The 58,736-nt window shown below is 32.6% G+C and overlaps 2 protein-coding genes and 1 long non-coding RNA gene across 3 annotated transcripts; all 3 read right to left on the reverse strand.

The window, feature by feature from the left end:
• Positions 1-12,333: 12,333 nt before the first annotated feature.
• LOC131617570 (uncharacterized) lies at positions 12,334-14,494 on the reverse strand. Its single transcript, XR_009288618.1, has 3 exons — positions 14,292-14,494; positions 13,036-13,099; positions 12,334-12,602 (listed from the first exon to the last, which is right to left on the reverse strand). It is a non-coding gene; the product is annotated as an uncharacterized LOC131617570 (long non-coding RNA).
• Positions 14,495-24,726: 10,232 nt separating this feature from the next.
• LOC131617571 (aspartic proteinase PCS1-like) lies at positions 24,727-26,159 on the reverse strand. Its single transcript, XM_058888836.1, has one exon. The coding sequence runs from the start codon at positions 26,152-26,154 to the stop codon at positions 24,856-24,858; it is 1,299 nt and encodes a 432-aa protein (XP_058744819.1). The 5' UTR covers positions 26,155-26,159; the 3' UTR covers positions 24,727-24,855.
• Positions 26,160-40,574: 14,415 nt separating this feature from the next.
• On the reverse strand, positions 40,575-41,893 carry LOC131617572 (E3 ubiquitin-protein ligase RDUF1-like). The gene has a single exon (XM_058888837.1). It carries the CDS (start codon positions 41,886-41,888, stop codon positions 40,686-40,688), a length of 1,203 nt encoding a protein of 400 aa, XP_058744820.1. The 5' UTR covers positions 41,889-41,893; the 3' UTR covers positions 40,575-40,685.
• Positions 41,894-58,736: the final 16,843 nt, after the last annotated feature.

A 58,736-nucleotide genomic window follows, 5' to 3' on the forward strand; every position in this document is an offset into this window, starting at 1 on the left:
CAGCTCGGATTAGCTTTCCTTTGACTTCGCAGAGTGGAGTTGATAATTCGTTCACATCATAGATGTAAACAGTGTCCAGGATAGCGTTGACAGTTTTGTCATGCTTTGGCATAGGTGCTGTGATGACATTTGGAGTTTCTGGAGGATCGAACTCAATTTCACCAGCATCTATCATATCTTGTATTTTATTTTTCAGAGCCCAGCAGTGATCTGCGTCATGTCCTGGAAAGTTTGAGTGATAGGCACATGTCGCATCAGGGCGATAATTCGGAGAGGAAGTGTTGACATTCTTTGGAGGACCTCTTAAGGTGATCAGATCTGCTTTTAGCAAGTGCTGCAATGCCTGAGAAATTGGCATGTTGATTTTGGTGAAATTTCTTCTTGGTGCATCTGGTCGATGCGTATATTTTGGCTGTTGATCTTTTTGAGGTGCAGATGCGGAGATCAGAACTGCCCCTACAGATTGATGCTGTTCATTTTTGTGACTTTTCTGAATTTGCATTGCATTGACCTCATTTCTCCCACTGATGGGCCTTTTTGTAGTACCAGAGGTGGAACCTATTTGAATTTTTCCATTTTGAATGCCACTTTCGACACGTTCTCCGGTCAGTATTAGGTCAGTGAAACCTGATGATGAGCTTCCCAGCAAATGGCTATAGAAAGGGCCAGTTAAAGTGCCCATGAACATGTCAACTAGTTCGCGATCAGATAAGGGTGGTTGAACCCTTCCAGCCATATCTCTCCACTTTTGTGCATATCCTTTGAAACTTTCTTTTGGTCCCATAGACATGCCCCTTAGTTGAGTACGGGTTGGCGCAAGATCAGCATTGTATTGGTACTGTTTGTAAAAAGCAGCAGCTAATTCTTCCCAAGTATGAACCTTGGTATTTTCCAGCTGATAGTACCACTCGAGTTGTGTACCCGACAGACTTTCTTGGAAGAAGTGAATCCACAATTTGTTATCTGTTGTATGAGGTTGTATCTTCCTCACATAGGATCTCAGATGTAGTTTCGGGCAAGAAACTCCATCATATTTTGCAAAGACTGGAACTTTGAATTTTGGAGGGATAACAACATCCGAGATGAGCCCTAGATCATTGAAATCTAAGCCAGGTATTTTTTGTATCTCCATAGCTTTCATACGATCTTCCAGCTGTTGGTATTTTTCATTATCCGGTTCGTCCCCAGAATGATCATTTTCTTCATTTGAAGAGAGAGAGGGTTTAGCAGAACCCTGGTTGCTTTGATTGTCTTCTTGTTCATCATCACCGACTGTTTCAGGGATCGGTGGCTTTGTGAACTTTTTGACTGGAATTTTGATCTTTCTTCTCAGGTGACTCACACCTACAGATCCTTTAGGCTTCTTTTTCTTCTTGATTATCAGGGCTTTCAGTTCTTGTTGCCCCTTTGCCAGTTCCAGAATTGCCACTTGAACTTGGGCATTCTGTGCTTCGAGATTCTTGATGCTCATTTCAGATTCCATCTCTTCTGACTGAAATAAACAGCGAGAAGATGAGAAATCCGTCATGTGAACCTGTTATGAAATGTGTATGACTGGATGCCATGTGTATGCAATGTATGAAATGCAAATGCAATGTATGAAGTGAAATGCAATGCATGAAGTGAAATGTGTGTGCAATGTTTCAAGGATCTTAGAGTTTAGATTTGTTAAAGAAGAAACAAACGTTAGTTAATCAATTTATTTCTTTTTTTTTTCTTCTCTTTTTTTTTTGCTTTTTTTTTTCTTTGCCTCATTTGGGCTTACAAGACAGAAATAAAATGGAATGATCCTTCAGGTCTCCCGTGGACGCTTTCTCTTTGCCCCCAGGAATGTGTTGATCTGCTTTTCTTCTTGAAGCTGTCCGGTGAGCTCCAATATCCTTCTCTCATAGTCTTGACAGTATGATTTGAAGGTGTCTCTTTCTTCTTTGAGTTGAACCCAAGATTTTTGCAACTCTTCTAGGTCAGTTGGCATATCCGGGTGTAGAATAACTTGAGGTTCGTATCCTTCGACCTCTGGCTCAACAGTCACAGGTTGAACAGCAGGATATGGCATAAGGAGTTTCTGAGCATGAGTGCGGACCCATCTGAGGTAGGGTTCCATAGGAATAGAATTCCATTGCCCCAGAGTGTTGCTTTCTATTCTATAGACACTGCCCCATGCATGTATGAACCTTCGTCGGTGTCTATGAGAATCATTCTCGTAATCAAACACAATGCCACGGATAATCATGTCATGAGGACCGTTGCTCCTTGCATATCCGAATTGGCGTAGAGCTAAAGAGGGATTGTAAGTGATGCCTCCTTTGATGCCAAGGAGTGGCACATTAGGGTACTCTCCACAATGATCAATGATAGTAATGTCTCTTTGAAAGAAGTTGTTCCACCGGATATCTGAATGAGACAAAGACATAATCCTGTGAGACCATTGCATTCTTTGTTCATTTCTCAACACTGATCGGGGAAGATGAAATGTAAACCACCTAGCCAGTAGTGGTATACAGCACATGAGAGTTCCTCGTTTCTTCATGGTACGAGTGTGTAGAGAATGTAGAATGTCTCCCAGCAATGTTGGTACCGGGTTACAGATTAGGAAAAGGTTGATGATGTGTACACTTATGAACTGGTCGGGATTAGGGAATAAAACCAACCCATAGATCAAAAGTGCCATAACTTCCTCAAAAGCTGGATAACTTTTGTTTTCTAGCAGTAGTCGAGCCTTTTCAAACAAGAATTTGGCAAGCAAACCCTCAACTCCACTCTTTGTTTCCCAATTGGACTTGATTTCTGATTTCCGCAGATGTAAAGCAGCAGCAATGACTTCAGGTTTTGGAATCCTTTCTAAACCATTGAAAGGTAATTGATTTCGAACAGGCAATCCCATTAGTTCAGAGAATTCTTCCAAAGTGGGTACCAACTGGTAATCAGGGAAGGTAAAGCAATGATGTTCAGGGTCAAAGAACTGAAACAGGACCCGTATCATGTCTTCTTCAAATTTTGAGGTAACCAAATGGAGTAGGTGACCATGCTTTTCAGTGAATTGAACATTCCTGGGGAATTCTGACACCAAGTCTTTTAGCTCAGATGGTACCGTTGAAATGTTGATTCGGATGTAATCTTTGGTGGCGGGAGCCATTACCTGCAAAAACAAAGGTAAACTCTTTGATCCTTGAAGTGTCTGGTGCAAAAATGATATGCTTATGATGCAAACATGTGGCACACAAAAACAAGTCAAACAAAAGCCTTAGGTTTAAAGGCTTGCATGGAGCTGATAGGTGATACCCTCCCCACTGAAGTTGAGTTGGTTAAAACCTGTCCTAGAATTGGATTCGGGTTCTATGATCCTTGGAAGTAACATCTCAATACGGCGCTCGAGCGGCCGATCAAAATATTCCTCGAGGATAACTAACTTCGATCAATTTCAAAGCTAGCCACTTAATAGGCCACAAGTCAAGTTCAACTAAAAAGGTTCTAAGACAAATTAGTGTTTAATGACATTTCGGAAGCCTAATATACTCCTTGATCGTTTTCAAGGGACATCAGTATAAACCAAAGTGTCGCACTAACGATGACTACCAGATCAACCGTATCGGTACATGCCGTACAGTTTCCTTGGTCTAATGTCATATACTTAAGGTATCTCGAGATTCGGGTTAGAATCTTTCACACAAGCAAAATACCCAAGCAAGCCTTTGAAAAATAAAGCAATCAAGTCAAACAATTGAAAACATCGACCCATTCTCTTAAGGTAACCCCTTTTGAAAACATTTTGTTTTTGAAAGTATGTCCCCAGCAGAGTCGCCAGTTCTGTGGACCTCCGATTTTTTTCAATACCGGGCCATACCTCTGATCTGTAGAGATACGTGAACTGACTCTTTTTATGTCGCTTAATGCTTTCGCATTTTTGAAAATATCACAGAGTCGCCACCGACCTTTTATTTTATCCAATGAAGGAAAGGTTTATAAAAGAAACAGAAAAAAGACCTTTAAGAAATTCTGGGTAAGGGGGTAGGTTATACAAAGGGAAGGTGTTAGCACCCTTTGTATCCATGGTTATCCATGGGCTCTTAAGTTTGCTTAGCTCAATTGTTGATTGATCATTTTTGATTGCTATGAAATTGCTCATATGTGGCTCCCAAATACTTTGTGAATTGAATTTTGTAATGATCCGTGTGTGGATGTATACAAAATGCTTGTTTATCTTTCGAAAGATGCTTTGAAAAGAACGTTAACTTTGTAATAACCCGTGTTTGGATGTATACAAAGTATTGTCTTTTTGGAAAGTTTTGAAAGAAACAGCAGTGTATGAGAATTTTGTTTGTTTTGATTTGAGCAAGCAAACTAGGAGGTCTACCCTGAGTTATAAGGTCTTTATCCTTGTTTCCTTTAAAAATCTATCCTGTCATCGGATATAAAAGCAAGGTTCGATTTTGTACTTGAAACAGTGTAATTTTGACTTTGATTTTGAAAAGAATGAGAAAGGATTACCTGAAGAGGTGCAAGTGTGATTGTGATTGGATTCAGATATTTATCTTTGAAGTTAGTGATCTAACGGTTCAGTTTTATCTTTGACATACACGCAGTTTATATTTGCGGGAAATTAAAGTGCGGAAATGTAAAGTGCGGAAAGTAAATCTACGCTATTACATCGATTGTGCGGGAAATGTAAACTAGCCTATTTACATGAATTTGACATCCTATACATTTATCTAGGAATTTTAAATTGCAAGAAAAATAAAAGGCATGTTTTTGGGTTTTTTAGGATTTATTTTAATTATAATTAATACTTGATTAATTAAATTAAAATGAAGAAAAAGATGAAAATAGGTTTAAACCTAGAAAATAAGTTTAAAATATGTACAAAAGGTTTGTCAATTAATTTTAAAACAAAACTAATTTTTTTTGGAATTTTGGAAATTGATTTGAAATTGATTTAAGTTAATTAAAACATAATTATGCAAATAATTACACAAATAATTAAAACTTAATGAGAAAAATAATCCTAAATATGTACAAAATTAGTTTATAATATATAAACAATATTTAACACAAAGAACAATTTTTTTTATGATTTTTTGACTAATTAAAATAATTAATAAGCAAATATATAAGTACATACTAATTAATTATGTAAAATATTGAAATTTTGAAGAAAAATAAAATATTTTTTATTTCAGAAAATAATATATTATTTTAGAAGTTTAAAATATTTTTTTGTGGAATTTTTTGGATTTTAAAACTATTTTTAATTATTTTTGCAATAAAAATAAAATAAAATAGAAAATTAAAAAGGATACTAATCTGGTGTGGAAATTAGTGAAGCCCATGGTATAGGCTGCGTGTTGTGATGCGTTGGATTCATTTTTTTAATGAAGATCTATGGCCCAGATTGGAGAGAACATGACATAATGATAAGACTGCATGCACTGAATTCAAAATGAATTCAAACTCTTGATGGGGTCCACACGCGCCGAAACTGGCCAATGGAGAAGCAAGATTTGTCCACGCGTGCAGTCAAACGTTCAACTACACTATTCATCATCTTCTCCAAGTTACCTGCGGATTTAGCTGTGGACTTACCTGCGATTTTACCTGCGGATTCCACCTTCGAATTTCTGGATTTTTTGAAACCTACAAAAACGCATGAAAATAAAAACCACAATGGCCCAGATCTACTAAAGATGACCTCCTGAGTCCAATGGTGAGGTTAGTTTTCTCATTTGATCACGCTAAGTATGAAAACGAAAAGGTTGAAGCTTTAAGCTTCAACCATGGCACCCCACGATTCTGGGCTTTAAACTCACATGTTAGACGTTAGATCTACCCCATATGATCTCAAAGGGATGGCAAAGGCATTAGATTTTGTTTAAATAAGCTTAAGTATAGATATCAAAAGTTGATAATATGCATGAATATGTTATTTTTTTAAACACGAGTTCTATGAGTATATAGCCATGATTATTGCTTCTAACTTACTATATTAAGTGCCAGGAGATGATTAGAGCAATTGGTTTGTATTGATAGTGATTGAAATATATAATTCGAAAATTACAAAGTTTGGAGAATTTTGAGAATTTTTAGAGGTTTCTTGGCTATGCTCTTGCTATATTTCGTGTCTCTCTTTTGGCTCCTTTGTTGCTGAAGTATGATAGCTCATTTATAGCCCAAAGTTGCTTGGAACTCAAGCTAAGAAGCTTTGTTGCCTTTGTTGAAAGTTTGGTTCTTTAATATTAAAAAAACCTTGAATTTTTGACCAACTTTGACTCCATTCAATGCTCTTGCCTTGGACACCAATCTTCTGCAGAAAATTGAAGACTTTGGAGGTGAGTCATGCTTAGAGATCAAGCTACTAATTATCCTTGCAATTTTCCTTTAATTTTAATCTTAAAATAAGATAAAATTATGTCAAAAAATGGATAATATAGAAGTGGGATTTGTCTTGGTCGTGGGAGGCCCATAGTAACATGGCAAAGATGTTTGGACCATAAAAACTTGGCACCTTTTGGAAAAAAAACATTTTTGAGCAATGTTGATTTCATGCATTTTCCCAAAATTTAGCCAACTTCAACAAGGTGTAAATCCTTCAATTTTTGTCATATGAAGGAGATCTTGCACTTTTTGGAAACCTCAAAGAGTCCTCTAACCAATGTCTTTGGTCTCATATCAAAATGATTTTTGGTTCTCCTTGTGTGTCCTTTTGAAAAAAGTGTCTTTTTGTTGATTTTGAAAATGACCTGTAATGTCTTTGGCCATAGTTTTCAAATGGTGAATCCAATGACCATGGGATCAATGGCATTTGAAAGATAATTGAATTTCCTTCCCAATGAGCTTTGGTTGGCATTTTTTGGATGAAGGATGAGAGAGTTATGATCAGTCAAAGTTGAGTTGACTTTTCAGGCAAAAACCCTAATTTTGAATCTTAGGGTTTTGTTGATTTTTGATCTTTCCTTGATGAATTATGATCATCCAATGATCAAATGATGAATCCTTTGACAAAATATGGACTTTGACAAAAAATTTCATTTTTGACTGTCTGTTGACTTTTTTGGTCAAACGGGTCGTCTGTTGACTGTTTGAGCTGCTGACGGTGCGTCTGAGTGAATTGAAGTTTGAAAATTTGTATGATGGTACTTTGAGGTATATGGATGTGTATGAAATCCATTTGAACTCTCAAAAACTTGTTGCTCCTGTAAAAACAAGAAAAACCCTGATTAGGGACTGTTTGTGTAGGAGACAGTTAAGCGTACCTGATTTTTGTGCAGTGTTGAGTCTCTGCTAATCATGTGATATTCAGAAGACTTCTTGAACAAAAATCTTGGAATTTTGAATTGTGAAAGATTGATTTGATTGATGGTACAAAACACTGAGAATTGTTCTGCCAGCAGTTTGGCTGTCGACTGACTGTCCAGGTATTGATGTAGCAGTTAGAAGTGAAAAATCAACAGTCAAAGTTAATTTTCATTTTTGTTGTTTTTGTTTTTTGTTTTTGTTTTATGCGAAAAATGAAAGTTTATTTACATGACTTGTTAGAAAGACACAGACATAATAAATAACTAATATTTACTGTTACCAGTACAGTCTGAGTTTCCTGATTCTGCGCCTGCAAATAGATTTAACTCTGTACCAATTGTGTCAGTACTATTTATCTGTAAATAAATAAATAGCATGTGTGAAGTAATAAACAGTATTTGGTGTTTGCGTAAGAATAAATTCAACTGCAAGCCAAATTACTGTAAGAAGAAATCTAAAAACTAAGTATTTCATATGTCAGGATATTTGTTGAAATAAAAATCCATGATTATATGAGACTCTTAATTTTCAGATTGGAGTTTTCTTGAAAAATATGTGGGCAAATTTTGGGGTATAACAGTGTTCAATATAATTGTAGCGGTACACTACTTCTTCTATGTTTTTCCCTTACTATGAATAGTTGTATGATTTTATTACTTATATTATAAATGTTAAGTGGGAATAATAGGATTCACCCTAGTTAGGTGGACTCTCCGTTTATACGATGAGACATGTAAGTCATAGTAATTAGGGCACTGATTAAGGAGCTAATCCATCTCTAGTCTTATTAAAATAGAATATGTATCTGATTCTCATAGTGCTGATTATCAAATATCATGAACCACAAAATAGTTATAGGTCCAAGCCACATAATTATTCTCACGTTACAAAGTCAGGAGCTTAAAAAGAAATTAGTAGACCGAGAGTTCAAACTCTCCTAAATTAAATAGTTAGGTGGTTGCGTAGTAAAGAAATTATACTAAAATGATTTCCTGTAGCAAACTATCCTAAATCAAGTAGTTAGGTGGTTGAGCAGGAACACACTGAGAAAATTAGTTTCTCACCCCATGTTTATTTGTTAACATGTAGTGTTACTAACACAAGCTGAGGACATGAGCCTTTTATAATTTGTTAGGTTGGATTGAGTTTCATGAAACCCTACAAATGTATTTACCATCTTTTGTTAGATTTATGTATATACTTTTGACTCTGAGGCGGTTAATCTGATTAACATTCCAGAGTATCATATATGTATCTAAGTTGTGACATTATATATTATGTTATAGATAAGTAATATTTAACGTCACAAATAATATGCACACATATTAAAAGTCATGTACTATAGTGGAAACTTCAAAAATTTGAAAATATGACAATATTAATAATTACATAGCTAATGTATCAAAACTAATTTTATTTACATGTATGCACGCAGTCGCATACAATATTATCAACTACCTAACTAATATTGAGACATACCTAAGAACACCCTAATCTACCCTTCCTTCATAGTTAAATTTGCACTACAAAATGACCTTATTTGTAATTTGCTAATTCAAATAAAAATTGACCAATTAACTTATCCCAATCATCCAAGTGGAACACATTTTGCATTTTTCCTTTTGGATATTAGCTTAATTCATGCATTACCTGGTAGGTATTTCTAACCTCCAGCATAAAGAACTATACCTTTCCCTCTCATTCACTATCACTACACAACTACACAATCAAAACTCCTTCATTCTCTCTCCTTACGATTTGTTTTTCTTCCTCCAGTGACGTCTTCTTCCTCTTCTCCTTTCAACCTCTTTCCACTCAAGTATCAGTGGATTTTCCAGTATTCTCTTCTTTTTGTTCATCTTATGTGCTTCTGTTTCACTCTTTCTTTTGATTTGCTTTTCTATTCAAACGATTTTCATTCTTTTAAAATCAAACTGTTGGGTTAGTTTGTCTAAAAAAATTTCCATTCTTTTACTCAGTTTCTGTCTCCATTCAACATTTCACAACTATGATTTTGTCACAACTATCATAATCGCATGTGAGTTTCATCTTCGACAGTGAGACTGTTAAGTTTGGTCATGTCACATTTTTCTGGAACGGGAACCTGTCTGGTTATTTTTATGAGAAACTGGAGGAATATGTCGAGATTCCAAGTTACTTTGGGATAATATTCAATTAAAAACCAATAATGAAGGTTGTGGGGATTATTGAGAAGGCAAGGGAAGCAGTTGTTAGTGGGAAATTTGAAAAGGTAACTAAACGATTAATCAGGTGATTTTAAGATTCACGATCTAATGTTAAACTTTAAGTTTCTATCTTTTTTTCTTATGTTGCGTAGATTCGTGTCAACCGGACAAACGATGACATGTTGGGACATACAAAAGACATTGAAGCAACCATTGTGCCTTGTAATGCAACCGACAAAGTTGTCAAGGTATGAACTGAACTTTAATATTTGAGATCAGATGGAACATTTATGCAAATATTAAATATACGTTTTGGTATTTTTTTTGCACTCTAGCTCAATATTTGAAATTTCTTGATGCCATCGTGTAATTGCAGTTGATTCTAGACGCTATGAGCAAGTGGGTGGGATATACGTTGTCACTGTTGAACATGGGAATGCATAAGACATGGTCAAGAGGGAGAAGTCGGGAAAACTTCAGCTAAAGGATGGACAAGTCCAGATTATTACTTCTCATACTCTTGAGCCAGTAAGTTTTACAACCTAATATATTCAGTCTTTGACGAGAACTTCACATGAATTCAATAGTGTTTGTCTACTAGAAAATCTTATACTTTTCTTTGTATGTTAAGGTACCAATTGCCATTGGAGGTCCTGGATTGGCTTTTGGTGTCATGTTTCGAAACGATGTTCCTACAGGTGGGTTGGTCAATGTAGCTGCAACTGTCATGAATCTTCATGGATTTGATGCTCCAAGTGACTATGAGACAACCCTCAGTAGTTCATAAATGAGAAACCAATAGATGATTAGTTACAAATTTTTAGTAATTTTCAAATGAGAAACTAAATAGATGATTACTTACAAATTTTTAGTAATTTTCAAATGAGAAACCAATTGCAAGTCTCACTTTTTGCTGCATTATATTGTTTTATTGACACCATATATGTAAGGATTAATTCCAACTTCCTAAGACGTACTACACTACTATGGTATCATTTTGCATAATGCTTTCCTTTGCATTATAACTTTAGCTAAGCAACTAATGAATTAAGATTTTTGTAATGATGCTTGAAAGTTTAATGATTCTGTTATTGTTAAAATTGACCACTACGTGTTTATTGTAATTTATCTAACTCCTTCATATTGCATTGTGTTTAACTTTTCATCATTTCCATCATGTAGAGTTTGAAAAGTACTTCTATGACTGAATCATATATCTAAATTTTGAATCATGTTAGGACATCAACTTTTCAAACTTTAGCATCATCTAATATTTTAAACCACTGTTAGCACACTGGTTTTGCCAAAACTGATACTTCAACAATGCATTGAAATGAAACATACTGCTAGAGTGTTGAAAAGTTTTAAAACTCTAGGTTGAACAAACCATGGACCCCCTAATTATATCCTTAATCCTAATGAGGCATTGAATCTCAATTGAAAATGTCTCTATCACATATTACTTATATTGTTTATAGAAAATTATAAAGTAAATGCTTCAAAATTGGCTTTTGACTTATTACTTTTATCAACATTTGTGTGGTTAAAAAGCTACATTGTGATAGCTTGGATTTGACACCTTCCTGCTTTTTTGGAAATCCTGCAACAACTGGTCAATTCATCATTAATACTTTGTTTGGATTGAAAAAGAAAGTAAAAGGAAAGAAATTAAAAAGAAAGAAAGTGAAAGGAATGAAAGTAAAAGAAAAATAAGTGGAATGTAAGATGATTTTATTGGTGTTTGGTATGAGTGAAAGTTAAAGTAAAATGAAAGGAAGGAAAGATACATATAGAGTAAATGACATAAATATCCTACATTAAAATAAATGATTTTATTTTTTATATACAAATTATATATAGTTAGACTATTATATATAAAATGTGACATTTTACATAAAACAAAAAAAATAACAGTTTAAAAATAAATTCAATGAGTAACATATGTATGACTTATGTCATGCGAGAGAAAGAAGCAATTATTGTACATTATATGAAAAAAAGGTAAAATTAACAGTTCTTAAACGTGAAGCATAAAAATCTCCAAAGAAGGATTATTTTGTCATTATAATTAAATTGGTATTTAGTTTAGTGTTTCTGTCGTGTTTTGAGCGGGAAGTTCTTTTATGGTGGGGCCCACTAAACAAGCCTTTCTTTCCTCTCTGGTATTGATGCCAAACGGTGGAAGCCCACTTTTCCATAAACTTTCCATCTTCTCTCCTATCCATCCATTCACTTACCCTTAAAACAAATAATGTGTAAATGCCCTGCGTTGCCTTTTACAGCAAGCCATCCTACGGTCACTATATACACAGTTTCATGTCTATAATACTTTTTTGTTAGTTACATCATTATATGTTGCACTTTGAAATTAAATTATAGTAAACACCTATCAAAGCTTTATGGTGTGTTTGGTAAGGATGAAATAAGAGAGAGGGAAGTTGAAACGAGAGAAGTTGAAGAGAAGTATAGAATTCTTTATGTTTGGTTTGAAAGACAAAAGTTGAAGAGAGAAACAAATGTGTGGGGTCCACATGCTTTTTCAATCTTCTCAAGAAATGCGAAGAAAGTGCAAAGAGGAACAAAATGGCATTTATATCCTCAATCAATATGCATGTTTATCTCTATGTTTTTTTGCTATGCTAATTTTTTTATTATGGTAATTAGCGTTTTAATTGAACAAACATTATGTATATAGTTCTAAAATTCTTACGTTTACCAAATTGTTTCATAAATATTTGTATAATTGATTAATCCAACTTTATTCATTGAAAAGAAACTAATAAAAATATTTAACTTGAAAATAGTAAATTAATTTTAAAAATTTCAAATTAAATCAAAAAAATTAATCAACACTTCTTATTTATAAAAATAAATATATTAATAAATTAATTCGACTAAGGACATTTAAGACTTTTTACAAAAATAAGACACTTCTCTCTTTTCAATTTCTCTCTTCATTCTTTTATACCAAACAATACATCAAATCCCCTTTATTTCTCATCTATTTCTCTCTTATCACACTCTTTCTCTCTTTTCAACTTCTTCTCTCTTCCAAACACACCCTTAATGTTCAGGAGTTACAAGATACTATTTTGCTTGAAGATTTTACATAAAACCGATCATAGCCTGCAGGACAATGACAACACATGGTGTAGCATTAATTGAACTGTGACATTACAATAGAAACTACATACACCAAGTTCTCATGAAACCATTACTTATTTACCATTTGATTACAACTTTAACTACATTGCACTAACACAGAGAAATATACAATTTCTAACTAACCATCCATAACCTCAACTAAGTTACTTTATGTTTGTGTCTAACATAGTTAGAAATGAATTATGGCCTTACGTATTTCTAATTTATGATAATACGCAAATGAAGGACTACTTTCTAAATAATATTAAATTTTTATATTCATGAACACTCCCTTAATTTTGATACTACAAATATAACTGTTAGTGTGTTAGCTAACTTGCTTTATGCTTTCAATTAGGAGTGCTAAGAATTACTAAGACCTTTCAATATGTGTGTAATTATTGTGGATATTCACCTTAGACTGCACATATCGAAATGACCAGGGGATATCATATTCATGAACTCCTTTCATTGCTAAACTGCAAATATAAGTTTTAGTGTGTTAGCTAGCTATCCATTTGTGTAATTGTTGTGGATACTCGTAGAAACCTAAGCTAACAAAACTGTTAAAGAATCATGAACTCCTTTCCATTTGGAATCTGCCAATATAAGTCTTACTATGTTAGCTTACCTTATGCTTTCAATATTTGACTTCAAACATACCAAGAAAACATGGCTTGTATTTATTAACAATTGCCTGTAACTTCCAAAATGTGTATCTAGCTTTCAATAGTTATGTTTATACAAACTCAAACTTGCTTCAATCATTAATGTATCTTCATTTATTAATGCAGTCATATTGGCTGGTACTAACATTAAATAGGTCTTAATTAATATGATGTTATTGATTTTATTTACATTTTTTCACGTCCAATTCTTTAATGCCTTTTCTTTTTGCCCCTACAGTATACATAGAAATGCATTTCTATTTGTTATGTCTATTTAGTTTCATTAAATACAAATGTAAACCAGTGTAACCATACTGCTGCAGGCAACATGTAATGGAAATGCATAATCCAGTTTTTTCTCCTATATAAGACAAGTTTCTTATTGTTCATGTATGTTATGCCTTATGAAGAAAGTGTCTATATATATATATATATATATATATATATATATATATATATATATATATATATTATATATATATATATATATATATTTATTATCACAAGTCTTATGTCTTTATACATGTACACAGGGTCAGATCTATTTACAGGGGGAAGATGCCCCCACAAAGATTCTAAGACTTTTACTTGTATGGATATATAATAGTATCTACACCTAATATATTAAATTAAAAAATTAGTTCAATAACTTACACTCCCTCACAACTGACAACGCACTCTTTGATCTAAGTCTTTAATAAACTTTTTATAAAGTTTGTGAAGCCTAAAAAATACATTATTGAGTTAGTTTTAGAACTAACAAATGTTGGCAAGTGCAGTAGTCTGATGTTTATTTCTATAAAAAAGCATTCCAAATTTCCTTATTTTATCTTTTTAAATCAATAACATTTTAAAATAAAAATAACATAAATGTAACATTTTTTGCTTTGATTTTCAAAATTCAAATGAATAATTACAAGATAAATAAATTATTTATAATTTGCTAATATATGCAAATAACATTTTTGAAGAATACTTACAATAATAAAAATAGAAAAATTACCGTATTTCGAGATTATAAAGCTACTTAAAAATTCTGGATCCGTCACACACGGTGACATTGAAGTCTTTCAATTATAGGTAACATTGCCCCTTTATCACATATAATATTAAATATGGATCAAAGGTCCAATTTGGAGTCGGCAAAAAAAGCAAGAGCATAAAGAGCTCTATTCATAAAAGACTTGTTGTCAAAGCGTCAATGACTCAGCCTTCTACATCAAAGCACATTGTGTATGCAATGTTTGCCATTTATATTTCTCATCTTTCGGCTCTTGGAATTTCTTAAACTTATCTTTAATTAAAATAATTATTGACACACACACACACACACACACACACACAAACTCTAATTAATAATTAATTGTATTGACTGTTAGATTTAGACATTTTTAAGATAAAAATAATGTGCCTAAATTAGCATTACGTATAATTAAATATTTCATCTCTTCATTTCCTTCAAAAGTTTTGTTATCAATTCAATTTAATGCAATTTAATGGAAAAAGCTGTTGATATTTACTCCCTCTGTTCTTTTTAAGTGTCATTTTTAGCAAAAAGCTCTTCAACCAAGATAGTGGATTGTTAGACTTATTTTTCCTATCATACCCTTATTTATCTATCTCTTTCCAAATAAATTCATTCATCCAATCTCTTTTTCCAATAACTAATTGAAAAATATGAGGTGGAGTTATTGAGGAAATAAGGATATAATTGACAAATTATAACATTAAATTATAAAACGACACTTAAATAGGAACAAAAAAATTCTTCTATAACAACACTTAAAAAGGAACGGATGGAGTATATAATTGTATGTTTGAAAATTTTAATTTTATAATATATTTAATCAATTCTATTTATTTTTTTTACTAACGCCTATAAATGTTATCACTGAAATTCACTATATTTACGGGTCACTATGACAAAAATACTTTTTATTTTAACCAACAAAATATTTATAGTTATTAGTGATATTTGTAAATGTTATAGTTATTAGAAATATTGAATTTATCATGTTAGTGATTTTTTACATATTTATTTTAAATATTGACAATTATTAATGATTTTACAATATATATTATATATCAGCAACAGCCAACTTTATTGATTGATCTAAAATATGAATGAATTTACCCGTCCGGACGTCCCGGTCTTCTACTAGTTCTTCATTAAAGATCTTATATGTTTTCTTTCCTAAATCACTACATGAATGTAACGAGAAAATAATTTTATAAATCATGCCAAACAAGTTTGGCATCTTTCTTTCAAAAGATACTCTCACTGCTTTAACACGACGAATGACTTGAAACTGAACATAAAAGACCATTTGCTTTCACACAATAGTTTTTTTAAGTGAATATAAAATATCAAATCAATTGTTAACAACATTACTTAATGATAAAATTGAAATAATATAAAAACTATTCCATAATATCATATCTTATTTATCTATTGTCATAAAATATTCTAGTATAGTCTAATCCTTTTCTAACAACCACTTGAATCTCCTTGATCCATTGTATTTGCTTTTTTATTGCAAACATGTGTGTATAGATTATTCTCATTTTGATGATAATATTTTATATATGAAGTCATAATTTTTGAAATAAAATATACATATAATATCGGACACAGATATCAAAAGTCATGTATAAAAGTGAAAACTTTAAAATTTTGAAACCCTCACATTATTAATAATTACGTTGACAGTGTATTAAAATTAAATTTACATGTACGCATATGAATATAGTCAATAACAAAATTATTCTAGATTAAAGTTTTTTTTTTCTTTTTCTTCACATCCACTGCATAATGTTAAAGAGAGAATAATTTAATATATTTTGTCTAGGATGTTTGGGTTATTTCTCTCAAAAGTTTACAACCGCTGCTTTCACATGATTAAAAAGTAAAACTGAACATAAGAGGTTAAATCAATTACTAACAACATAACATAAGGATTAAATAGAAAAAATGTAAAAACCCTTCCAAAATGTCCTATCATTAGGGATGGCAACGGGTGCCCGCGGGTGCGGGTTTTATACTACCCAAACCCGCACCCGAAATCACCACCCGAACCCGAACCCAAAAGCTATTCGGGTGACAAAATAACACCCACGCGCACACCCGTTGGGTTCGGGTTTTTTCACCCAAACCCAACCCGCAACAAAATACATAAAATATATTATTCCTACCATTTTCTTACAACTTTCCATAATATATATATATATATATATTATAATATATATTAATATATATATATATATATATATATTATAATATATATTAATATATAGATATATTAATATATCTATATATTAATATATATATATATATATATATATATATATATATATATATATATATATATATATAGATATTCGGGTGTGATTTCGGGTTTCGGGCGCGGGTTTCACACTACCCAAACCCGCACCCGAAATATCGGGTGGCACCCGAACCCGAACCCAAACCCAGTCAACTCGGGTTTTCACCCGTTGACTCGGGTTCGGGTGCGGGTGGGCCCCGCGGGTTTGGGTCTCCTCTATAACATCTCGAATACACCAAATCTCCTGTGTTTTCTTTTTTATCACACTATCCTATGAACTGAGTTTTCTCAATTGTAATATAATATGTACCATCCCAACTTAGATTCTTATATAAGATTCAACTAACTTATAAATTTATGAATTATGGGGCCAAGGATAAAGTAGACATTTTACCACATATATGTTCCATTATGCACTATATCATCATCAGTTGAAGGTAACAAGGAATAATTCAAGAAATGAATCACTAGATCCACTCATCATCAGTCACTACAAGAAAAAGCCTTTTGCAATGATTAATTTTAGGTGTTGCTGCAATTTGAATTATCGTCAGGGTTGTGACAATTTGTAAATTGTTATAAAACCATGTGTGGGCAACCTATTTTTTGACATTTTGGAAAACGTTCGCCTCAAGCCTTTTATTTTAGCAACAATATTGGAGTTGCCTTAATAACATAATTGTGTGGTTTCTAATTGTCTCAATGTTAAACAGTGACAATCGTTATTCCTTTTTAAAAAAAACTTGTAATATAGTTCATAACACTTTAAACTGATGCTAAATTTTATTTTATATATTTTTAGCAATAGTTTTAACTTTCAGTTAAATAATTATGTTTTTTATCATTATTTGTTATTCAATTTTTTTAAAATTTTATTTACAAACAAATATAAATAACATTCAAATAATTAAATAAAAATATTATTTATTAAAATAAATATTCATACATAAAGATAAAATAAAATAGTTTTAGCATTCAATAGCTAAAACATTAGTTGTGTAGTGAAACATATAAAACAAATAAATGAAAACTCATAAAAATATCTAAATTGTCCTTTGTAAGGTTTAAATAACCTTTATTAATGTTGTTCCATTAGCCTCAGACAATTAACCTCAGACCAGTAGCAAGAAACATCATGAAATTGTGCCTTAAGTCATAAACCTTAAAGTTAGTCCATTTTGTGATTACATCTAGTGCACACCGCCTCACATTGCTTTGAAGATTGATACTGGTTTTTTTTATAAAAACATTCTTATACATCTATCTGCATGATTTTCCCAACAAAATTATAAAATTTAATTAATTCGATTATAATTCTAAGATAAAGTAGTGTAGACTACTGTTTGCAGGATATTTTCGATGTGTTCTATGATTAGGAAAATAGTTGAATTGAATAAAAGTTGGAGTAAGTTGAAGCTAGTTTTGACGTTGAGGGACTTAGTGAAATATTAAGAGAGTTAAAGATGAGTTCGACCAGGAGAAGGATAATTCAAAATTAGGATAAATAACTATTTTTTGGCCTTATCCACTGGCGAAAGACACGTGGAAACGAGTTAGAGACAAGATGCATGTAGATAGAAATGCTTTGATTTCTGAAGAAAAGACCGTTTTGAAAACAATTGTTTTGATTAGTATAAATATGAATTCTAGCGTTAGGTTTCGGGGTGTTCAATTGTATACAAACTCACAATTACTCAAAGTATCTAGCGTATTGAGAAAAGAGTTACTAAGTGAAATGTATGTATGAAACACCATTTATGTTTATTCAATGCAAAGTTTATTTCATTAAGTTACTTTTCCTACACTTTATTATTTTGTCGAACTCTTTTTACAATCCTTTTCCATTTTTACAAACCATTTTTACATTACTTTCTTATTTCGAACTCTTTACTTTTTAAACACATACTACAACAAAACCTTAGAAACTTAGACACATATGTCCTAGGATCAATCTAGTCGAATCTGCAAGTAACTAAATCGCTATTTAGAAGACTATCAATTGTTTACTAAAATTCAAGGTAAACAACTGCATAATAATTGTCTTAATTCATTTCATTCCTTCTTTTATCGAAATTGCATAACTTCTACAAGAACCAAGTACATTGAATTAGAATTAGACTATCCTATAGAGTCTACTATGTCTAACTGTGAGTTATATTATTATAACTAACATAAAAAACTTTTTGACTATGTTAACCTTTTATTGACATCTCTATAGTCTATATAGAAGTTGGGATTCTCTGCCATGATTGAGTTGGACCACTCATAATAAAACTTCATAATTCATTTTCACCATAACTATCCCTTTATGTTAAAAATTTTCCCTCTACCGTGTCATCTTAATATGAACACGAGATTAGATGATCAATAACATCATTTAAATCAATCATTGTTTCACAAACTAAGTTTCCTTATAAAATAAGAAGTATCAAGGACATTTAGTGTCCATTTTTGACAAGTATAATAATAAAATTGACCTTACTTTATCATAATGATACTAGACGTGATTCTTCAAAAGATAGCCTATTACAGTTACATAATTCATGAGATGAGTTTTATGAAATTAAAAACGAGGAAATATACAAAAAGTATATATACATTAAAGTGCAGAAATACAGAATGAGTAAAGTCAATGACCTTTGCATTCTATTGAGAGAAAAAAAAGGGATAAGAGAGAAAATTAGGGTTTGTTTCGTTTCAGTTTCCTTTCGGTTTCTACATGCATTTAGTGTTTTCACACTTAATTACAAAAATGTCACTTTTGCATTGAATTTGTTGGTTATAAAGATTTGTGCATAAAACAATGAAAACAACTAAACCTTGTTTCCATTGTTTTCTATAATAACTGTGAAAATATATAATGGAAATAAATATCAAATTTTATCTTAAGCTCAGAAAACAAATAAATATTAAACCTTGTTTCCATTGTTCTCTAGAGCACATATTACAAAACAAATGCACAAAACATCACCAGAAAAGAGTATAGAACGATAATACATATTTGTTGATACTACTTAATCTTAAACCGTTAATAAAATATGATATTAACCTGCGGAAGGATCACATTCTCAATGGCTTGTAAATTTTGGTAATTTAGAGAAGAAATACAAAAAATTTAAAGCAAAACATTTATTTATTAACAACAAAGAGAATATATAGCATCTCATGAGGTCTTGGACTGCAATTTGCTATAAACTAACACATTTTGACACACAATTATATATGTATGGCCAAACAATAAACTCTAGATACATACATATCTTATTTTCACAATTAAATGGGTCCATTTAGTTCTCATGTTTTATACATCCTAAGATTTGACATCTAGTATAAACTACAATATATATGCCATGTGATGGAGGCTTCTAAGCACATTGAGCCATATATAAACAACAATATGTAGATGCCACTGGATCTACTAATACTTTTGTCACCATCATTAAGTGCTGGAGATTGTTTGTAGGCTGGTAGAAAAGAAAACATCTGCAAGACAATATTTCCAGCTCCAAGTAACTATGATACAATTTCATATAAACAATCACACATGCCATCCAGTAAGAAGCAATCTTGAATGCAATAATTTTCCAAATGTTTTTAAGAAACTCTTTAAATAGTTTTCTGAAAGTAGATATATATTATAGCCATAATTTAAACATGACAAAAAATATTGCTCATCGCATTGCTTACAATCTTCTATTTTAACATTCTGTCGATGTTCCATATATTTTTTAAGTTAATTATAAGAAGAAAAAAAATCCACAGTACATATTTAAAAATAACATCCCTATAATCCACAGCAAATTCAAAAAACTAGATATATTATATGAAACAAATTAAATTGGTGCACTATATCATATTTAAGTTGCAAACAAACACAATTTAGATTGACCCAAATTCGGGAGGAAATTAAGTGATTAAATTTTTACCCATGTATTAAAATTACACAGCTGAATACAATTGAGTCCCGCTTAACACTATGATGTTGGTCTAATGAAGCTTAACTAACACGTTGGCAACTAGTGATTGCAATATAATAAATGGTATGTGCGTAGCATGATAACACTTGGGAGGGTGAATTCAACATTTATCATATTAACAAATTTGCCATTGCAACGATACTGCTCATCAAAGTAGTTTTTTTTTATTGATTCAAGTAAGTATATGATGGAAAATCATGAAAACTAACAATCTAAAAAAACTAAAGATAAGTTGCAACTTTATGTTTTATGCCAAACAAAGCAAATGATAATAAAAGCTAGTTTACCATGGATTGTAGAGAAATACCTAGATTGAAAGATTATAAGAGCGAACAAGTTAGATAGAAAATAGGCAATTAATAAGAAAACATTTATGGAGTGATAAATATCTTACGTAATACACAATCAATTTACTCACACTCTATAATTTATTTAATCAAGCTTCTTACAAATCAATCCTACAATCCCTTAAAACATACACACGCAACTTAACAGATAACATTGACAAGGTTGTTAACAAATTTTTAGAGAGTCCTTAAAGCTTCCTCCTCCAAGGAGAGGGAGGACCATTATATAATGTTGTTGGAAAGGAAAATTCAAGTTAATGTTAGAGTATAACACTGCATGCATCACTAGAAAAATGAATTGGAGAAATAAGTCAAGAGAATGTTGGATACATTTATATATTTCTAGATGACACAATGAAAACAGTTCAATATTCACCTTATACAAGTGCAAGTTGTACATGCAATTTGTTGGTTATCAAATACATGATTTTTTTTTGTAGATCTAGAAGCTTAGCCGACATATATGAAATTTTCTTTGTGCACTATGAAAGTTGTCCAAGCTACAACAAATAAAAACACAACACCGATTACAAGAAAACTCTCACATGGACTTTTTGGTCTTTTACCATTACAAGAATCTTCGGGAAAAGATAAACGACTTTCACTCAGAAATTCAGTGTAAAATGAAATGAGGAGAATTCTCAATTATATAGGAAAAAATGGCTATACAAGATATGATCCATGACCCATTTTAAGACTTAATCGATTAACCTTAGACGATAATTAACTAACGGCTTTCAAAATATGGCAAACCTAATCTAAAAAATGAAACCTTAAAATAATTATATGGTTTAATCTATTAAAATAATTTCTAATATACTAAGCAATCATTTACCTAGATCTAATTGATTGGACCAAGTTCTTAATCGACTAGGCAGTGTAACAATATTCTCAATTAATTATAAATACTTCTTGATGAATTCCATACAAGCCTTGATAGGTTTTCAAGAAATTTTATGAAATAAGAGAGGGTTTTGAAAAAACATTTTTGTGTGTGCCTGATTGCCTCAGTACTTCAAGACCTACTTTTGATCTTTTACATTTCAACATATTACTCTAAGATGCCAAAAGTAAGATAAAGTGAGCTTTCACAATTTTAAAACTTTAGACATTCAAGTTCCTTGTCTCTCTACAACAATGACTTAACAATTCAATTATAACTTGGAACTTGTGACTGGTGATAAATGATTTATCTTCATGATTATGTGTCATCATCCAAACTTTACTTGACAGTTTAAATCAACTCCCTCTATTATAGAGAACTCTTAACACCCACAAGCCCTTTGACTTGTTGAACCTTTGTCGACCGCCACTCCTCACATCTTCGCTTTGCAACTCTAGCACCTCTATCGACTTCACAACTACTTTTACTATTATGATTTCTATTAGTCTCGAAATATAAACTATTCTCTATATCACATTAACTAGATTTAGAGGCATTATTCCCCAAGAATATATATATATATATATATATATATATATATATATATATATATATATATATATATATATATATATATATATATATATATATATATATATATGAGTATATAGAGTTTTTGATACATTTCCATCAATCATTACTTTATCGTAGAGTGAAATTCATTTGGATTCTCTTACTTTAAAGTGAGGTTTTAGTGGTAGGAATTCACCGGGAGAGATTGTGAAAGAAATTATTTTAAATTTGTTTGTCAAGTTGTCCAGTGGTTGGAATTCACCATTAAAAGGTGAATAAATAGGATGTCGCGGGTTTAAATTTGCGCCCTACTATGGATGTTCGTGGGCCGGTTTGGTTCGATTTTAAGAAAATGCGATACTCAAACCAATCAAAAATATATGGATTGGTTTGGATTGTATTTTCATTTTTTTTTTCTCGATAAAATCCAAATCAAGAAATAACAGGTTGGTTTGGGTTAGATTGATCAGATACATTAAAAACAAATGTGCAAAAATAATTTTAAAATAATATTTGATTTACATCAACTAATTTTTCATAATAATATAAAATTCTTAATTTTTTCACTCCATATAGGTCGCGAATGACACAAACGACATTTTTTTCTTCTTGAAGTTGAATATCTTATACTATTTTTTATGATAATGATGACATAAATTATATGAACTAATATGGTTGACTCGGATAGACGAGCTCGCGGATAGAATTTTAGAATTATGTTGTCCGAACCAATTATCACCGAATTTCACTGGTTTAATTCGATTTTTGTCCGAACTAAAAAATATCCGACTCAAACACCATAATTTACTTTGAATTTTGATTTGGTTCAGATCTTCTCAAAGCAGTGAACATCCCTCAACACTCTACATTTGATATCTTTATACATCTACTTATTTTTAACTATTTATGGTCATATATTATAGACAAAAATGTGCACTATAAAGAACTAGGTTGTTTATAAACACCAATAATAACTCTTTTAATATGAGAAATAAAATAGTCTGTTTAATTATTAATCATCTATTGTCGATTAGCTAACTTCATTAAATAATGGTTTGAAATTTTAGCTACATGCTAATCTTATGCCACAATTATGTTAGACTTAGAGCATCCAAGTTGAATGAATGCTATGCAGATCCATCAATCAATTCAATAGAATACAAAATTTCCAACTTGATTTCTACTCTGCATTTGATTGACAAAGGATACATGTCTACGTTGCATTTAGTAGCTCATGATGCCAATTTTTGTGACAATATAAGAAAAGGAATATGAGTTTTTCTTTCCTCTCTTTCAAAATAATACATACAAACTGCTTCAAGCCTACAAGAAAATAATACTTGCGAGAGAATTGAAACTTAATTTTATTTGATAAAATTGTAGCTTTAATTTTTTATTTAAAAATTATAGAAACTTTTTTAAAAAAATCAAATTTATTATCATATACATAGTATTTTTATTCAAATTTTTTAAATATTTATGTTTTAAAAAATAAAATAATATTAATCAATAAAAAATCTAAATAGAAATATTAATTTGTCATTATTTATATTTATAAATCTAAGTTTTTATCAAAAAATTATAAATATTGTATACAACATATAACTAGGATAATTTTGAAATTTTAACTTTTTAAAATGATTTTTAAAAATTCATATTGTGAACTATATATGGTGGTGAGATAGTTCAATTGATATACGTTAGTTAAATTATACAGTGGTGATTGATATTTATAAATCAACGACTTAAAAAAACATAAAACATTTAAAAGCCATAAAACCTTTAAAAAGAAAATAAGAAAAATATTAATATATGTGGAAAAACACTTATAAGATCATTATAAAACATAAATCTAAAACAATATTAATTATTAGAATAATTGTAAATTAAAAAAAAAAAAACTTGTATATTTAAGCTGTGATGAAAGAAATCTAGTTTACACATTCATAATTTTGAATGCATGTATATTATAATTTTTTATTTTTTTTATAAAATGTTTTTAGATTTTTATTGTATGAGTAAATTGTTCCATCTTTAAAATATATTTTATATTTAAAAAATTGAATCTCAAATTTTTTTATTAACCTTGTAGCTTTAATTTTTTTATTAGATTATTATAAAAAAACATAAATTTAATAATATATCAATTATTAAAAGAATTGTAAATTAAAGGAAAAATTGCATATTTAAGCTGTGATTAAAGGAATAAATTTACGCATTCATAATTTTTTTTAATAGACAATTTGTATCTAAAAACCTTGAGAGGAGTAGACTCTCAAGACCTAAATATTTTACCATTAAACCACATACACGCACACGCAATCTTAAATGCATGTATATTACAATGTTTGAATATTTTTATAAAAGTATTCTTAAATTTTTATCATGTATATACTTTTCAAATCTTCTCTCCGCTACAAACAAAGCAACCTTATTCATAATAATAGCGTAAAAAAAAAGAAAACTAAGAAACCAAACCTAGTCTTTGACTCGCAAGGTTACAATTTGTGTCAGCAAATCCAATCCTAGAATTAACCAAATCATACTCCATCCACAAATTCTGTTGATGATGATGGCCAATCAAAAAAGCCTGAATCCCCAACAAATCAGAGTTCCCAAAAGTGAAACAATAAACCCAATCATTACCCTTTGCCGCCTCACTTACCTTATATAACAACTTCTCTCCGGCCACCCTCATCTCCGCCCCATCAAACACCATAGTCACAGCCGGTAATGCCGGAAGACCCGACCCGACTGGAACCCGGAAACACATATCCATTGTACCTTGGAAAACAAACTTCGGGTCACCTAAAGGTTTTAGTATGTTTTTGGTTTGTAGTGCAAATTCATTCTTTAAAGCAGTGTAAACTGACCCGAGAAGGAAAGTGAATTGGGTACCCGAATCTATCATGGTTTGACCCGCTCCAGAGTGATCCGGTAAAAACACCGATTTTGGAATGGTTAACCATTTCTCACCAACTTTAATCCCCTCGAGCTGAACAGTGTAAGCGACGCGGTTAAAATATGGTAACCGCGTCGTCTTTTTAATAAGAGGAGTGTAATGAAGAGAAGAACCTAATCCCGGGCCGTCCCCGAGGACTAATACACCGGTAGAGTCTTTACCAGATATACAATAAGAGAATTTTGGGAGTTTTAATTGGTTGGAGAAAGATAGTGTTCCAAGATTCATACCAATTAATCCTGTTGTCTTGGAGTCTTCGTCGCCCGAGCTGGTATCTGTATCCATACATCCGAATATTAACTTGGATTGGAGGGAGGCTCCAATAGAGAATGTCTCTATCGCGAGATTTCCTTCCATAGAGGAGGAATCGGCGTAGGAGACAATAACATGACAAAGTTTGTTTGCGTCGCATGAAGGTGGATTGGTTAGGTCTCGAGTTTGAGTCGTGCATATTGGAGAAGTGCATGGGGTGGGGGTGTATGAAGAAGAGAGGTGTGGGTTGAAAATAAAATTTAGGTTAGGGAGTTTTTTGCAATGAAGCCATGAGAGTTCACTCCCTGTGTCAAGGACCATGGTAACTTTCTGTGGGGGCGTGCCAACTGTTAATGAAACAGTTAGTGTTACATTGTGTTGGAAAGTGAGTTTGTTTGGTGAAAGTGAGTTTTGAGAGAGTGTTTGTATTTTGAGAGGCAAAGTGATGAAATTTGAAGCATCACATGTTTGAATTTGAAGAGAAATTATGAAGAGAGATAATTTAAGTGAAAGGAGAAGGAGAGGAATATTGATAGAAGAATAAGACATGATTGAGAAAAAGAAAAGATGGTTTTTTTTCCTCGAGAAACTATTCCTATTTATACTTAGAGAATGCTAACATTTAACTTAAGAGCATACAAATAAAAAAATTTGTGTTAAAAAAGAAAAGAGTACAAGTTAAAAATTAAATGTAAAATTAATTTTTTTAAAATTGTGTACTATTTTTAATAAATTTATAATAATTTTTTTAATTATAGTTTTTTAAAAGCAATTTTTTATTTATAAATTTCTTAACATGAGTCTTAAGAACACACGAAACACATGTTAGTATTACTCTTATATTTATATAAAAATAAAAAAATAATAGAATCATAATGAAATTATTAATTTTTTTCTATAAAAAATGAATTATTATTACATTTAAAGATTAAAAATAAAACAGTTGCAAAATTATTACAATATATTATCATAATAAATATTTTCTATAAGTGCAATTGATTGCAATTGTAAGTGCGAGAGTGATTGTTTGGAAGCATACAGATTAGTCATGAACCTACTAATCAATTTGTGTGATTATAATCAGATTAGGATTGAGATATTATTAGAATATTGACCATGACTTTATTACAATATATTTTTATTTTATATATTTGATTATGATTGAAATATGAAGTATATAAGTAGGAGAAACACTATACTAGGGGAAAAAATAGAATAATACTTGTATACTTGTATTTTGGTAGATATGATGCTTATTATTGTCCTTCATAAACTTGTTTTTATCTTAAGCTAATAGAGGATTAAGAGTATTCGACCTATCTCTTGTTTTTATTTGTAGGTTTTGGAGTTTTCTATTTATTTTGATGTTAATTCTTATTGTTGAGTTCTAGCTAGCTTTCTATCGATGGAGTGGTGATTTTTGTTAGGTTCTCTCATTTTGGGGTGTTTTGCCCTAGTGGATTTCTACTTAGGATTTTGGAGTTTTTTTTAGCTTCTCTTATTAATTGGTGTAGTTTGTTATTGCTTTTTTTGTGTTCTTGTTGTTTTTGAGGGGTAGTTTAGTATCTCTCGTGTCCATGGGGAACTCATATGCCTGATCTTTTTTGGAACTCTTTTTTTGTACTTTTCTTTTGAATATATTATAAGTTTAATAACAATTTTGTTTTCTCTATTTCATCTAATTCATAAAATTAGTCGTCATATTTTAAATATAATATAATATAAATAAAATTACAGTTTTGATTCTCAATTTTATCTTAATTATAAAATTATTTTTTTATTTTAAATCAAATAGTAATGAATCTCTCTCACGTTTTCACATAAAAAATTGATATAATATTCATTTTTAACTTATATTTTTATTTATAAAATTTCACAAAAGATTTATGTCCAATGATTTGTAATATTTTACAAAAAAAAAAACTTATTATTTAAAAAATAAGAAATATTATTAATTTTAAATTCCTATAAAATCTACATATTAAAATAGTTGTTAAAATTAAGTGTTGATCTTTGTATCTAAATTAAAAAGATGTATTTTTTTACTAATTTATATTTGTATGAATTTAATTTAATTGTATTTTTGATCCTCTATTTAAGTATATTTGCAAAATCAAACAATTTAAAATTTTTTTTTTAAACATTTTGTCACTAAAATTGATGATATATTGATTTTTTTTTAAGTGTGTGTGTTTTTTTTTTTTTCGATTCTATGAATATGCTAGCTCCGAAGCCTAAACATCTTTTCTTATTTTGACAACACAAAATAATTTTTTCTAATAATAATAATAAATTTTCTTTTGTTTTTCATTCATCACTCTTCTTTCTATCTTTTTACCACTAGCATTATTATCAGGATAAACATAACCATCAAATACCATATCCCATAGATCTACATCATAGCTAAGAAAGAAATTTTAAATTCTGTCTTTTCAATATATAATCAAAATTTTCTCCATAAAAAAAGTGGAGGTTTGACACTATAGTGATCTCTTTCATTGATAGTGGGCGCAACTGGTGAGTTTACTCATGCCATTGTGTTTCAATAAAAATTTATGAATTTTTATCTAACACTGTGAAGTATTTGATAAACAATCAATACCAGAACCAGAGCTCTGATGCCAATTCAAGGTTAACGAAACACAAGAAATGAGAGTTTGAATTTGGTTTCAAGAATACAAACTTTTTAGCAACCAAGACAATCAAACAAAGAACTTAGAATAAAAATAATGAACACACTATTTTTATCCTAGTCCGCTGTTAACGAAGCTACCTCCAATCCACCCACCAAGGTGATTTTTCTTTTTCACAAGGACATAATTCACTATAACCAAACTAATTACAACCACAAAGACCTACTGTCAATGTCTTCTTGAGAATTTTGACTATACCCTCTCAAGGAACAAAATCAACTCAAAAGTTGAGATACAACAGATTACATAAATTGAAATACAATGAATAACACAAAAGTGTTTGAGAGCAAGTGTATGAACAAAAGTTCCTTGCTTGATATTTTTCTATCACAGAGTTTCAACATTTTCCTTCAAAAGATTGTTGTGCAAAAGTTCTTATTTTCCATTCTACCCAGTCTTGTTTATATAAGCATAGAAAGATTTGTTGAAGGGTGAAGATGGAATTCCATAATTTCTTAGTTGTACCCTTGCAAAAGGGTCAGCAGAAAATGGGAGGCAAAATAGTACTATAATATTGTCCTTTCTCCACAAAATCCGTATACAGGAAGGAATATTTGATCTTGCACCATGTATTATTTTCTCATGTAAAACCTTTTTGATCTTATCTTTTAATCTTTAGAGGCTTCAGAATGCGTGTTGATGAAACATGTTTAGAAGGATCAAAAGTTGAAAGAGAGTCTTCAGAAATTAATCTTTAGAATCTTCAAAACTTATGCTGTGTAGAATATCAGAGCTTGAAAAACTTCAGAAGCTCCTTTATTAGAGTCAGAATCCATTTGATGAGCATTCTTTCAAAAATATTATAAAAGAACATTACAGAACTTGACTTTTCTTTGTAAAGTGCATCTTATTATCTCTTCGGAGTTAGAGTGTGTTGAGTTCAGAATTTGATGATGTCACACGTCACTTCTTCAGAGTCAGATCCTATTAGCATTCAGTTATACACCAGAAATAATCATTAGGATACAAAATTGTTCCCTAAGAAACAATATATCGTTATCTTGTTCTTACAACTCTTATGAAGTATATAAGCGTATTCCGGTTCATGTTTTAATGAAAACTGGTAGATATCTGACATCTCCTTTATCATCCTTGATAGTCTTTGTACATTATCTAGTTGAGGTAGTGTGGTGTCAATATTGTACTGGGCAGAACAACTACGTTGTGGGGCGATACAACTACCTTTTGTGCTTGCACCATCCATAGCAACTTTCTCAGCTACTTTCTTAGATATGTCTAACTGATATGAATTTGGGTAGATGAGTACACCCATTGATTCAAAAGTAAAAACCAAAAAATCTATCTTCCATAAGTATAAAATAATGAAAATGATGGAGTTTTACGTAAAAAAAACACAATGCAAAACTCGACACAACAAAACTCTCCAATGGCATGTGTGTTCTCTCAAATCTATATTTTCCAAAAGGTCAGTTATCTCTTTATATAGAGATATCGTTCTAGCCAAAAAGCATAATAATAAAAATAGACCAAATTCAATCTTCAACGAAACTCAATCTTTTAATTAAAGAAAATCCAACCTTAAGTTAAACTCAATATTTTAATCAAAGCAATTACATTTTAAATCTTTTTAAGTGGATTACCTTTAATAATTCTTTTTCAATATAAATCTAAACAAAATCAAATATTTTTGTAATCAAACAAAACAAAAAACAAATATTTCCAAAATACACGTCAGAGGAAAACTGAGCCAGAATGTCTCAATAACATTTTTAGAGTTAGACATACCTTTAGACTAATTAACATGAGCTACATATTTTTTAATGCATGAACAATATGTTGAGATGAAAAAGTTATAGGATATTGGGGATCCAACATTTATAATGCCATCATACACATTCTTTCCTGTAAAGGATGTAGCTATAATATCTTGAAGAGCCTTTGCATCATCAATCAACACCTTGAGTATATAATTTCTTACATGTCCGAAAATGGGAGAATCATCTAGCATTTTTTCATCAAAATCCAGACGAGATTCATCAACATGAGCAATAATGGATATTATAGTATCAACGAAATGTTTCCTAACCAACAAATTGTAACTAAAGTTCAACACAATCCGGGTAGCACCAATATCATCATCACCAGTGACAAAATCATTATTTTGACTACTCAAAATACCATGAGTTCCACCCTTAAACTAAGTGATGATCGAAGGGGTTGAACTCGGGGTATGATGCAATGGTTCAAGGTTGCGATGCAGTGGAGAAGAGACAGAGCTGCAAGGATAGTACTCCAACCCCAAGTCAGTAAAGAAGTAAAAAGTGAATTTTTAATTGAGAATAAATTCAAAATCTGAGAAATGGTGTGATCGTTCCTTTAAATAGAAGAGTTAGTTACAATTGGAGACATGTGTGGGCCTGAAATACGGTCCATCGTCAGGTGGATCTGGACGGTGAGGATAAATTTTATGTGTAAGTTTAATTGAGTGGATTAGGAAACAAAATCCATCTATTCTTTGGGTTGTATTTTGAGCTTTAAAAGTATTGGACTTCCTAACTTTTTTAGGCCTTAAGAGCGAACCAGAAAACCACATATTTAACCACATATTTAAGAGGGAAACCCAATAGGTAACTTGACAATATAGGACTTATTCTTAACAAATTAATCAAAAATATATTTTTCAAAATCAAAGGCAACACGAATTCCTCCTTTATATAGAGACTAGTGAGTCCATGGGTGATAATTGATCCATGAGAGGAGGGATCTCAGTTAGCCACTCCAATCTTTTATAAGATGAAATACTTCACACTCATATTGGTAGCTAAAAAAAAGCCTTTTGAAGGCCTATCATCAAGAACATTTCTTGTAATTTCTCGGGCTATGTTCTTAAAAGAGGGAAGACAAAAATATGTTTTAAGTCTTTCACAACCAAGGTATTAGTTTATGATTGCACGAGAAATGCAAAACAAATTACTTTAGCATGGACCATATATTATTCTCTATTCTTATAATAAGTAATCTCTCTTGGAATATTAACCACAAATTCTTTTACGAACGTATGTTTCGGGTTCAATCACATTCCCACTCACTTCACACTCACTATTAATTTTTTATAAAATAAAGAAAATGAAAAGACATCAAAAAGGAGAAAAAGATATACTTGTAGTAGGCCTTCATGAATGTACATAAACTAGGATGGAAAGAGCAGTCGAAATGGAAAAGCTTAGCAACATAAAGCAATGACTGAACATGGTAAGTAACAAAAAAAAGGAAAGAATATACTCTTTTTTGAAACACCTCTACCTTTATAAGCCTCGTACTTTAGAGGCTATGAACATGCATACTTTTTTTAACACTTCTCTTTTACAAGCCTCTTGCTTAAGGGACAGTGAACCAATATACTTATTTCTTAAACATTTTGCTCTTACATGTCTCGTGCTTAAGGGACTGTGAACGGGTATATCTATAATAATCCGGATCCATCTACCATCAAAGGGCCTCAGTCCATTCGCTTTAGGACGTGCAAAATCCTCTAAGAGTACATAAATCATAATAGGCGAGATGGAATAGTCTCCATATGATATGAGCCAACTCGTTCCGAGATGCTCAGTGGGAAAATTCCTCATACCACAGGTTGAATAAGCCTTAAGTCAAGAAGCTGACTCAACTTCAAGCCATGTAACAGACTTAAATAAGAATGCATCGCTATCCATTGCACCGAAAAAGCAATGAATAGTAGTGATGAAGTAACATACGTAATTGACAAAAGGTAACATATAAAAATCAATAGTACATAAAGGGTGAGAAGAGGAAGAATGACTATATATATATATATATATATATATATATATATATATATATATATATATATATATATAGATAAACACGCATATGAAAAATAATAATCACTTATTCACATATCCAAAATATTGAATTTTTTCTTGTCCTCCGCTAGTAGGGTCACATTTAATAAGAATTAATATTAGTGTTCATTTCCCTGCCGCTGCTGCAAATTTTTTATCTTGCGGGATCGAGGAGGGTTTGTGTACCTTTCTTGAGATTCCAATTGGTTGCAATCCTAGGAGGATATCGACGTGGAAACTGTTGATTTCGAAGTTGAAGGCTCGGTTGGATAGCTTGAAAGGGATATTTCTAAGCTTCGGAGGTAGAATTACTTTGCTAAAATATGTCTTATCTAGTATATCTATATTTTAGCTTTATTTCTACATAGCTCCTGTGTCAATTTGCAAAGAGATTACGAAGATTCAGTCAAAATTTCTTTGGGGAGATAAGGAAGATTAAAGGAGGATTCACTAGGTTCGGTGAGATTAGGTTTGCTTTTCTTTGAAGAATGATGAGTTAGGTTTGAAGCAGATTGAGGAGTTTAATGTGTCATTACTCTTTAAATGGATATGTAGGACTCTTTAGGGGGAGAGTTCTTTATGGATGAATATTTTGTCGGCTAGATACGGAATATTGAGGAATCAAATGATTTTTGGAACCGTTTCTAGAACCAGTTTTTCCTCTTCGGCTAGGTGGAAGGATCTGGTTAAGGTGGAGAATTCTCTCCCCGAGCCGGTTTTGCTGGAAACTTATAGTTTGTGCTGGGAAGTGGCGGCTCAATTTTTTTTTGGGAGGTAAATTGGATGAGGGAGATATGTTTGAAGGACTTGTTTTATGGCTTGTATTTTCTTAGTTCTTTGAAGGAAACAGTGGTGGCTAGAATGGTAGCTGGGAAGACGGTGTTTAGTGTAAAACCCCAAAATTAGATTTAATATATTTAATCTATTATTTAATTGATTTGGTGTGAATATATGAGTCAAGGTGATTATTGTGATTTATCGATGAGATTATGTGATGTCTCGATGAATATGATGTGTTGGGATATATTGTTGGGTTAGAATAATATAAATAAATTAAGTTTCTAATTATGAATTAATATTTAATTAAATAAATAATATAAGGATGAACTAAATAATTAAGAGAAGTGAGTAGGAAGATCATACTAGGGGTCCTAAGACTAACTAAGTAAAAAGGGAAGAGAGAAGGAAATATTCGCTCGATCGTAAAAACTTGAGAGAAGCGTGACACAGATATATATATATATATATATATATATATATATATATATATATATATATATATAGAGAGAGAGAGAGAGAGAGAGAGAGAGAGAGAGAGAGAGAGAGTAACCAACCATATAACTTGGAAAGAGAATCAAGCTAGCGATAATCTAAGGTAAAAGGAGTTATCATAATTCTTATAATTGATCTAAGGTGTAGAAAATTATAAGTTGGGGTTGTGTTTGGGGATTTTGTGATGAATTGGATGTTTATTATGAAACTATGATGATTGATGCTTGGACAATTTTGTTAATATGATATATGATGTTGATGATAGATGAATAATAACATGATCTAGAGTCAAATCCACCATCCCATGGGTTTGAAGGTCTAGGGTTTTGATGATGATTCTTGTGGTTATGATGCACAATTGTATTTTGATGTTTGTAATGGATAATACATGTTAAAGTTACGTTAATAAGCCATAAATCGCAGGAAAATATTGATTTAAATAGGTTTTAGGGTTAGAGACTCGGACTGGTATGATGCAGGTCGCGCAGGGTTTTCTGCAGAAATTGCAGATCCTGCTTAGCACTGTTGTGTTTATGAAACATGGTTCAAGATAGAAAGTAGCTTGCTTAGCGCGGGAAGGGGGTCTCTTAGTGCGATGGTCTGGGATGAAAATGCTATTTTTGAAAAAAGGTTTTGGATTCTGAAAGCTTATATTTTATGCCAATTTCTGAGCAATTCTCTAGAATTTTATTGACATGTTTAGATGGGTTTACAGGGCTATTCGTGGATAACATGAACCTCGTTTGTATGATTTTATGTATGTCTCTGCCTATGTGCATGTTTGATTAGGAGTTGTTGTGGTGATGATTTATAACATGACAAATGTGATGTATGTGTGGTAGTGATGTTCGTGTAATTGGGATGATTGTATGATATGATGAATAAATGAATGATGATGCATTTTGACTAGCCGTGGTCGTTGATTATTAAGACGTTGTGCATCATACAATCATAGAATATGTTGGGACATTAGTCCAGTGATGTTTGTAGGAAAATTAGTCCAGTGATGGCCTCAATCCCATAGTGCGGATTGGGTGCGATATTATGAAGTGCTCTGATTCCAAACGGGAATCAATCGTATTGGTGGTGATCTTTGGAGAACGATGACTGAGTCATCAGTGGAGTTTTGGTACCACATGCATGAGTCAATAATGTTGCATTGCATTCTTTGTGACATTGCATAGTGTTTGATTGTGTGATGCTTGATTATCCTTGAGTAAAAGAGATTTGGATGATGAATGTGATTGTATTATATGTTGATGTTGTGAGTAGATGATGTGTAGGTGTAAGTGAATATGTGAAGTATGAGGATACACGTGTATCGGTATATATGTGATTTATGATACTTGTTGTACAACTACTATATTTATCCCTTATGTCTTTTATAATAATTATGAAATACTCACCCTTTATGTTTGAATGTTACCTCCACGTGGGTAACACGCAGGTAATCAGGGATAGTCCGTTGAAGCTTAGAGGATAACTTCGTCGAGTCTTTTAGTGCTTTCTTTTGAATAAGAGGGGTCTTGCTCTGATACAAAATATCGGGGTTTGGATCATTTGTTTTGGAAACTATTATGTTCTTTTAATTGTTTGATATGACGGGTTACCTTTTATGATATTTGATTGTTTTGGTTTATGATTCATGAATAATGAAGTATGAAAGAGTTTTATGAAGAGTTTTAAGTAATGATATTTGAACTATGAACTCCACAGCGAGAAATTGATGTTATTATTGTTGTGTTAAAGAAGTATTTGGTTTAAATAGTTTTGAGTCAGAATGTCGCAAGTTATGAGCAGAATCTGTGTATTTTGTTATCTGTTGAGCCGATTAAGGAAGAGACTGATTAGGTGGGATGGAGGGTTGATTTTGAATTAGGTTACACAACTAAAACATGTTATATTTTGGTGTCTCAGTTGCACAAAGTTGTGATAATTGAATAATATTTTTCGGAAGCCCTTGGGTTTCTTTGGATATTTGAAGTTTCTTACAACATAAAAGTTCTTGCATGGAAATGCTTTTTGAATAGGATGCCGACGAAGGATCTCCATCTCTATAGAGCTATTGCTCTATCCCTCTCTAACCTTCCATGTGTGTTTTGTTCGGCTGAGGAGGAAACATTATATCACCTTCTTTTTCATTGGCCTATTTTGCCAGTAATATGGAAAGAGATAGAAAGTTGGACAGGGCTGAGTTTGGATCCTGAAGTGGCCATTTGAGGAAAAAATCTCCAATGGCACATAAGTACCAGGGAGAAGAAAGTGAAGATTAACAAGGAGGGCATAATTTGGCTGGCGGTCACGTAGGGGTTATGAAATTTGAGAAATGATATTACCTTCAACGGCGGAACATGTATTGTCTCTGACCTCCTTTGAAATATCAAATTGAAGGCGTGAAAATGGTCTTTTATCGGAGAAATTTCTAACACCGAGTATAACTTCTACGAATTTTTCAAAGACCCGTTGTTTTATTTGAAGTACATTTCAGTTAGTTAGAAGTTTTTCTTGCTCCGTACATTATTCTCGACTTTTGTAAACGGGTTAGAGTATCCCTCGTACTCTCTTTTATTGAATCCTTGCTTATAAAAAATCATAAATTATACTCTTTCCAAGTGTTGTACTATTTTTCATTAACAATTACAAAAGATAAATAAATAAAGTATCAATTTTTTTTTTTACAATAATAATACACAATGACAAATGAATAATTTTTTATAGTAAATAATAAGACACAAAATTAAAATTTCGTGGAAATGGAATGGTTAGTACAACTTGTTGTAAATTATTAACAATAACTAATAATATGAGTGTGTTTCAAAATGACAAGGAAAATATGCCAGTGGATTTAAATTTTGAATTTGAAAAAAGATTGTTTCACCAAGGGTCACTACCTTGTGAAACAATACCAATGTGGCCTATAAATAATTCATTCTGAATTCAGAAAATCACATCAACAAAAACACAAATCCTCTAAAATAAATTCCAGACACTCTTCGCTACATTCGAGTTTTCGTCGGTCTTGCGCAAACTCGAGAAGGCTGAATTATCCTAGGTATTCCTGCATAGAAACTCTAAGACAATTTGAGAGTGCTTGAAATACTATAAGGAAAGTGTTCCGTACACAATTCTAGCCTCGATTCCATTCGGTTTAAATTAATTTTCTAACAATCTTATAGTATTTTTAATAATGGCAACCGAGACTCGTATCAAAAATCAAGAACAAAATCATCATTATAAATCCGGGTACGTTTTCATTATTTCTCATAAAAAAAATAATTTAGAGTAATGGAAAATTATAATATCATGATTCTAATTACAAACATTTCTATGAATTGATATCAAAGTATGGTTATGGAATTTATAATTTTCCTGTAATAATTAATTGCTAGGATATGTATAAAATTGAAACGGTAAAAATGCTTTGTTACGTTAATGGATTACAATGGATTATAGTGTCGTAAAAAGTGTTGTATATATATACATATATAGAACTCAATCTTCATTATAGAATTCAATCTTCATTATTGAATGGCATATATATTAGTACCGTCATAGTGATAAAAAAATTAGTGTTAATTGTATTGATAAATTTCTTACGGTGAATGCTAGAAAGAAACGAAACTAATATGTAAGTTGCGAATCTCATCATTATTCTCAGATAATTAATTCTTTTGTTGTTAAAATTAATTCATCCATCAACAGTATATATGCATGTGCTATGGATGTTAATGGTAATTACATTAAGTTAAGCAAACACATGATTTCTGTTTACATCCTATACATAATTTGTGTTTGAATAAAAAACTGCGATAAAGAAAAAAAAACTACATTTTCTTGCTTTCATATGAATCATGAAAATATGTAATTGAAAATGACTTTCTTAAATAGTGGTTTAGAATAACCTGAGAATTTGGAATTAAATTGTTTGATTCAACTGTTAAATATTATTAATATAAATTGATATTTTATTTTGAGATGTGGAATTTTGAGAATTTTATCACGAAAGATAAGGAATTCGAGATTCTCACAAATGAAAAACCTCATGAGGAATGCTCTATATGGATTAAGTTAGAGAGTCCGAAAGACTAAGGATCTAGAACTGAACAAAATAGATTCTCAACTTATTTCTCTTGTGTAGAAGGAAATAGTGATTGTTCGTAAGATTCTTATTAATCTTCGAGTGAAAGATGATCCTAAAGATTTACAATGAAGATGTAATTTCAAGGGACTTCTCTTGGAATAATGTTATCCAAGATGAAATAAACTCAATTATGTCAAGACGACATTCCTAAATGGAGATCTCGACGAGGAGATTAATTTCCTTAATGACTTTATATAGTTCATCAAATGGATGTCAAGACGACATTCCTAAATGGAGATCTCGACGAGGAGGTTTACATGGGGAAACCAGAAGGTTATATGCTTCCTAGTAATTAACAAAAGGTGTGCAAGTTTGTCAAATCTTTGTGTGGAACAAAATATGCACCGAAATAATGGCCACCAAAAGTTTGATTCTATCATTACAATATTCCCAAATTAAAAGGGAGACACACGACTTAGGGGGAAACTTTTAATTGTTATCAAAACAAGAATTCAAAGAGTTTGTCATCATCAAAAATGGGGAGATTGTGAAGAATATCTTATATCTAGTTTTGATGAAGACAAAGGTTATCAAAGAAGAAAAGGATCAAAAGTGTCATGCACATCAATGATGAAGTTGATCAAGAAGTTTTAGCATAGAAATTCAAGTGAAGAACTTGGGAGAAGTGAACATAACTAAGGTACTCATTGCAATTTATATTATACTATTTTAAATTGCTCATAATTTTATCTCTCATTTCATCTAAAAACCTTCTTGCATCATCATGCATGATTATCTAAAAACATTCTTCATCTACATCTTGTGAAAAGTGTTTGTACACAAAGTTGTGTTATAATATTGTGATATTCATTTGTCTCTACGTTGATCATTAGCAACGAGATGAATGGAATCTTAGAAACAAAGAGGTTTCTAGCTTCCACATTCAAGATGAAAAATCTTCAAATAGTGGACACTCTTTTTGATTAAAGTAAAGCGAAAGAGTGGGGGTTAAAAATATAGTCAAGAACACTATATTGAGAAAACTTCCACATTTAAGATGAAAGATCTTGGACTAGTTGACACACTTTTGGGGATCAAAGTAATGCGGAAATAGTGGGGGTTATGAACTTAGTGTTGTGGCTATATTAGAATACACAAGTGAAATTGGTTTTCTAATGCAATGTACTATATGCGATATAGTAGTTGCAATTAGTAAATGAGTGTATTTACTAGCAATCCAAATGGTGAGCATTGGAAGACCGTCACAAGGATTTTATTATCTTTTAAAACCAAAATCATGATATTCATTATGGTAGGTTTCCTACCATATTAAAAGGATATACCAATAAGGTTTAGATATCGAGTGTTGGAGATCATAAATTCACAACTATGTGGATATTTATACTAGTTGGAGGTAAGATTTCTTGTAAGAGCAAGAAACAAATATGCATCACTCTCTTGACCATGGAGCCATAGTGTGTGGATCTTGCTTCCACTGGTCAAGAAGTTGAATGGTTGAAGGACCTTCTATTGAAAGTTCCATTGGCTAAAGACGGTGTTTCAAAGGTGTTAATACAATGTGATAGTCAAGCCAATTAAACAAGAGAATTCAAATAAGTGTAAAATGAAAAGTCTGGGCACTGAGGCCTTAGACATTCTTTCATGATAAAATTGATTAAAGATGTAATCATTTCATTCACATATATACGACCGATCTATAATTTGAATGATTCATTTACTAAACTACTGGCCAGAGATTTAGTAAAGACAACCTCTAGAGACGTGAGGTTGAAACTCCTTGAATAAGTGTTCCGACAATGATAGCAACCCAATCTGAAGTTAATACATCTTAACCTAAGATTCAATGAGTAACAACAAGTCATTGATTTGGAAGTTGATGCAACATTTTGTGACAATGTTGACTATTACATAATTGAGGGTTGAGTTTTTTTTAAAAAAAACTCTTAATGAAGTTCTATATCGAGGAGGATATGTATCTCAACAAATAGATACAAACTGAACTTCACTTATATGAATTTCAAGATGGTGTCGTCTTAAAGTGAGAGTTAGAGTTTCTCTCATGAAAAATTCATGAAAACAGGAAAAGCACATGGCCATAAATAGTGCTAGGCGAGATATGTAGGCGAAGAACCTTTAAAGAGTGTGTGTATAGTAACGCCAGTCTGATCACATGAGATAACGGTTCAAAGCATAGCTACCTAACGTTCCGATTAGGCTTTGCGTTGTCTTTACTAAGGTTAAGTTCAAATCGAAAGATACCTAACTGTATTAACACTCTTTTGCTTTCTATATTCTGGAATTGGACTTGTCATTATTAGAACAAGTGGGGGATTGTTGTAAATTATTAATAATAATTAATAATATGATAGTTGTTCCAAAATGACAAGAGAGGTGGATTTGAAAAATGGCAACACTTCATGAAGTGTTGTAGAATGAAACCATGCAAGTTTTGAAGTGTGTTGTTATAGGTCAATCATTGTGAGTTTTGGTAAAAGTCATTGTTTCACCAAAGGTCGCTACCTTGTGAAACAATACCAATGTGGCCTATAAATAATTCATTCTGAATTCAGAAAATCACATCAGCAAAAACACAAATCCTCTAAAATAAATTCCAGACACTCTTCGCTACATTAGAGTTTCCGTCGATCTTGCGCAAACTCGAGAAGGCTGAATTATCCTGGGTATTCCTGCATAGAAACTCTAAGACAATTTGAGAGTGCTTGAAATACTATAAAGAAAATATTCCGTATATGATTCTAGCCTCGATTCCATTCGGTTTAAATTAATTTTCTAACACAACTTGTTGGAACTAGTTGAGTCAAGGGTTAAAAGACCTAGAGGTTAAGAATTTATTCCAATACTAATAATATTATCATTATAAAATATAAAAATTTCATGTTATTATTAAACTTTGACAAAGTATTGTTGATCTTTCCCTAAACATACACAAATACACAAAGGCTTTAATGAGATAATAAGATTTGTTTCCTTTCACAACAACTAGTTAATTACACCATAATTAAAGTTCACAATCACACATTATACAATTCCTCCCATTTTTTCCACATCACATTGTATCTTTCTTTCACTCATAATCTCATTATCTTCCATTTTCTATACCAACATGATAAAAGCAATAAATAAAGTTGAAATGATTTACACTTTTGTATTATAGTTTCCCTTACCAAATTACCATGGTCTAATTCCACCATTTACATCCATAGACCAAGTTCTTCGAGCTCTTGTAGAAGGATTCACATTAGCACGAGATGCATTATTATTATTATTGTTCCTTGTGGTTATAGTTTCAGATATTTCTCTTGTAGTAGAAATTGAACCTTGTTGATAACTACTTCCATCACCACCTCCCAAACATCCAAGGAAATTGTTCAACATTCTCCTAATTCCACCCCCTATATTACTCCTTCCCCTCCCTCCTCCATTTGAACTAGTAGTACTCATTGACCATGAAATCCTCCTTGGTTCACCAACACTATTAAATCCACCATCCAATTCTGTGTAAACAATAGGAAGCTCTCCCTCGGTATTCTCTCGGCTTCCACCGTTGAATCTTCCGACCGCGAATCCTCCGCCCGGTAGCCTCCATATTGTCAATCCAACATTCTCTTCTTCATTGTTGTTATTCTGTGGCGATTCACATGGGAGTTCATGGCGACAAATAGGGCAAGAATTGCGAATCTCGAGCCATGGAAGTATGCATTCGTTATGGTATATATGTTTGCATGGCATTTCTCGGGCTATAACTCCGAGATCGAAATGATCTTTGCAAACAGCGCATTGTGATTCGATCTCTACGTGATTATCATTTATTTCGATAGATGGTAACGATTCTACCGTTGATTTTGACGCGGGTAATGGTTTTCGGCTATTCGTCTCGCTCCCATTAGGATTAGCTTCAACATGAGAGAGTTGTTCCATCACCCTTTCAAATCCTGGCCCAAGAAGAGTCTCTGACATCCTTGGAGGCAATGGCCGGAGACCAGAACCGGGACTGTCTTCGTAGAAAAGCTCGTACCCGCGATTTTCTTCGCCCTCGCGGCTTGTTCCCTCGGAGGTTCCACCACCTCGTATCATAATGATTGGGTTAAACGTAGAAATGTCACCGCCGTGATTATTGTTTCTGCAGTAACGTCGACGAGCATTTTGATTTTGATTTTGATTTTGATTTGAATTGTTACTATGATGACGACCCATCATGTACATGGCGGCTGTCATAGGTAGCCTCCTCGGACGAGCACCGTCTGCATGAAGAGAATGTGCTGGATGTTCTAGCTCTTCGACAAATCCACTGTCGCAATCGGAACATATCGGCATCCCTAGCCTCCATACCCTAACAAATTTGTTGCACCTGTGGCACCAATGTGAAGACATTTATGCTAGCTAGATTAAAATTAATAGTAACACTTTTTTTATCAATCCCTAAAGAAAGAATATGAATTTCATGCAAACCCTACAATGGGAAACTTTGAATCATAAGACAATGTGAAGAGAGAAAGAGAGGGTTTGATAGGAATTTCTATGGAAGAGAATATGAATTAGGCTATGACAGGTTTATGTGCATGGTGTTGCGTAGAAGTTGATAACGACATAACAAAGGTTGTGTGTGTAAGATGTTATAAATGTTTGTTTTTGCATGACACGTGGAGAGTTTGAATTCCAGTGAACAAAACCAAACATTCTTGCTAGCAAAAGAATGCTATTAAACCAAACACAGACGAAAAGAGTTGTTTCTATTTTGAAGCCTAATTAAGGGTTTGTTGTAATTGTCACAAAGTGAAGTTGGCATGCAACTCTGTTCTTTCTTTTTTTGGGTTTTCTTATAATAGTATAACAATGTTTTTACATAACCACTAACCTACCAACCGAAAAAGAGGAAAAATCAACTAAAATATTGTTTTAAACAAATGTGATAATCACAATAGTTTTAAATTGCCATTGCGGTAGTGAGTGGTAACGAGTGTTGCGGTTGCAATTATTGCAGTTGTGATGAGCATCGTGGTTGCAACACCGCGAATTTTAATTAAAATGTGTGAAATTTATCGTTAAAAATACTTTAAACTAAGATTTTTAATTAAAAAGGAAACAAATTAATATGTGCAATTGCAGTCTGATACGGTTGTAGATATTGCGGATTAAAATTTAAAATCAATATTACCTCCATCTTTTTATATTTTAAAGTATAATAATATATTTATAAAAACCTATTAATAATAATTAGTTTTCACACCTTCAAAAGGGAAAAGGGAAAAGAGCCCAATTCATTTACATGATTAGATTCCCTATTAAATTGTTCAAATATTAAACTTCACTCTTTTATCCTTGTTTTTTTATCTAAGATCATGCAAATATATATTGTCTTATTAGCAAGAGAGAAAAATAAACACGGGGATTTAATTCTTAAAACACTCATAATAAAAGAAAAATAAATATCAACAATGATCCACTATTCAAATATTAGACCACAACCCTAAGATTACAGTGTTACCCAATCATACTTTTAGTAGATCGGACTAAAAAAAATTTATAAGCAAAATATGAATTAATAAGCGGCACAAAGGGGTGTACAATCCATCAATAGAACACAAAATCGAAATTAAAACAACAACAACAACAAAAATTAATTTAAACATTTTCAAACTGTCGAATTTGTTCAAAATTCTCCCATTAAAAAGAATCAAATCAACCAATAAAAAGCTAACCCAAACAACCATCCTAAATCACAACTAAAGAGAGATAAAGAAGACACCTCCAAAGCTTGCAATCGAGCAACAATTGATCCGGAAAAATAAAAAAAGATCCACACGAAGCCAACGAAAAAAATTATTCCAAGATTTGAAATTCGACAACTTCCGAAAAGATGCTCCAAATCTTCTTCGTGACAAAACAAAGAGGACAAATCAAATTGTGAGCGTCCACCAAAATACCCCACTTAGCCAAATTCATTCTATTCAGGAGCCTATTTAAAATCAAATAAAAGTATAACTGAAACATTAAAAAAATCTAAGAAGTAAAAAGCTAGATAGATATAAAGAAAATTAGTATAAAGAAAATATATATTTTTTAAATTAATTATTTCAATAAATTGAATGTTCACATTTCTAAATTTTTTTTATTATTTTAAACTCTTAAAGTATTTCTGAAATACTTGTTAGCATTTTCCTTATAAATATTGTTCATGTGTGGATTAATGCCTAATTAATTTCAACTTGTCCTAATGCCTAATTAAGGATGTTGACGTCTCCCTCGGCTAATGATTTCATTTCCTTTTTTTAAATTAGTTATTTATAAAAAACTAGCATCAAATAATCTGATGGATCTGCCTAACAAAGACATTTGATCAAAGCAATTGAAAAAAGCAACAACCTTAAATTGTATTGCGATTAATTTTTTAATATTTGTCTTTCCTTACAAATGTACGAAGTTGAAGGTATTAGGTCGTTGAAACTCTGGAACCCTACTATAAAGTTGAAGGAATATGTCACATCAAGGTAGACATTATTCTAACCCTAAATACATATTGATTTCACCCGTTACTATCTTGGATGTCAGAGTATTTGTAGGTACCCCTACAGCGGTACAGAGCCCCAAGACAAAAAACCACATTTCAGTTTGTCATTGGATCTTAGTTCACAACCTAATTTGTAAACCTCTTTGACTTTATCCAGATCATTTGATACTAATTCACTGCCTCATTTGTCCATATAATTTTGGTTTCGTTTATGGGAAATGATCTTCAACGCTTCCACCTCACTAATCAACATCCAAAATGAAAAACCGAAAAAGAATTGCACCAACGTAGGTGACTATACCAAGCTCGTCCCTGGCCAATGAAATTGTCAGAATCACTTCTGGGCTAGAGAGTGGGCCACTACAAGAAAATTTGCTGATTGCGACGGTTATATTTGCAGATTACGACGGTTAAAACCGCCGCAATTTACAATCTATGACGGTTATAGTACCGTCACGGAATCGTGTGTCCCCAACCTATTTCGCGACGGTTGTCAAAACCGTCTCACCAACCGTTGCGATAGATCACGACGGGTAATAACTGACTTAAAATAGAGATTGCGACAGTTAAAAACCGTCGTGAATATGCGTTTGATTTTTGTTTTTGTTATGTTCGCGGCGGTTTTAAACTGTCGTGAATGTGAAATCGTGACAGTTGGTACCGTCGTAATTTGATTTATAAATTTTTAATCTAATTTATTTGGTAACGGTTTAAAGCGCTACTAATTATTTAATTTTTACATTTAACAACAGTTTAAACCATTATTAATTTTTATCTATTGTATTATATTTCTATAATATTTTTTTTATTTAAATTATTTCTACTAAAATATTTTTAAGTTATTTCTACTAAACCATTCTTGTTATTTTTTAAAATATTTATATTATAATATTTTTATTTATCGTATTAGTTTTTATTTTATTTTCTATCACTTTTTAACGTAATGAAATTAATTCCATTAAAAAACATTTAATATCAAATGAGCATCATAATATCAAAATAATGCAACTTCCATTATCATGTAAAATTCGAGTTCCATCATCATGTGTTGTAGTACAAAAAACCAAAAATATGTCAAATCCTGATCTTATAATAATAAGTATCATTATGCCAAAAATACATAAGAAAGTTCATAGTTTAACTAATTCATAAGAAAGTCTAATTTGTCCTTCTTGCTGATCCATTATCTGCAATACGATAGCTAGACTCAGATGAATGTCTACCATCAGCGGGTGATTCCAATCCCTGAAAAAATATTAAAAGAATACTTTTAAAATAATATTCATAAACAGGACCAAAAGTCAATTCCTTTTTTCATAAAGATACCACTTATATACAGCTTATATATGCAAACATTAATATGCTCAAGTTCTTAATATTAATAAAGGTAAGAAAATGGAACATCTTAGTTAGTCCCAAAGAGAAAATCACACATATATCCAGCACTAAACCATGGTTAAGATAGTGAAAGCAATTTCATTCCATAGCATGAAACTACAAAATGATTTACTCAAAGGAAAGGAATGAAGAAATCAAGCCAACCTAATATTCAGTGACCAGGAATAGTGATTTATGTAGATACTCAATGTATTTTTCACTGAGATACTATTTATCTGCAAGAAAATACAGAAGAAAATGAGTCATTTGGAACAAAGCAGCACCATCAATATTTAATAAAAACAAACTACAAAATAAAGCTAGATCAAACACCATTTGGAATCTCTAAAAACTTAAAATTACAAAAGCAACTGCAAATTTATAACCAAACACAATCATATAAATCAACTACAACTTTTCACAAACAATCTATAAACAAAATTAAGTGAAATAAACAAGCACAATTTCAAATAAGACTAATTTATCAAACTGTTTGACAGAAACACTAATTTGATCGACGGTTTTTAATTATAGGAACTACATTTATCAAATTTCAGTCCCCTTACAAAATCGTACATCAAATTTTCGTATTAGGAGTTTGTTACAGAATTGATGTATTAGGAGTTTGTTACAGAACTGATGTATTAGGAGTTTGTTACATAAGGTTGCAGAGCTAGTAGTTAGTAGTTACAATTATATTTGGAGTTTGTTACACAATTGATGTTTATACAAAAGAACTTACACAGTAAGTCCTTTATTGAACAAGCACTTGTTAAACAACTTTTGTTATAGCTTTTGTTACAATTAAATTATTGGCTTCATATTCCATTGAAGTCAATTAGTAGACATTGAACAATTGAGTTGTTACTATTTGATAGCTTTTGAGTGGAGAAAACATACACTGTTCTTAAAATAATTTTTAAATTTAATTTTCTTTTTCAAAATAGAAGCTAACAGACCCTTACTTTGTAGGTTCCAGTGCATTAAAAGTCCCAAATTTGTAGCAATGCATTGGGTGAAGTTCGGTAGTAAAGCGGGTACAAGAAAATAAGAGGCATAAACCTATTTTGTAGTTAACATCCTGATTTTAATCGTAAAATGCCATAACTTTGCAACTAGACTTTCCCTCGGCAATTAAAAGTATAGGCATAAACCTATATTTGTGGAATAAGGCGGAATCGCTCCTTTCAATAGTTGAATGGTATAATCTACTAACTAATTGAAATATAGTACTGTTATAGTAAAAATAATCTAAAAAGTTGTTATAGTACAATAGTTTGTGAAGAATGTGGGGCACGTCTTATATTCTTTACACCAGAACAATAGATTAGAGATAACCTAAAGATAACCGGAAAAAAATCACGAAAATCAATAAACCCTAAAACCACAAATTATAAAACCCAACATCAGTTCAATCTACATAAACTCAAAATCAACAAAATCAAAGAGCTAAACCCTAAGATTCAAGTGAAGCTTCAATGTTGAATCAATGTTAAAGAATGGGAGAGATATGTGAAGATGAGAACAAAAAAAAGGTGTTACAGATTACTTACAAGTTTGAAGACAGAGAAATTTGAAGAGATGGACGCAGGAGGCGCAAGATAAGCACGTGAGAATGAATCGCTCGCTGCTTTATTTCTGTTTGAAGATGAGGACAAAGAAAATATGAAATAAAACCTAATGTTAGTATGCGCGGGTGAATTTTTTAGGGGGTACGGAGGGTGAAGTTACCGTTGTGCCTTTTGATAATATTTCAAATTTTTGTGGGAAACGAAAGGTTTTTAGGGCGACGGGTGTTTTACCGTCGTGGAATTAATTTTAGGGCGGTTAATTTTAACATCATGATATAGCTTTTTGTGGGAAACTCACATGATGAAAGGTTAAGGGGGCGACAGTTATTTTACCGTCGTAACATCAATATTAGGGTAGTTAATGGTACCGTCGTGGCATGAATTTTAAGGACAGTTGGTATAAGTCGTCGTGACAACCGTCTCTATAGGAGAGTTACGACAGTTATAAGTGACTGTCGTGATTTTTTTTCGTAATACGCTAATTTTCTTGTAGTGGGCTCACATCATTCTTCATCGCTTAAAGGAACGTTAGGTCCCTCACCTCTATAAAAATTATACTTACGAGCACCAAAATTGTATTATGAGCATGTCCAACCAATCATCTACCTTCAAAAATTGCATAAGAAAACTCTTATGAAGCATATATCCTGTTCTGGTTCGTGTTACACTTCTCTTGGTTAACCTCATCCAACCTCTCTCACTCCTTCCGCATCTCCTGCAACATCTTCTCCCGCTCCTCTTGACACATCCTCTCCCGCTCCTCCTGCAACATCTTCTCTTGCTCCTCCTGATTCTACTACTCCCGCTCCTATTCTAATATTTAACCCATATTTTTGGTAACTATCTCCTTAATTTCTCTCCTACTATTTACTTTGTTAATTGGTTGTGATGGTCCAAAATTAAACTTTAATACGGAGCCTCTTCCAAGACTAAAAACACACCTAACATGCTCCTTGGTACCAATCACTTCTACCAAGATGTCATGACGATTTTGTGGAACAAAGCAACCAAATTTGGCTTGTTCAACCAGTATATCCTAGAACACATTAAATTAACTAAAATAACTAATGTTGATAAAAGTATCTCCTTACAATCTTTCAAGCCACTTCGCATGTAGCCTCTGATGTGTGATGAACCATCTGGTCTATGACGTGTCCTCTTCCATTTCTCATGGTGTGATGTTGGAGATGGACTATGCTCAAGGCTTCCAGAAGGATCTCCTAACTATAGCTCCCTTTGTTTTGTATTTTTATTAATCATTTTATGTTCTAGTTTATTATATCTTCCACGAGACAATCGATGTGGATAGATATTTGTATCTCGATTCTCCTTTCCTTTTTGTCTCTTAGCCAGGAATTCATGAGTGGTGCAAGACTTTACAAATTCCTCCCAAATTTTATTATCAATAAATGAATACTTCACGTATGGAGGCACTATGTTGTCTTTGGGATTTTTAATATATTCATCTGTGAGTTGTGTCTTAAAGCCTTTCCTACGCTCACCAATATATCAAAGCCATTTACTTTTTGGCAATTTATCCTCTAGAACAATAAATACTTACTATGTTTACATAATAGAGTTGATATTAGTATTAAACCAAAAAAATAAATGGTCATATATACTTATAAAACAAATAAAAAAATTCATAATAAATATTGTAATATCGGTTTATATCTTATCTTACAATTCACTGGCAACCTCATCCTAATTATTTATAAAAATACTCACTTTGCTTCTACCTTGTAATACCATGTAACCCTTAAAATCATAAACATTTTCACCATAATCCTTTCTGGTTCTCGGATGAAAATTAACCAGGGAGCGAACATCATTTTTGTGGGCGTTTTTAACCTTGGTACACATTGTGGTACTTCTGGCTTTTCTTTTACTCTTTGTATTAACAGAGGTTGCAGCGGAAGTTGTATGAGAGATAATTGTGGAATCGCCCTTGTCTGTGTAATTTTAAAAAAATAGAAACATTTAACAAAGACACCAACATGAACATCAAAGAAACATCACACAACACTTCATCCTAACTAGAATAAATATGAAGTAGAGAGAGATAAAAAAGGAACAAGTAATGCGATGATATCTTATGTCTTGCTTTTCTTAGTTCTTCTTCTCCCAAGCCATTGAAATAAAACATCTTGCCCTCTAGTTTCTACTGATTGTTAAACAATAACTAAACCATATTCGGAATTCACAACAAGTTATGATGCTTAAACAAAAAAAGAAGTTTAAATTTCATACTCATAGAGAAGAAACACAACAACTAAACCACAATTGGAATACACAACAAGTTATGATGAAACCTATATGGAAGAGTTGGCGTTGAAACATTTCAGTGGTAACACATTTCTAACACATTATCACGCAACATTTCAGTGGTAACAACATTTTTAACAACATTTTAGTGAGATGCTATTTCTATGAACAGTGAGTTACATAACTTAAACGTGATGAGGAAGCTTTAACGAGTTTTGAAAATGAGATGATGTTTGAGTTGATGTTCGAGTTGATGTTGAAGAATTGATGTTAAAAAGAGATGATGTTTGAGTTGATAATGAAGAGTTGATGAAATTCGCCTAGGATTTTTGTGAAGAGAATGACGATGAAGTTAGAGTGTTTATTGATAGGTAAATGAAAAGTTAGAGTCTATTTCTCTGAAGTATTAATGCCACAGAATAAACACGTCGATTTTTAGGAAAAACTGAGGAAATATATCAATTAAAAATTTAAATAAAAAATAGAAAAACCTCATATAGCACCATAGCCTTGGAATTCATTTAATATAACTTTCATGTCGATTTTTATAAAAATTGAGCTAATAGATTTATTAATAATTAAAAATAACATAAAAAATAAAAAATATATATTTTTTAAAAGGTTGATGCATAAGATATTACCCCTCAGTTGGCCAGAATAACCGAGGGAGATATAAATAATCATAAATAAATAAAAGGGAAAGGCGCCACGTGACCCTAAACCAATTAAAAAAATTAATAAAATATAAAATATAGTAACTGAGATTTGAAGCGAACTCCCTCGTAGTTATATTCCCTTGATTTTAGGAATAACCGAGGGTGTAGGTTATATATATTTTTAAAAAATTGATGGCGCTGTCAGGACATATACCTCAGTTATTGGTGGGTCGAGGTGGAAGTTTTGTTATAAAATGTATTATTTACAATAGCGGATATAGTGATTAAAAGTGATAAGTTTTGTTTCCTGTAGATTTCATGGAACTAGACATTGAAGTTGACCCAAAGATACCCTCATCCTAGGAAGACCATTCATGAAGACAACAAGGATGCTGGTAAACATTGATAAAGATCAAGCGAAAGTCAAAATTAATGACCATGACATATGTTTTAAGGTAATAGGTATTTAGTAACACCAGTAATCGTCAAGCTAATGAAGTTAAGCAAGTGCTTCTTGGAAGGCAACCCAACCCGTTTTTATAGTTTTCTAGTTATTCTTTTAATTTTATCAAAAATCATAGTGAGAGACCCGTTACAAGATTTTGGAATATGAGAACATATTACCCACTCCAATCATTCTAATGAAATTTCTTCAATACTCACTCACAAAAAACCTTAGAAACACACCAGAAATTGCTCAATTATGAAGGATAGAAAAACACTTAGAAAGGGGGGGTTTGAATAAGTGTAGCTTTAAAAACTTGACCGATAAAAATAAATTGCACAGTTATTTTTATCCTGGTTCGTTGTTAACTAAACTACTCCAGTCCACCCCCGCAGAGATGATTTACCTCAACTAAGGATTTAATCCACTAATCGCACTGATTACAATGGTTCTCCACTTAGTCAGCAACTAAGTCTTCCAGAGTCTTCTGATCACACACTGATCACTCCAGGAACAACTGCTTAGATACCCTCTAAGACTTTCTAGAGTATTCTGATCCACACGATCACTCTAGTTACAACCTGCTTAGATAACCTCTAAGACTTCCTAGAGTATTCTGATCCACACGATCACTCTAGTTCCTTACAACTTAATGTAATCAATTCTAAGAGTATTACAATTGCTTCTTAAAAGCTATAATCACAAACTGTGATATTTCTCTTAACGTTTAAGCTTATTCTCACTAATATATTACAACAGCAATGTAGTGAGCTTTGATGAAGATGAAGATTCTGAGCTTTGAATAGAGCAGAGTTTCAGCAAGTTAATATGAGTTGTTTTGTTCAGAATCGTTAACCTTGCTTCTCATCAGAACTTCATATTTATAGGCGTTGGAGAAGATGACCGTTGAGTGCATTTAATGCTTTGCGTGTTCCGTACAGCATCGCATTTAATGTTATACGCTTTTGTCAACTACCTCGAGCCTTGTTCACGCTGTGTCTACTGACGTTGCCTTTAATAGCTTCTAACGTTCCTTTTGTCAGTCAGCGTAGCCTGCCACATGTACTTCCTTCTGATCTGATGTTTGTGAATACAACGTTTGAATATCATCAGAGTCAAACAGCTTGGTGCAAAGCATCTTCTGATCTTCTGACCTTGAAGTGCTTCTGTGCGTGATACCATCAGAACTTCAGTGCTTCTGATCTCATGTTCTTCTGATGCTTCCATAGACCCATGTTCTGATTCTGCTTCGACCATCTTCTGATGTCTTGCCAGACCATGTTCTGATGTTGCATGCTGAACCCTTTGAGTCAAAGCTTCTGAGCGCTGAGTTATGCATACTCTTTATATATTTCCTGAAAAGGAAATTGCATTGGATTAGAGTACCATATTATCTTAAGCAAAATTCATATTATTGTTATCATCAAAACTAAGATAATTGATCAGAACAAATCTTGTTCTAACAATCTCCCCCTTTTTGATGATGACAAAAACATATATAAATGATATGAATTTGCGATCAGAAAGAGCAGACGGCAAAAGACAAATTACACAGCTATAGCATAAGCATGTGAATGTGTCTCCCCCTGAGATTAACAATCTCCCCCTGAGATAAATAATCTCCCCCTGAAATAAATACTCGAAGAACTTTAATAAAAGACTTCCCTGATTATTTCGGTAGAGACGATCACATAAGCTTCTGTCTTCAGAGAATTCATAGCTTCTGACGTTTGCTTCCATTGGACAGCTTCAGAACTTGAATTTCTTTAGATCCCTAGAACACTCATAGCTTCTGATTCCTGCTTCCATTTAGGACAGCTTCAGAACTTGAATTTCTTTGATCATCAGAACATTCACAACTTCTGATTCCTGCTTCCATCTAGGACAGCTTCAGAACTTGAATTTCTTTGATCTTTAGAACATTCACAGCTTCTGATTTCTGCTTCCATTTAGGACAGCTTCAGAACTTGAGTTTTCTGGATCTTTAGAACATTCACAGCTTCTGATTTCTGCTTCCCTCGGATAGCTTCAGAGATTTGAATTTCTACCAACATCACTTCATGCTAGATTTGTATCAGAACATTGTTGAATGTACCAGAGCATCATCAGAGCATCTCTACATCCTGAAATGTTACAGAACAAAAACTAAACGACAAAAGTCAGCATGAACGAGTCATAACATAAAATGTATATTAGAACACATGATATGTATCAGAGCCATATAGGCTAAAATAATGTATCAGAGCAAATAGAATTTTGTCAGAGCAAATAGACAAATATGGATCAAATTCTATTATCAGTGCTTCTGATTCTGAAGCTTGACAGCACTCAGCTTGCTTCAGTTTCCATAAGCTTATTCTTTTTACAGAATAACGCTTCTTATGGTTTTGCTTCTTGTGTGCTTTGAAGATTCTCTTCACTTCTTTATACCTGCAAAACACTTAAACCATATAGAACTTGCAGTTCTTGTTAGTAAATGTGTGAGAGCTTTACCTAGCAACTGATAGATTAATCAAATCATTTGTCATTTATCTTCTCCCCCTTTTTGTCATAACATCAAAAAGCATAAAAGATTCAGATGCAAAGCAAGAGACAAATAACTTTTCATTGATTTCAACAAGAAAGATTACAAAAGAGGAATGCAGGAAAACAGATGCAACAAGGAAAGAAAACAGAGACAGAGTGTAATAGAGAAAATATAAGAGGGAAGGAGAAGCGTTTGAAGAGTATTTAAAAGAAAATAAAATGAAAAAAATGATGGATAGCATTTAATGTTACGTGACATGAGGAGAGATAATAAAGACAAATGAGGTGACTAGCACAGTTACCTATGGTCGGCGTCCCTTCAACTGCACGCGCGCTTATCCATGAACAGTAAAGACAGGTTTACCATCCGAGATAAAACGTTACAGCTGTTTTGCTTTACAAGAGGTTCTGAATCAACTTAGACAATGAAACGTTAGTAATAACCGAATCATAATTTCTAAAAGATTTCAATCAGAACTTCTGATTAAAAAAAATAATCCACTTTCATTTCAGAAGATACTCATACATAAGAACTTCTCATCTTCTCATTCTGGGCATAAATCCATACTGATGTTCTTCAGAATGAACTTAAACCTATCTTCAGCCAGGGGTTTTGTAAAGATATCAGCCCATTGATGGTCTGTATCCACAAAGTTTAAAGATAGAACACCCTTCTGAACATAGTCCCTTATGAAATGATGTTTAATCTCAATATGTTTAGCTTTTGAATGAAGAATAGGATTCTTAGATAAACATATAGCAGAAGTATTATCACAGAATATAGGAATGTTACTCTCATATATCTGATAATCTTCTAGCTGACTCTTCATCCAGAGCATCTGTGTACTGCAACCAGCAGCAGCGACATATTCTGCTTCTGTTGTTGATAGAGCAATGGTTGCTTGCTTCTTGCTATACCAGGAGATCAAATGACTTCCAAGAAATTGGCAACTTCCTGAAATACTCTTTCTTTCAATTCTGTCTCCAGCATAGTCAGCATCGCAGAATCCTACTAAGTTGTATTCTTTAGATTTTCTGTAAACTAAGCCAACATTAGTAGTACCTTTCAGATACCTTAGAATTCTCTTAACAGCAGTTAAATGAGATTCTTTAGGATCTGATTGGAATCTAGCACACAAACAAACACTGAACAGAATGTCAGGTCTAGAAGCAGTCAAATATAGAAGAGATCCAATCATACCTCTGTATAACTTCTGATCTACCTTCTTACTTACCTCATCCTTACCTAGGATGCATGTTGGATGCATAGGAGTTTTGGCTTCTTTGCAGTCTAGAAGATTAAACTTCTTCAGAAGTTCCTTCACATACTTGGTTTGGTGAACATACGTTCCTTCTGATGTTTGATTTATTTGTATTCCAAGGAAATACTTGAGTTCTCCCATCATGCTCATTTCAAACTCAGCCTGCATAGACTCAGCAAACTCCTTTCCAAGTGTAGCATTAGATGTTCCAAAAATAATATCATCTACATATATTTGACAAATTAAAATATCCCTTTTAAAGGTTTTACAGAAGAGAGTAGTGTCCACTTTTCCTCTAGTGAAACCATTATCCAGATGGAAAGAACTTAAGCGTTCATACCAAGCTCTGGGAGCTTGTTTCAATCCGTACAATGATTTCTTTAGTTTAAAAACATGATTAGGAGACATAGAGTCTTCAAAACCAGGAGGTTGATGGACAGAAACGTCTTCATCTATATAACCATTTAAGAAGGCACTCTTAACATCCATCTGATAGAGAGTGATGTTATGTTGAGTGGCAAATGAAATTAATAGACGAATAGATTCTAACCTGGCCACTGGTGCAAAGGTTTCTGTATAGTCAATCCCTTCTTGCTGACTATAACCCTGAGCCACCAGTCTGGCTTTGTTCCTTACCACTTCACCTTTCTCACTGAGCTTGTTTCTGAAGACCCATTTTGTACCGATTATATTGAATCCATCTGGTCTAGGAACAAGATCCCAAACATCATTCCTTGTAAACTGATTCAGTTCTTCTTGCATAGCAATTATCCAGTCTGGATCTTCTAGAGCATGATCAACAGAAGTTGGCTCGATCAAAGATACAAGACCTAATTGACAGTCTGCATTGTTCTTAAGGAATGCTCTTGTTCTGATTGGATCATCCTTCTTTCCAAGAATGACATCTTCTGAATGACCAGAGATGAGTCTGGATGATCTTCTGACAGATGGTTCTTCAGAAATGCTTAGATTCTCCAGAGAAGCTGATACTTGATCTTCAGATTCTTTGCTTCTGAGAAGCTCTGCTTCTGATGCGTTGCTTCTTGGCTCAACAACTTCTGATACATCAATATCACAATCTGCAAAATTATCAAACTGCTTTGGTTTTTCAGAACCAAGCTTATCATCAAACCTGATATTGATTGATTCTTCTACAATCAATGTTTCAGTATTGTATACTCTGTAGCCTTTTGAGCGTTCAGAATATCCAAGAAGGAAACATTTTTGTGCTTTGGAATCAAACTTACCAAGATGATCTTTAGTGTTCAGAATAAAGCATACACATCCAAAAGGATGGAAATATGAAATGTTGGGCTTTATATTCTTCCACAATTCATAAGGAGTCTTATTTAGAATAGGTCTGATAGAGATTCTATTCTGAATATAGCATGCAGTGTTTATTGCTTCTGCCCAGAAATGCTTAGCCATATTGGTTTCATTGATCATGGTTCTGGCCATTTCTTGCAGAGTCCTATTCTTTCGTTCTACAACTCCATTTTGCTGTGGAGTTCTAGGACAAGAGAAATCATGGGCAATACCATTTTCTTTGAAGAACTCTTCAAAGAATCTGTTCTCAAATTCACCACCATGATCACTTCTAACCTTTATGATTTTACACTCTTTTTCAGATTGAATCTGAATGCAGAAATCAAAGAACACTGAATGAGACTCATCCTTGTGTTTCAAGAATTTTACCCATGTCCAGCGGCTATAATCATCTACGATGACTAATCCATATTTCTTCCCTCTGACAGATGCTGTTTTGACTGGGCCAAACAGATCAATGTGCAAGAGTTCTAATGGCCTTGAGGTAGAAACAACATTCTTGGACTTGAATGCAGGTTTGGAGAACTTGCCCTTCTGACATGCTTCACAAAGAGCATCTGATTTGAATTTCAGATTAGGGAGTCCTCTGACAAGATCCAGTTTGTTAATCTGAGAAATCTTTCTCAAACTAGCATGACCTAATCTTCTGTGCCAGACCCACTGCTCTTCAGAAACAGACATAAGACAAGTCACCTTCTGACTCATAAGATCTTGCAGATCTGTCTTAGAAATGTTGTTCTTCCTCTTGCCGGTAAATAGGATTGAGCCATCCTTCTGATTTACAGCCTTGCAAGACTTTTGATTAAAGATTATATCATAACCATTGTCACTCAATTGACTGATAGATAAGAGGTTATGTGTTAATCCTTCTACAAGAAGTACATTTGAAATGGAAGGAGAGTTACCAGACTTTATAGATCCAGAGCCAATTATCTTGCCCTTCTGATCTCCTCCAAACTTGACTTCTCCTCCAGACTTAAGCACCAGGTCTTGGAACATAGACCTTCTTCCTGTCATGTGTCGTGAGCATCCAGAGTCCAGGTACCACGACATGTTGTGCTTTGTCCTTTTTGCAGCCAAGGATATCTGCAATAGGAATAATCTTATCCTTAGGTACCCACATTTTCTTGGGTCCTTTCTTGTTAGATTTTCTCAAGTTCTGATTGAACTTGGGTTTAACATTGTAAGCAATAGGAGGAACAGCATGATAATTCTTAATGTGAGTTTCATGATATTTCCTAGGTTGTGTCACATGCTTCTTAGTGTGTGTAATGTGAAAACTTTGAGCATGTGAAGTGTGCCTAATATCATGTGAGTGGCCATACTTGAACTGATCATACAATGGCTTGTATGTGATTTTCATTTCATCAACAGGTTCAAGTTTGTATGGGGTTTCACCCTCAAAACCAATGCCGACTCTTTTGTTTCCAGACACAGCATATATCATAGAAGCTAGCTGACTTCTGCCAATACTTCTAGATAAGAACTTCCTGAAACTTAAATCATATTCTTTCAGAATATGGTTTAGACTAGGAGTGGATTTTTCTGAATCAGAAGGAGATCCAACATTATTGGATAATTTTAAAACTTTTTCTTTTAATTCAGAATTTTCCAACTCAAGCTTCTTCGTTTCAAATTCAAATAGCCTTTTCAGCTTTTTGTATTTGAGACTAATCTGAGACTTGAATTCCAGAAGTTCTGTTAGACTGGAAACTAACTCATCTCTAGTAAGTTCAGAAAATACCTCTTCAGAATCTGATTCTGATGTAGATTCTGATCCGTCATCTTCTGTCGCCATCAGCGCACAGTTAGCCTGCTCATCTTCAGAGTCTGAATCATCTTCTGACTCATCCCAGGTTGCCATAAGACCTTTCTTCTTATGAAACTTCTTCTTGGGATTTTCCTTCTGAAGTTTTGGACATTCATTCTTGAAGTGTCCAGGCTCATTGCATTCATAGCACATGACCTTCTTCTTGTCAAATCTTCTGTCATCAGAAGATTCTCCACGTTCAAATTTCTTTGAACTTCTGACACCTCTGAACTTCCTTTGCTTGTTCTTCCAGAGTTGATTTAGCCTTTTGGAGATCAAGGACAGTTCATCTTCTTCTTCAGATTCTGATTTTTCAGGATCTTCTTCTCTAGCCTGAAAAGCGTTAGTGCATTTCTTGATATTGGATTTTAATGCAATAGACTTACCTTTCTTTTGAGGCTCGTTTGCATCCAGTTCAATTTCATGACTCCTCAGGGCACTGATCAGCTCTTCCAAAGAGACTTCATTTAGATTCTTCGCAATCTTAAATGCAGTCACCATAGGACCCCATCTTCTGGGTAAGCTTCTGATGATCTTCTTTACGTGATCAGCCTTGGTGTATCCCTTGTCAAGAACTCTCAATCCAGCAGTAAGAGTTTGAAATCTTGAAAACATCTTTTCAATGTCTTCATCATCCTCCATCTTGAAGGCTTCATACTTCTGGATTAAAGCGAGAGCTTTAGTCTCCTTGACTTGAGCATTTCCTTCATGAGTCATTTTCAAGGACTCATATATGTCATAGGCCGTTTCCCTGTTAGATATCTTCTCATACTCAGCATGAGAGATAGCATTCAGCAAAACAGTTCTGCATTTATGATGATTCCTGAAGAGCTTCTTCTGATCATCGCTCATTTCTTGCCTTGTCAGCTTTACGCCACTGGCATTTACCGGATGTTTGTAACCATCCATCAGAAGATCCCATAGATCACCATCTAGACCAAGAAAGTAACTTTCCAGTTTATCTTTCCAGTATTCAAAGTTTTCACCATCAAATATCGGCGGCCTAGTATAACCATTTTTACCGTTGTGTTGCTCAGCAGAGCCAGATGTAGATGTAGACTTTGCAGTTTCATCAGCCATCTTTTACTGAAGCGTTTTTCTCTTCCTGAATCTTTTCTAAACACGGTTAAGTGCTTGCACCTTAGAACCGGCGCTCTGATGCCAATTGAAGGATAGAAAAACACTTAGAAAGGGGGGGGGTTGAATAAGTGTAGCTTTAAAAACTTGACCGATAAAAATAAATTGCACAGTTATTTTTATCCTGGTTCGTTGTTAACTAAACTACTCCAGTCCACCCCCGCAGAGATGATTTACCTCAACTAAGGATTTAATCCACTAATCGCACGGATTACAATGGTTCTCCACTTAGTCAGCAACTAAGTCTTCCAGAGTCTTCTGATCACACACTGATCACTCCAGGAACAACTGCTTAGATACCCTCTAAGACTTTCTAGAGTATTCTGATCCACACGA

The sequence above is a fragment of the Vicia villosa genome, linkage group LG7, assembly GCF_029867415.1.
Source record: "Vicia villosa cultivar HV-30 ecotype Madison, WI linkage group LG7, Vvil1.0, whole genome shotgun sequence".
Taxonomy (NCBI): domain Eukaryota; kingdom Viridiplantae; phylum Streptophyta; class Magnoliopsida; order Fabales; family Fabaceae; genus Vicia; species Vicia villosa.

Coding starts and splice junctions, on each gene's coding strand:
- LOC131617572 (XM_058888837.1), bottom strand. CDS start 41,888: ATGTCTTCACATTGGTGCCACAGGTGCAACAAATTTGTTAGGGTATGG.
- LOC131617571 (XM_058888836.1), bottom strand. CDS start 26,154: ATGTCTTATTCTTCTATCAATATTCCTCTCCTTCTCCTTTCACTTAAA.